Source organism: Phyllobates terribilis, unplaced genomic scaffold (assembly GCF_046119375.1).
Source record: "Phyllobates terribilis strain yellow unplaced genomic scaffold, ASM4611937v1 Scaffold_12__6_contigs__length_324123572, whole genome shotgun sequence".
Taxonomy (NCBI): Eukaryota; Metazoa; Chordata; class Amphibia; order Anura; family Dendrobatidae; genus Phyllobates; species Phyllobates terribilis.
In genome coordinates this window covers 289769963-289842051 of record NW_027362772.1, presented here as the reverse complement: position 1 = coordinate 289842051, position 72089 = coordinate 289769963, and the positions used below count along the sequence as shown (strand labels likewise).

At 44.4% G+C, this 72089-nt stretch overlaps 1 long non-coding RNA gene across 1 annotated transcript; it reads left to right on the top strand.

Annotated features, from left to right (window-relative positions):
• The first annotated feature begins 19154 nt into the window (after positions 1 to 19154).
• LOC141172696 (uncharacterized) lies at positions 19155 to 46935 on the top strand. The gene is made up of 3 exons (XR_012252519.1): positions 19155 to 20283; positions 44304 to 44383; positions 45438 to 46935. It is a non-coding gene; the product is annotated as an uncharacterized lncRNA (long non-coding RNA).
• Positions 46936 to 72089: the final 25154 nt, after the last annotated feature.

Genomic DNA, 72089 nt, shown 5'->3' with positions numbered 1-72089 from the left:
TCACTGTAATGCCACAACCACCATGGCTGTGGCATTACAGTGAGTGGCAGACAATCCCTGCATGATTGGTTCTCTAAATAGCACCAGACATGCAGGACACGCTTTTGGTGCACGAACAGTTTTCGAACATAACCTCGAACAGCCGAATTTTTTGCAAATCGTTCGAGTTCGTCGAACAACTCGAACACCACCCAAAACAGCTCGAATTTGAGATTGGCGAACAGTTCTAGTCGAACACCGCTCATCTCTATCCACGACCACCCAGATGACCGTGAAACCTTCAGAGGGAGGAAGGTCAATAATAAAGTCCATAGCCAGATGTGTCCAAGGTGCACTAGGAACCTCCAGAGGGCAAAGCAACCCCGCAGCAGGAGCATGCGAAGACTTGGATCTAGCACACACAGTACATTGGCGCACCCACTTAATGACTTCCTTCTGCCATCCAGGCCACCAAAAACTGCGACCCACAAGTCTCTTGGTCTCAGAAATTCCTGGATGACCTGCCAACCGAGACTCATGACACTCAACAAACAAATCTCTCCTAAAGGTCCTAGGCACAAACAACCTCCCATGGGGAGTGTTAGATGGGGCATTCTCCTGTGCTTTAAGAATCTCATCCTCCAAAACGGAGTCCAAAGCAGCAATCACAACACCTTCTTGTAAAATGGTCTCCTCTTCTTCCTCAACACCGACCATGGGAGAAAAGCTGCGAGACAAAGCATCCGCTTTAACATTCTTGGTACCCGGGATGTAAGTAACGGAAAAATTAAACCGCGAGAAAAAAAGTGCCCACCTAGCCTGACGGGCATTCAAGCGCTTGGCAGCATCAAGATAGATCAGATTTTTATGATCAGTGAAAACCTGAACGGGAAATTCAGCACCTTCCAAGAGATGACGCCAGTGTTCAAATGCGAGTTTAATCGCCAGCAATTCCCGATTACCAATATCGTAATTAAGTTCAGTCTCGGAAAATTTTTTTGAAAAAAAGGCACAGGGATGTACTCCATCCTTGTTTTCCTGAGACAACACCGCACCGACCCCCACCGAAGAAGCATCAACCTCAACCAAAAACGGCTTAGTCACATCAGGCTGCATAAGGATGGGAGCAGAGGTGAGCCTCTCCTTTAGAAACACAAAAGCTTCAATGGCCTCAGAAGTCCACTGAACCGCATTAGCACCTTTCCTGGTGAGATCGGTCAGCAGTTTGACAATAATAGAAAAATTTTTTATGAATTTTCTGTAATAATTGGCGAAACCCAAAAACCTCTGTATCGATTTCAAACCAATAGGCCTAGGCCATTCCTGCACAGCTTGAACTTTAACCGGGTCCATCTCAAAACCTTCACTGGAGATAATGTAGCCCAAAAAACTAATTCTCTGTACAGCGAACTCACATTTCTCCAGCTTAGCAAAAAGCGAATTGTCCATTAATAACTGTAATACCTCACGTACACTCCGCCAATGAGACTCCAGATCCGGCGAATAAATCAAAATGTCATCCAAATACACCACCACATCTTTGCCGATTAAAGGTCTAAGGATATCATTAATAAGATTCTGAAAAAATGCTGGAGCATTGGTGAGATCAAAAGGCATAACCAGATTCTCAAAATGACCCACAGGAGTGTTAAAAGCAGTCTTCCATTCATCACCCTCCTTCATGCGCAATAAATTGTATGCCCCCCGGAGATCAATTTTAGAGAACCACTTGGCCCCCACTAACTGGTTAAATAAATCGGGAATCAATGGCAGTGGGTAAGGATTGCGTACAGTAATTTTATTAATCTCACGAAAGTCCAGACAAGGATGTAAACCGCCATCTTTTTTTTTCACAAAAAAAAAACCAACAGCCACAGGAGACTTGGAAGGCCTAATGTGACCAGCGGCCAAGCTTGTCTGTATGTATTCCTCCAAAGCCTTTCTCTCAGGAATAGTAAGATTAAATAAACGACTCTTAGGAAGAGTCGCTCCAGGGACAAATTCAATGGTACAATCATAGTCTCTATGGGGAGGCTAAACCTGCGACTCCTCCTCAGAAAAAACTCTCCAAACATCCTGAATAGGTACAGGCAATTCCCCTCTATCCACAGCAGCAATGCGTCCGTTACAACACTTGTCATAACACTTAGGGCTCCAGGACTTAATTTCATTGGTAGACCAATCCAGTACAGGATTGTGCAATTTTAACCAGGGTAACCCCAATATTACTGGAGAAGGCAAATTATCCAATACCACCAAATCCAACTTTTCTTGGTGAATACCATTAATAGTGAGGGGAAATTCACAGACCTTGTGAGTAACACTCTTCAAGGGAGAGCCATCGACAGAAACCACAGCAATAGGGGATGACAAAGTTTTAGGTTCCAATCTAAGTTTTTCCAAGAATCCCCCATCAATCACATTCAGAGGAGATCCACAATCCACAAATACCCGAAATTCAATTAATTCATCCTGAGCAGCAGTAGTGGCAGATAGGAATACCCCCTTAGAATTTAAACAGGCAATACGAGCATGACTGACCATTTTTTTTTCTTTCTTCTTACGAAGCACACAGCTCTTAATAAAATGACCAGAGCTTCCGCAATAGAAACACAAGCCTTCAGAAAGTCGGCGGTCTTTTTCCTGAGAGCGGGGTGCCATCGCCCCAATTTCCATCGGCTCTCCATTGTCAGCACAGAACCTCTCAGGACTCGAAGCTGACATAGCAGAGGATTTGCTCTCATTAACCCTTGCACGCAGTCTCCTGTCCACCCGTATAGCTAATTGCATTGTCTCCTGCAAGTTTCCAGGTGTGGGATAAGCAATCAGTAAATCCTTAACCCTTTCACCTAGCCCTGCCAGAAACAAGCTTTTCAAAGCTGAATCGTTCCACCCTACCTGGGCAGACCACCGACGGAAGTGAGAACAATATTTTTCCACATTACCTGATCCCTGCCTCAAACGTCTTAATTCAGACACAGCAGATGAGACACGATCAGGATCATCGTACAACAAACCCAAAGCAGAAAAAAAACTATCCACTGAACTAAAGCACGGATCACTAGGTTGGAGAGAGAAGGCCCATCCCTGAGGATCCTTGCGCAAAAGTGACATTATGAACCCTATGCGCTGTGATTCATCACCAGAGGATCCGGGTCTCAAACGAAAATATAATAGAGAAGCATTTTTAAAAGAAAAAAAATCTTGTTGTTCGCCAAAAAATAGATCAGGCAGACGTACCTTTGGTTCCACAAAATGCGCTCCAGAACAGCTACTCACGTGTTGTTGGAGCTTGGTCACCTCCAGAGAGAGTCCATGGAAGCGTTGAGCCAAATCTTGCACCGAGATCATGATGGAAAACTGGAGGTCTTTCCCCAGAGAAAATCCTTTCCTTTTTATTTATTTATTTTTTTTTATGGCTGGACTTACTGTTATGATCTGCTACAGAGACTAAGGAAAGGCAGGAGATCTGTCCCTACAATAGAACTAAACTAGATCCCTACGATGTAACGGGGAACCTGATCCTGCGATCAGACCCGCTAAAGTCCTCGGCTAGTCTGAACGCAGACCTATAGATGTGGGGGAGGGATCCCTACAAGATCTAGGGACTGGGACAAGTTGGACACCTCCTAGCAGAAATAGTAGCAGTCAAAGACAAACACACAACAAAAAGCATAGAGGTCCGAAGACCTAGCAAAACTAACAGAGAACGGCAATAGAGCAACAAGCTAGCTCAACAGTAGTAAATACAAATGAAGTCCAGCAAAGCCAGGAGGGCGGGGCCAGATTAAATAGGCAAAATGGTCATGTGACCAGCAAACTAAAAAAAACCTAACAGGAGAGTTGTAACAGCTGCCCTAAAGCAGGAAAGGCTAAGAAAAGTGTGGGGCAAGTTCACAGGAGAAATAGGGGCGGTTGGGGACCATTTATGGACACCCAGCTGCCCCCAGGCGGCTGGGGACAATGTGTGGACACCCGGCGCGGTGCGGCTGGGGACCGAGTATGGACACCCGGCCGCCCCCTGGTGGCTGGGGACCAAACGTGGACACCTGGCCGCCGGTCGGCTGGGGACTGAGTATGGATACCAGGCCGCCGACGCAGCAATGACATGGTGGCCGGCGTCTGCCTCCACATGCCTATGTGGCCCAATTTCAAGTGCAAGCAATCTATCAGTATGGTATTGCAGCCTGGGGGTGGGTGGGTGGCAGGTTGCACACTTACGCTTGCATTCCAAGAAAACAAAGCAGATGCTAACTTCTATAATCATCATCATGCTCCTCACCTTGGCACTCTCAACTCCCCTGATGGAAAAGCCATGGGCCCACCGGAGGAGTCTGGTTCTCTGGTGGGCTCGTACAATGCTGCCCTAAAGCAGGCCAGGCTAAGAAAAGTGTGAAGGAAGTTCACAGGAGAAATAGGGGCGGCTGGGGACCGTTTATGGACACCCGGCCGCCTCCAGGCGGCTGGGGTCCGAGTATGGACACCCGGCCGCCCCCTGGCGGCTGGGGACCGAGCGTGAACGCCCGGCCGCCGGGCGGCTGGGGACTGAGTATAGATACCTCGCTGCCAAAGCAGCCATGAGGTAGTAGCCAGCTTCGGCCTCCTCCAAACTATAAGGCCCCATTTCAAGTGCAAGCTAGCAGTATGGTATTGCAGCCTGGGGGTGGTTGGGTGGCAGGCTACATACTTGCGCTTGCATTGCAAGGAATGGGGGAGGTACAATTGAACACTGCCCTGGGACAAGGACTTGCACGGGGATAGTTGCAAGTCTGCATCTTCTGATGCGGCAAGGATCACTTCTGATGGGCACACTTTTAGGCAGTGACCTGGGTGTCAGAGATGCTTCCAGGGGTCTTCCCTATGCTGTTTCCATGTCTTTTCAGCACTGTATGCATGTGTCACACAGCACATGGCCAAATAAGATTGTAAAATTTTAAAATGACATTTCCCGGGGAATGCATTTGTCACAGTTGAAAGCAGAACAAAAGTGCAAGAACGCATAAAAAATGCTACTTGTGAACATATCCCAAGGTGTGGAGGAATATTTTTGTTTTGGGTTATTTATTTTACCTTACACACAAGTCTTTACCCTGGAAAGGAAGTTCCTTAACATATTTCACAGGAAAACAGTTTCAGTTTCGTTTTTGAACGTTTTATTTTGAGCCTGTAAAAGTGGTTTAATACCTCTGACCACGTTGTTGACAGCAGTGATCTGGGGGTCAGAAATGCTTCCTGGGGCGATCTCCATGCTGTCCCCTTGTCATTTGAAAACTGTCACTATCGTTTTGGGCACTTTTTAGGCTTTCTACAGACTGCCGGGGGTGCTGCCGCAAAAATGCTCGGGTCTCCCATAGACTAACATTGGGCTCGTTGCTCGGGTCAAGCACCCGAGTATCACGGTGAGTTCGGCCCGAGCTTCGAGCACCCATGCATTTTAGTGCTCGCTCAACACTAGTCTTTTTTATGAAAAGTCTTTAGTCGAGTTGAGCAAATTAGAATGCTCGAGTGCTCGGTCCGAGTAACGAGCCCAATGTAAGTCTGTAGGAAACTCGAGCATTTTTCACTCGGCTCCCCCCGGCGGTCTGCAGAGGGCCTAAAAATTGCCCATATTGATGGGAACAGTGCTCAAATGACATAGTAACAGCATGGGGAAGACCCCTGGAAGCATTTCTGACTCCCAGGTCACTGCTGTCAACAAATGCTCGGGTCTCCCATAGACTAACATTGAGCTCGTTACTTGGGTCGAGCACCCGAGTATAACGGTGAGCTTGGCCCGAGCTTCGAGCACCCGAGCATTTTAGTGCTTGCTCAACACTAATACACAATTCAGACATCATGATGATGAACGTGATGATGAAATGCGTCCTTTTCTGACTGGTTGAAGCAGGCATGTGCGCTGGTGGATAGAGCCAGGCATCATACCAGAAATGCCCCAACTCCGGTATGTTTGGGTGCTGATATTGACATCCAATGGTCTTCTGACTATGACGCGCCCCTGGGCCTGTGTCGCGCTGCGTTGCGCATGCGGGAGCCTACCCGGAGCCGGATCAGTGGAGGGTTGTAGTCTCGTGGCGGTGACCCGGTCCGTGCCCAGGGAGTCAAACTAGACGGCAGTCTATTAGTAGTAAATAGTTGATGACTACGCCACCCGTTGAGTGCAGCCAGGGAGCTGCTGCTGCAGGGCAGACCGCTGAGGCCGGTGGTAGGATTGTGCAGAGTGATAGTATAACCCCCAACGGGAGGGGTATGGCCTCAGGGCAGCCGACGTGGATGATGGGGGTAGCAGGAACCACTCAGAGACGGTACGGTGTAGTTCAGGGTCTTTACTGGTAACAACGATAGACCCTCCCGGAGTACTTGCTAGCAAACGGGACCTGGTCAGTCTTTGAGCAGATGGGATCTCCCCTGGCCAGGCGTAGTTGTAGGCCTCACAAACTGACTGTACTCTTCTGGCTACCTTGCTAGAAGCTGATGTAAGTAGCCCACGTCCCTGAGTGTACCGTGTGGTGCTCACCCGTATGGCCGGTGACTCGGGGCCTTCTAATGGCTTCCGCTCCACGATGGCGGTGCTGGTCCCACGCGTGTGACCGTGCCTTCGGGCTTCTGGGCCAGAGGACCTGAAATCCCCTGCCTGACGGATTCTGCTGCTGGGTAGAAGTTAGTCCCCACAGCCTCGGACTCCGGGTCCGGTAAAGAATCTTCTTAGTCAGGGCGAGCGCTGCAGCTGCCAGCCCCTGACTCCTTGGAACTCTCCTGTTTCCTATGCTGCTTCTTGTCTCCACTCTCCTTGTCTGACTCACCCTGCCTCAGCCCCGGGTTTTTACAGGGGAAGTTCTTCCCCTCCCAAGACTGGGCAGGAGGTGTGGCATGCACAGGATCCCTGACCAAAGGACCTCCCACCTGCTCTCAGACATAACATTACATTACTGTGGAAAACCAGACCCCTGGGGTGCCACATTCCCCCCTAGTGAAATTTAGTACTCCGGGACTAAACACATTTAGAAAAACATAACAAAGTATAACAATAACAACACAATAAGAAAAACACATAAGATGGTTGCGGCGTGTCCGCAACCGGGTGCAGTCTTTGAAGAAAAGCAAAGGTGTCCATTTCACCAACACAGGGAGACGTAACCAGGTAGGGGTCTGTCCTACCCCGAGTCCTTAACAGTCTCTAGTCCATCCTGGGTTACGCTCCAACTATATACAAGGATTCCCGGTAAATCCACCAAGGTTTCCTAAAAACAACTGGAAACACAAAATTATTCACAAGCAACAATACACAGAAAAACATAAATAAAACAATTTATACACTTTAAATTCTCCAGCGTGCGGGTAACTGGCCTCTAATGGCCCGAGTGGACCTACGGAGCTGACTGTCTGGCCCTGAACTACAGGGTGTAGGAGCTGTCAAGGGTAAACTGGGCAGCTGTCTACCGGCTCTTTGTCTCACTAGGGGTACGGCAGGCTCACTATAAGCAGAGGGTTGATTCTCCTGTTCTGCTTGTGTGGAGTCTTCTGCCTCCTGGACCGGCTGTTCTTCCAGCTCTACCCGTTGCTCCGTAGGTTCTTGGGATGATGGTTGGAGGAAGGTGAGTACAGGTACCACAACTGCACCATTGACTTGAGTCCAAGACTGAGGGAAGTCCCCGAGCACGGTACTAACCATATCTTCCCTTTCTTCCACGGGTCAATGGTCTTCTTGTTCCTCTTCAGGGTTCCTCAGTTGTTCGGGACACTTCTTCAGGTGGTCCCGGGATACAATGGCTGTGGTTTCCCCTCCGTCTTTACTGATGGTACAGACCTTCGGGTTCTCGTGGCTTGAGGGCAGTACGGTGTACGGGTCCTCCTCCCACTGGTCATCCAACTTGTGGAGCCGTCTTTTCCTCTTCAAGACCTGCTCTCCGGGTACCAGGGGAACAGCGGGAGCATACTGGTTGTAAGTCTTCTCTTGTCTTTCCCTAGCCTGACAGAGACTTCGCTCCACGCTCTCTTGTACTCTCCGGTACTGCTGCTGCCTCTCTGTGTCCCAGTCTGTTTCTGGTGAAGTGTCCTCAGGTGTCAGGACTCCCATTTCCAGGTCAACAGGTAACTTACCAGGTCTCGCCCTCATTAGGTAAGCCGGGGTACAGTTGGTGGAACCTACCGGGATGTGGTTGTATAGGTCCACCAGATCGGGCAACTTCTCAGGCCACAGACTGCGTTCTTCCAGGGGCAATGTTTTTAGCAGATCCATTACCACCTGGTTCATTTTTTCACAAAGTCCATTAGTTTGCGGATGGTAGGGTGTCGTCCTTATCTTCCGGCAGCCATACAGATTGCAGAATTCCTGGAAGACCTCCGCTTCAAAGGCAGGTCCCTGGTCCGTCAGCACTTGGTCCGGGTACCCGTGTGGACGGCAGAAGTGCTGCTGGAAGGCTCTAGCTGCTGTTTGAGCCGTTAAGTCCTTGACGGGGACGACAACCAAGAACCGGGAGTAATGATCCACGATGGTTAACGCGTAGACGTAGCCACTTCTGCTTGGGGTCAGTTTTACATGATCCAAGGCTACCAGTTCCAACGGTTGCCGGGTGACGATGGACTGCAGGGGAGTCTTCTGGCTGGCCCGGTCCTTCCTTCTCAGATTGCACGGGCCACAGTCTCTGCACCACTTCTCGATGGTTCCCCTCATGCCTACCCAGTGGAACCGCTCGCGCAGCAGGAACTCCAGCTTTTTCCACCCGAAGTGTCCAGCTCCGTCGTGGTATGCCTCCATCACCATGGCTGCGTCTCTTCGTGGCACCACTACTTGCCAGAGTAGTTCATGCGTCCGGGAGTTGACCATTCTGCGGCACAACTTCCCCTTGTAAAGGAATAGTCGACTCTTCTCCGACCATAGTTGTTTGGCTTCCTCCGGAGCGTCTGGTTCAAGTCGAGCCTCCGGCCGAGTCAGCGTCTCCTTCACCAGTTGGACGGCAGGGTCGCTGTCTTGCGTTTCCGCCCAGTTGTAGTGGGGTAAGGGGTTCAACGTAGCAGCCTGTTTACCCCTTACCCGGTGGGAATACTGGATAGTCCCATGACGGTGGAACGCAGGGAGTTCAACTTCTTCCAGTCCCTCCGGATCTTCTCCTTCGTCCGGCAGGTTGGGCATCCTGGACAGGGCATCCGCGTTAGTATTGGAGCGTCCTGCCCGGTATTTGATTGTGAACTCGTAGTTGGACAGATGGGCCATCCACCTCTGCTCCAGGGCACCGAGTCTTGCCGTGTCCAGGTGTATCAACGGGTTGTTATCCGTGTATACGGTGAACCGGGAAGAAGCGAGGTAATGCCTAAAGCGCTCGGTGACTGCCCATACCACGGCCAGGAACTCTAGCTTAAATGAGCTGTAATTCTCGGGGTTCCTTTCGGTGGGTCGCAGTTTTCGGCTGGCATAGGAGATCACTCGTTCTCTCCCCTGCTGAATCTGGGATAGTACGGCTCCTAGCCCGATGTTACTGGCGTCGGTGTAGAGGATGAAGGGCTGGCTATAGTCTGGGTACGCCAAGATTTCATCCCCCGTGAGGGCCATCTTCAGCTGGCGGAAGGACTCTTCTTCTAGCTTTTCCCATTTGAAGGGCGGCTTCTGGTTCTTGGCCTTCCGGGACTGGCCTATCAGGAGGTCCTGCATAGGCGCTGCCTTTTTGGTGAAACCGGGAATAAACCTTCGGTAGTAGCCTACCAACCCTAGGAACTGCCGCACTTCTTTTACGCTGGAGGGGCTTGGCCATCCCTTAATTGCGGTGATCTTATCGGGGTCGGGAGCCACTTCGTCAGCGCTCACCACGTGTCCCAGGTATTGCACCTTTGGTTTCAGGAGGTGACACTTGGAGGGTTTCACCTTTAGGCCGTAACTCGCCAGAGCTTCGAACACCTCCGCCAGGTGTTTCAGGTGGTCCTCATAAGTTTTGGAGTATACGATGACATCGTCCAGGTACAACAGGACCGTCTCGAAGTTTCTGTGGCCCAGACAGCACTCCATTAATCGTTGGAAGGTTCCTGGGGCGTTGCAGAGTCCGAACGGCATGCAGGTGAACTCACTAAGTCCCATCGGGGTGGTGAATGCGGTCTTCTCCCGGTCCGCCTCTGCTACAGGAACCTGCCAGTACCCGCTAGTGAGATCCAAGGTAGAGAAGAAGTTAGCAGATCTTAAAGCAGCCAATGACTCCTCTATCCTTGGTAAGGGGTACGCATCCTTGTGTGTGATACGGTTGATTTTCCGGTAATCTACACACATCCTCATGGTGTTGTCTTTCTTTTTGACTAAAACTAGTGGGGCTGCCCAGGGGCTACAGCTATCCCGGATTACCCCAGCCTCCTTCATGTCTCTAAGCATCCCCTTGGCGTGTTGGTAATGTGCAGGGGGTACGGGTCGATACCTCTCTTTTATGGGAGGATGATCTCCCGTGGGGATGCGGTGTTCTACCCCCTTGACTCGCCCGAAGTCTAACGGGTGTTTACTAAACACTCTCTCATACTCTTGAACCACCCGATAGACTCCTTGTTTCTGATGTGAGGGAGTGGAATCAGTACCCAAATGTAGTTGCTGACACCAGTCCTCCATGTCTTTCTTAGAGCCGTTACCTTCCTCCGGGTGAGATGGAGGCAAGGGTTCCACAGATTGTATAGAATTTTGATTAGTGGTATATAATTTGGCTAGCGTGGCATACCGGGGCAGGTACACTTCCCTCTCCCCGATATTTATTATGCGAATGGGCACCCTCCCATGGCGTACATTGACCACCCCCCGTGCTGTCAAAATGGTGGGCCTACTGTCTGAGTAAACTGGTTCTACCATTGCCTGGTAATCTCTTCCTCTCAGACCAATAGCTGCCCGGCACCAAATCATCATTTCACTTTTTGGGGGCATGGCAATAGGAAAAGGGTCACACATTCTTACGCTACCAATCTCACCGCCGGAGAGTTCCACTTGTTGCCGTTGCATCAGTGCCCGGATCTCTTTCTGGAGCACCCGCTGCTCGCCGGAGCTGGCGTTCTTGGCAACCTGCTGTAAAAGGAAAATCACCTCTGCAAGACAATTTTCAATTACGTTAGTTCCTAGAGTTATTTTTGGGTGACTCTCATGTTTATCAATATCTACAATGATCAGTCCCTGTGCGGCCAGTTCGACTCTACCGATTTTGAGGGCCACCTCCTTAAATCCGATCTGTGGCACGGGCTGGCCATTGCTGGCGATGATACTCAAGTCGTCGTCAGGGTAGTGGGTAATATCCGAGTCATTCCAGTACTGCTTGAAGAGCACGTACGGGATGGTGGTGACCTGTGACCCGGTATCCAGTAGGGCACTCATGGGAATGCCATCCAGTACCACAGGCAAGACTGGACGTCCTCCCACATATCTGTCGCGCCAGTTCGATGGGCCTGGTGATCTTTTTCCTGGGGGTTGGCCCTCTACCCCAGGTTGTGCCCGTTTAAAGAACAGTACCTTTCCATATGTCCGTGTTGATTGCAGCGGCGGCAGATGGGTCGTCCGTCCTCGCTGTATCGGTCACTGGGTCTTCCTCTGGCCGGTGGGGTCCTCCTTGGTCGACGCCACGGGATGTCCTCCGGTCCGGATGCCAGCTGGATCTTCCCTGGGGTGGAAACCTGTAAAGACTGCACAGTTCGGGTTAGCGCAGCAACGCTCTTAGCTAGCTCTTGGACCTGATGGTGTAGGTCTGGAGCCGGGTCATTGTCCAAAGCCTGCGCATCAGCTCCCACAGGCCCTGCTGACAAGGGCGCCGCCTCCTGGTAGTAAGTGGTAGTGGGGCGTCTGTGGGTCACAACGCCACCTGGTGCCGGTTCTCGGAGCACCCGGATGGCTCTGTCCTTGAACTGTGCAAAGTCCAGATGGGAATCCTGTAAGGCCATTGCCCGCAACTGGGTTCGGTGGGCATTGCAATATAAACCCTCTATAAATTGTTCAGTCAACAGCCTGTCCTCGTTTCCCACCCCATCAGGGTCGGTCTGCTTTATGGCCCTCAGGGCCTCTTGTAGGTTTAGTGCATAGTCCCTTATACTCTCATGCGCTCGCTGCTTGCACCCGTAGAATCTAAGCTTAATCTCGGCTGAGGTGCGGGTATCAAAGGTGTCCTTCAGCCGGGTTAGTATCCCTGCGACAGTCTTCCTCCCAGGTGGCCAGGATTTTACTTCCCTTTTGGCTGCCCCGGTTAGTTGGGCCACCAGGATGCTCACTTTTTGCTCTTCTGTGAGGGGGTACACCTGGAAGAGGCTATCCAGCTTTTCTCTAAAGTCATGCAGGGTATGTGACTCCCCTGAGTACTGGGGTAGCCAAGCTGCTCCCGGGATATAGGGCATGGTGAAGGGCATAACTGCAGCAGCGGTAGCGCTGGCGGGGGTTGGGGCAGTGAAGCTCTCCTCCGTATCCGACATCTTCCTCCCCCCTAGTGGACCGTGGCCTACCTTGCGATGATCCTCTTCCGTAGGCCGCGGCTCCGCAGTGGATCGTCAGGGTTGAGGACCTTCCGTCGCGCTCCTGTGACGTCGGCGTCTGCTGGGCTCCTTCCAGGACCTTACGCAACGTCCGGACGTGAGGCGGGGCTTCAGTTCTCGCGCGCTTTCGGAGTCCACGCCCCTCTTCTTCCCGCGCGGCGTCCCCAAGATGGCGTCCAACGGCGGGAAAACTCCACGGATGGCGGGAAGAAGGCCGAAGATGGCGCCGGATGGCGGGAAACTTCACCGATGGCGGGAAGAAGGTAGAAGATGGCGCCGGATGGCGGGAAACCTCCACGGATAGCGGGAATCTTCACCACTGGTAAGTTTGAACAGTCTTTGCTTTTCAGGCACGCAGTACCCGGTGGTTGCGGGCACGAAATCCTGCCGACTACGCCAAAGTTGACGCGCCCCTGGGCCTGTGTCGCGCTGCGTTGCGCATGCGGGAGCCTACCCGGAGCCGGATCAGTGGAGGGTTGTAGTCTCGTGGCGGTGACCCGGTCCGTGCCCAGGGAGTCAAACTAGACGGCAGTCTATTAGTAGTAAATAGTTGATGACTACGCCACCCGTTGAGTGCAGCCAGGGAGCTGCTGCTGCAGGGCAGACCGCTGAGGCCGGTGGTAGGATTGTGCAGCGTGATAGTATAACCCCCAACGGGAGGGGTATGGCCTCAGGGCAGCCGACGTGGATGATGGGGGTAGCAGGAACCACTCAGAGACGGTACGGTGTAGTTCAGGGTCTTTACTGGTAACAACGATAGACCCTCCCGGAGTACTTGCTAGCAAACGGGGCCTGGTCAGTCTTTGAGCAGATGGGATCTCCCCTGGCCAGGCGTAGTTGTAGGCCTCACAAACTGACTGTACTCTTCTGGCTACCTTGCTAGAAGCTGATGTAAGTAGCCCACGTCCCTGAGTGTACCGTGTGGTGCTCACCCGTATGGCCGGTGACTCGGGGCCTTCTAATGGCTTCCGCTCCACGATGGCGGTGCTGGTCCCACGCGTGTGACCGTGCCTTCGGGCTTCTGGGCCAGAGGACCTGAAATCCCCTGCCTGACGGATTCTGCTGCTGGGTAGAAGTTAGTCCCCACAGCCTCGGACTCCGGGTCCGGTAAAGAATCTTCTTAGTCAGGGCGAGCGCTGCAGCTGCCAGCCCCTGACTCCTTGGAACTCTCCTGTTTCCTATGCTGCTTCTTGTCTCCACTCTCCTTGTCTGACTCACCCTGCCTCAGCCCCGGGTTTTTACAGGGGAAGTTCTTCCCCTCCCAAGACTGGGCAGGAGGTGTGGCATGCACAGGATCCCTGACCAAAGGACCTCCCACCTGCTCTCAGACATAACATTACATTACTGTGGAAAACCAGACCCCTGGGGTGCCACAACTATATAATGTTTTTTTCTTTACCTCTCACAGACTGTTGTGTGAATACAACACGATGTTCGGCTAATTGTAGGCTCGATCAGTCTTATTAAAAACCTTTTTATCTTTTTTTCAAATATTTTTTTTTGATATATAAAAGCATAATTGCTTAACAGATGAAAAAAAACATGTGCAATCATGATGCTGGAGTGTACCGCAGCTGCAGCCTTATGCGGTGTTGAGCACACAGCAGATCTGTAGGTTGGTAATTCTGCACTGTATGACCTTTTTGGTTTATTTTGTGTCAGTTCTCTCTTGTGATCATTCATGCTCTGATGATGAAGATAATGGTGAATGTATATCCCAAGTAAACAGTTAATTCTCCTACAGTCTGAGTGGTGGATGATTCTGCTGAAAGCAGAAATCTGCAACATTTGACCAGTAAATCGCCCCATGGGAAATGATTAAAGTGATGCAATAGGGGATGACCTCAGGTGGTCCGACTGCAGTCTCTGAGACGTCCTCCATACTTGCCTATTGCTAGCAGCTGTAACAAACTATCTCCTCTGGATAACTAACCAGACAAGTAACAACTCCTCCCTACTGCTGGGCACAAACGTGAACTTTGCTGCCACCTTGGTCTTCTTTTTTCCTTGTACCTGGGCTAGGTTTTCTCTAAATCCTGCTCTGACTTTCACTTTTCCAAGAGAAGAAATTACAGCAATTTATCTTTGGACTTTGGAATATGACACACAGTTTTCATAACTTCATAAATACTAAAATATTCAGCAGTAAAATCTGCAGGAAGCGAGTTAGTTTAGACGCTGCCTCTTGAGTAAAGCACTTAAAGAAGCCGTGTTTGTCTTATCCTACACATTTTTAATTGATCGACCATCTAAGCCACCGGGATCTATAGGCTGCACCAGCTTTTTGGCCAACTCCAACCTTACAAGGCCTCCATATTGCTGTGCACGTGGGACAACAAATCCAGGTAAGCACCAACCAAATATTAGGAACAGAAATGGAAAAATAAGAATGGTGCCGGACCCCCTTCATCATGGACACCATTGGCACCTGTTGTATTTCCATCATGGGGCAATTCAAAGTCGATAAAAACTGAGTCTTATGTCTGTGTTGATTTAAGTCATTTCTAAGCCATGTAAAAAGTATATTTATTTTATTTATGGGTCTGAATTGAGCACCAACATATTCCATGGGACTGTACACAAATTGCCACCATTCATATTATTCATTCCTGTCACTTATGGGGCAAATAAACTATATTTTACTATATGAAAAATAAATATATACATTGGGGTCAAATTAACCTATGGTTTTGACATCTGGAAGGAAAACCACGCAAACACTAGGAGAACATTCAAAATCCATGCAAATCTACAAGACGACAGCTCTAACCCTTCTTTTTGGCAGGTTTTTGGAAGGGTCTCGCTACTGAAACCTCTAGAAATCTCCTGTAATCTGTGGGGAAATCTTGTATGGACAGACAGTGTAGTGGCATGCCCTTGGTTTAGTTAGGTAAATCAGAATGACAAGTTCCCTTTAAAACAGATAAATGATCACATTGGTCACATGCATAGAGACCACTTTGATTGCAGAACAGTGTTCTATAGTGCCATCAGGCATTGGCAAGTAGTAAGGAAAAATTGCAAAAAGATCTAAAAAAATTGTAATATACAGTATCTCATTAGAGAAATAAGTCTCTTTATCTATTTATCAGTCACTTTTTTTTTTACCATGCACTAACTAGTCACTTTTAAAAGCTCAAAATCTGTCTACAAATCTGTCTTCAGTTCCATCTTCAGCATCAAATCAAATTACCGCTGCTGCCTTTAGAAGTCTAAGCCTCTATGTGATCCCCTGCCAGTGCCAGTTATTGTAATGATTTTTTAGCCTGACATACTTATTATTGGAGTGAGCTTTGTAGTGACCCTTGTTTGCTCCACATGTACTTGGGCTTGACCCTTTGACAGTGTCACTACTCTCTCTGCTTTTTATCCATTTTCGATTTCTTGTACTTGCGTTTGGCTATTCTCAGACTACATTGCTTCTTCTCATTTTGTCATTGCACTTGACTCTCTGGTTGTCACCTCGTATGTATCCATTCTTCCCTCAACTTCCTTCACGATGAAGCTTTGACTTTATACTCACAACCCCCAATCCCATGCAAATCAGTCTAAATCCCAGCACAGGCATGAAAACTTGAATACCAGGGATCCTCCGGGGCCGGCTAAGAAGAGCGGCTAAAGCCAAAGATCTCCATGGCACCTATTTGAGTTGCTAGATTCCTAACAAGATCTCTGTAGTCAGATGCTACCTCTGCAATCACCGAATAATAACTCTACATATTTGTATGACACTATGATGTCTATCATCTTCTTCGTAATTAGGACAATGCAAGCTTTGAATCTGATAATTCCATCTTGCTGCACAATTAACACAGTAAAACTTGTTTTCTGGGTTGCAGGTTCTCACTCCCAAATTTCTTTTGAAGAAATGGCAAAAAAATATCCTGGAAGAAGATTCTACACCATGTACCATGGGACAAGTGTAAATGCAGCTCATAATATCATCAACAATGGATTTCAAGCTTCTGCTGGTGGGATGTTGGGGAGAGGAGTCTACGTTAGTAGAGATGTACAGAAGGCTTCGAGATATCCTCTAAACGTATCACAGGCAGATCAGAAAGTTGTTTTGAAGCTTTCCGTAAGAGTGGGAAAGGTTAAGAAGATTGACAACATAGGTCACCCACTGCGGCTCACCTGGCATGATGAGGGATACGACAGTGCATGGCTTCCTCCAGGGTGTGGCATGGTGGCAAGTAACCTAGAAGAGGACTGTGTTTATGACCCTCACAGGATCAGAGTGACCGATGTTGTGAGTGGACTTCCTCAACATGTCAATACTCTAAGACAGTTAATTGCTAATAAACGAAAAGCTTGACCGTGTGATGACATCAGTCCAAAGGCAATAAATTCGCAAAATAGAAACAAAATGAGCATATACCCTGCTGTAAATAAGTAAAAAGTAATAGTAAATATAAATAACATAGGAAACTTAGTAAACTCTGTTATTGATAAAAAAGAATAAGTGTAAAAGTTATCCCACTGCGACAAGGTGTACCCAAATCGGGACAGTCCTATACTATCTCAAGTATTAACCTTACCATATGTCAAAAATGACCTCAATGTCAGGTTGTTTTTAACACATGGTAAGGTTTTAATACTAGAGACAGTATAGGACTGTTCCGATTTGGGTACACCTTCCGCGGTGGGATGGCTTTAAGATTTTTTTTATCAATAACAGTGTTTACTTTTTAATTATTTGCTTTTACTTTTTAATTAGTTACAGCAGGGTACATGATCATTTTGTTTTTATCTTAGGTTGTGTTTGTTTAATGGCCAATGTGAACATGCTCCTACACGTTGTATGTATACCATCTTATATTCCAGTTCATTTTTTCCGGTTATAATTACTAAAATATTTAGTCTCAGACTGGAAATAAACATTAAACTTTGTGATTTTACCATTTTTTACTAAGAGTTGTCCATCCGTAATAACTTGAAGGTCGAAGCCCATTGGCCTAAGACAATAAAGGGTAATAACTACATAGTAATGCCGATAATGTCTATAAAGCGCTGTGGAATTAATGACATTATATAAGTGAGTAAAATAAATAAATAGTAATAATCAAAAAATATTACTAACCTAAGCCCACAAATTGCAAAACTACTTCTAGATATTGTTATTTTATAATTATTGATTATCTTCTTCAAATGAAAATAAATCATCATTTATGTTTAATGTGTTTTTTTTCCTTGAATGTTTGGATGTGCTCAAAATACTGTACTATAAAATTATAATACTGTGATTAAATACTGGAAAATCATAGATTCTCCTCAAACTAAACATTTTGCTATTCACTTTATGTTAATTTAGTCAAATGGCAGCCAGCCAAACTCCATGTGACCGAATTGAAGAGGGTGGGAAAGGGGTAAAACAAAATACTCACCTGGCCATCCATCAGTCCCACTGCCATTGTAGTCCACCGTCCAGTCCTTTGCCTCTTCTTTCCCAATGTCCAAGATCTTCTTTGGGCATCTTCAGTGCTGAGTAGGCCCCTGATGTCATGGCTGATTAGACCTCCGGTCACGCACATTGTGATGTCGCACCGAACCGTGTAGCCCTGATGCATATTGAAGGTCTCTGAAGAGGACGCTGAGGGGGAGAGGAAAGAAGAAGCTAAACAAAGCAGAGGATCACATGGTAGGCTGCAGTGACCATGGGACAGTTGATCCCTGGTCATAATAAGAAACAATAAAATCGCATTGAATAACATCAATGTAAATTGAATTTCCTTGTAGATGTATTATCGTTCCATGACTTGCTACAAACAAATGATTATATATAGAGTTATATGCTATCATCAGACAGATGGTCCTTGGTAGCAATGATAAACAGGCAAACAGAATACTTGCTAGTAGAGAAATCGCACACTGTTGCAGCAGGGTTTGTAGTGTGAACAATATGGGAGAAGAGTTTGTTATGCTTACAGCAAATGAAGAGTTAACAAGCATGTATGAGCCAGGAAGTAAATGTAGACAGTGGAGAAACAAACAGGAATGTGCTGAAGGGATGACTGTCTGCTGAAAGAACTGGATGATGAGACAAACTCCAAAGCACATGGTAGCTGAAAACAAAGCTTACTGAATACTCAGACATACTCAGTTGTCTAAATCAGCCTTAAAAGGCCTAGGAGATTACTGGGTAACTTGATAAAACTGCCGTGGACTACAGCAAAAGACAGCAGCCACAGGGGAGCAGGGCTTGGCCCTGAAGCCAACACAGGCGAGTAACAATATGCCCACCTTGGGAAATTATGTTTATTACTGTGCTTTTGACAGCTTAAAATATATACTTCATTATTGCCAACATTTTTGAACATGCTTAAGCTCTGCCCCTATCATCTCATCACTTCAATACCCTCTGATAATGCACCCAGTCTGCCATGAAATGTCCACTTTTGGGCACAGTCTACATAAACTCTGCCCCATTCTCCTCAGGAGTCCAGGAAAATCGAGGACACTTGACATCTATGATTAGTGAAATGTGCACGGTCAGCCATTCGCATAGCCATTCAGTAATTTGGCCATTCAAATGGTCTCCCTCGACCTTAAAATGGATTTCAGCCAAGAAAGCATATGTATATTTGATAGGCGAGACAGAGACAAGCTGATGATCAACACTTTTGGATCCGGTAAGTAGAATTCTTTAAGCCTGGCTTTCACCTCAACAATCTGGGTGCCCTATTGATATGTTTGGAGTCATTATATCAGTAGATTCTTTGAGGAATACAAATTCACTGCATTCGACATGCATAATAATGGCCTACATGAATGATCTTGGCAATATTCCAGTTGTTACCAAATACATTTTACTAGCAAACTACTACACAAAACTAATTGGTAGAGTGTAAGTGTCTTTTCCATTTCTGGGGTAACTGTAGTGAGGAGCAGTAGTTCAGTTTGTGACAATCCTAGCTTACTGATTAATACCAATATGGTTCATTGCTGAGGGCCATGGTCAAATCGTGGGGTTACCTTGACCTCAATATCTCCAACTAGAAAAAAGGTTGCAAGGAAAATTGCAACCGTGAACACTATCTTTTGTGCACATATAACATCATATTTTTGGAAGCACATCACGAGGTGATGTGCTGCCAAGAACAATGATTTGTAAGCAAGCATAAAAATCATCTCACCCAATGAGCAAGCATTTTGAGGTGATTGCCAACCTGTATTAGACAGGCCAATAATGGAGAAAGAGTTTTCAGTAGAACAGTGGCATAACTTCAAGCTTATGGGCCCCAATGCAAAATTTCCAATGAGGCTCCCAATTATTGCAAGTTTTTAATAGCATTGGAATTTGCTTATAGTCCAAAGGGACTTTTTGGGTCCCTAGAATCCAGGGCCCGGAAGCGAATGCAACCCCTGCACCTCTTGTAGTCACTCCCCTGCCTAGGAACGCTTCTTCCCAATTATCAGTAAGTCTAAGAGGGCCCTAATTTTTTAATGTTTTTTAATGACTCAGAAACAGATAACAGTTAGTTAGTTAATCAATAATCACCAATAAAAGAAATTATCCACAATGTGCACTTGCATACAAATTGTAGGTAAAGGGATTTTCCAACTGTCAATAACCCCTGCGCTTCCTTTAACCTTTGCACCAAAAACACAAGAAGATTCCACTATAAGCTGCACCACATGAAGGAGGCTTAACGCTGTTTGACTGTACTAGGTGTCGTAACCTGAAACTCATAATATATATTGTGAAATATGGTCAGGACCAATGAGATTGCTATTTTTCCTCAAGATTTCTTTCACATGCCCACTAAGCTCCAGGAAGTATAAAGAATCCTAGAAAGCTCAATATCCCTTGCAAAGTATGATTTGCTGAGGGCTTTGGTAAGTCCTACTTTTGGGTCTTAATTTTTATGGAATGATAGGCATCTTTAGTGGCAAACCCGTCCTTCAATCCCTGGCATGTAGTACTAAGGTGAAGGACGGAAGATATATGTTCAGGAGACTCTGTAAAGGAGGACTGCTGGTCACCAATTGTTGGTGTTGATGGTGAACCTTTGTGTTTCTTTGTTAAGTAGTTGTTGGAAGGCCACCTGTAAAGCCAGGTAAGCTCTTGTCTAGTTAGTGCTCATACAAGCAGGTGGTAATTTTTGTTTTGTGCCTAGATATAGAGGCTTTGTACACCATCCATAAATAACAAGAGAACCACTGTCTGAACTGAACTTCTGTAACTGTCTCTGATTTCATTGATTCCATTTTGCCAAACACTGCGCTGTTATTCTTCCTCTGTATAAATAGATGGGTCTTTCCTTGCCAGTGACTTGGCTCAACAAATCCGTAGATTTAAAAAAAAACTCATTTTTTTATTTTTTGATACTCTGCCAGGAGATGTTTATGCTGTATGTGTCTATGTCTGCCCACTTAGTGTTTGTGATGTGGGTTGTAGATTGTAGATGGATTCACTTATGTGTTGGGATATTCTTTTGAATTTATTTAGTAAGAAATTGGAGTCCTTAACCAAAATTGAGCAACTGTAAGAATGGGCACATCTCTTCTCTATGTCGTATTTCAAGATATAAAGCATCTTATCTACATACAGTGCATTGTGAAAGTATTTTGCCCCCTTGAACTTTTCTACCTCTTGCACATTTCTGGCTTCAAACATAAAGACATAAAATTTTTATTTTTTTGGGAAGAATCAACAACAAGTGGGACACAATCGTGAAGTGGAACGAAATTTATTGGATATTTTATACTTATTTAACAAATTAAAAACTGAAAAGTGGGGCGTGAAATATTATTCAGCCCCCTTGAGTTAATACTTTGTAGCGCCATCTTTTGCTGTGATTACAGCTGCAAGTCGCTTGGGGTATGTCTCTATCAGTTTTGCACATCAAGAGGCTTAAATTCTTGCCCTTTCTTCCTTGCAAAACAGCTCTAGCTTATTGAGGTTGGATGGAGAGCGTTTGTGAACAGCAGTTTTCAGCTCTTTCCACAGATTCTTGATTGGATTCAGGTCTGGACTGTGACTTGCCATTCTAACACCTGGATACGTTTATTTTTGAACCATTCCATTGTAGATTTTGCTTTATGTTTGGGATCATTGTCTTGTTGGAAGAACTTGTTGTATTGCAGACTCCAACAGGTTTTCTTCCAGAATGGTCCTGTATTTGGCTCCGTCCATCTTCCCATCAATTTTAACCATCTTCCCTGTCCCTGCTGAAGAAAAGCAGGCTCAAACCATCATGCTGCCACCACCATGTTTGACAGTGGGGATGGTGTTTAAAGGGTGATGAGCTGTGTTGCTTTTACACCAAACATATTGTTTAGCATTGCGGCCAAAAAGTTTGATTTTGGTTTCATCTGACCAGAGCACCTTATTCCACATGTTTGGTGTGTCTCCCAGGTGGCTTGTGGCAAACTTCAAACGAGACTTTTTATGGATATCTTTGAGAAATGGCTTTCTTCTTGCCACTCTTCCATAAAGGCCAGATTTGTGCAGTATATGACTGATTGTTGTCCTATGGACAGACTCTCCCACCTCAGCTGTAGATCTCTGCAGTTCATCCAGAGTGATCATGGGCATTTTGGCTGCATCTCTGATCAGTCTTTTCCTTGTTCGAGATAAAAGTTTAGAGGGACGGCCGGGTCTTGGTAGATTTGCAGTGGTCTGATACTCCTTCCATTTCAATATGATCGCTTGCACAGTGCTCCTTGAGATGTTTAAAACTTGGGAAATCTTTTTGTATCCAAATCCGGCTTTAAACTTCGCCACAACAGTATCTCGGACCTGCCTGGTGTGTTCCTTGGTCTTCATGATGCTCTCTGCACTTGAAACAGAACCCTGAGACTATCACAGAGCAGGTGCATTTATACGGAGACTTGATTACACACAGGTGGATTCTATTTATCATTACCAGTCATTTAGGACAACATTGGATCATTCAGAGATCCTCACTGAACTTCTGCACTGAAAGTAAAGGGGCCGAATAATATTGCACGCCCCACTTTTCAGTTTTTAATTTGTTAAAAAAGTTTAAAATATCCAATAAACTTCGTTCCACTTCACAGTTGTGTCCCAATTGTTGTTCATTCTTCCCAAAGAATTAGAATTTTATATCTTTGTGTTTGAAGCCAGAAATGTGGCAAAAGGTAGAAAAGTTCAAGGGGGCCAAATACTTTCACAATGCACTGTATATTGTTGGAAAAGGTTTTTCAAAGGCAGTATCAGTCAACATTGCATCTTTGCTGGAGGATTTGCGAGGGGCTTTTTGATCAACTGACTTGTCGCTTGAGGCCATCCAAGACAGATCAGGGGGGTAGAAGAGGATGCATTGTAGCATCTTGATTCTTGTGGTCCAGTTTATATCCAGTGCGGTGCATGGGAACATTTTTCAGAATTTATCCCTTGGGTTTAACATTTACCTTTTTCTCATTACCTGTTTCCACCAGTGTTCAGAAAATGTTTTGTTTTGTTTTTTTCTCAAATAAACAGAATATGCAGTTCTATGCTAAATATTTGTTTTTAAACCTGTTTGTATATAAATTGTTATGTTAATGTGACTACTGCTCTGATTAGTTGGAAGTATCAGAGATGGTATTTAAGTCATGAGATTTTGACATTTGTGTAAATACTGTGAAAAAAAAATTGTAGTTCAAAATGTACATAATCTCAATTAAAAATGTTTTCCTTGTTGCAAATCCAGGATCTGAATTAATTTAGGGATCTAGTCTGTTAACTGAATTAATGTTAATGTTTGAAAATGTTTCTATGGAGGACAGCATTTTTCAGCCACATCCCAACTTTCATCTAAAGCCACACTCTGACCCTTTATTATTCTCGCAGTATTATATTTAAAGGCATTGGTAGCACTCTAGGTACAGTAATGGGGACTCCTCAGGCCCGAGCCAACATAGAATTGGTAGTAGTGTTGTTATAAAGGCTGGGGATGGCTTCAGAAATAAAAGGCTAACTGTATTAGAGATGAGCGTTGTTCTACTCGAACTGTTCGCCAATCTCAAATTCGAGCTGTTTTGGGCGGTGTTCGAGCCGTTCGGCGAACACGAACGATTTGAGAAAAATTCGGCTGTTCGAGGTTATGTTCGATAACTGTTCGTGCACCAAAATCATAACTGGATTTTTTCTCAGTAATGATGAAAATTAATGTTAATACGCAGTTTGTGTGTACAGCGGGGTGGGGGGAGGGGCAGGGGATGGATCTCTGCAGGAACAATGAAGATCTCCATTTTTTTTTCTCTTTCCCGCATTTGCAGTGGGGAGGTACAATCTGTCAGCCTATCAGCAGCACACACACGGAGCGAAGTGCTTTTTTTCACACAAGCAAGGGCATGTGTCATTGGCAGTGTATGTCACATGTCCTTGCCCTATAAGACCAAGCCATTTTCCCCGTCGCCACCATTTTCTCACTGCTGCAGCTGCGTGTTAGACGGCACCGCTGTTGCTGTGTGCGCTATACCTTGTTAATTTCAAGCCAATTTTCGCACAAATATACAGATAGCTTGGGAGTAGGGAATAGTTGTGATTGCAGTCCTTTTAAGGACTAGGTTACAGCATTTCCTACGACTTTTATCAGGGAGGTCTGTGCTCTTAAATAGATAGGTTGTGGGAGTAAAGACTAATTGTAATTGGAGTCCTTTTCAGGACTAGGTTACATCAGTTCCTATCAGTTTTTGCCAGGCAGGTCTGTGCCAGTGCTGTGCAAGTTTTTTTCACAGCATTTGGCTGAATCTAGCAAAGCTAATCCTTTTTGGCCTATTGCAGAGTGTGTTAGTCAGTGGAGTAGCCTATCTGTGTTGCAAAATATAACACCTGTGTATAGAATACCAATTTTTTTACTGCACCTAGTGAAGTAAAATCTTTTGGGCATAGCATCATTCTATTAGTCCATCTATACTGACCTCCATCAGGTTGCAAACTGAATATAATTTTTTTCTGCATCTAGCTCTGAAAAAATATTTGGGCTTCTAGCAGTGTGTGGGACTTGGTCTATTAGTCCATCTATACTGACCTCCATCAGGTTGCAAATTAAAAATAATTTTTTTCTTCATTTAGCTCTGAAAAAATATTTGGGCTTCTAGCAGTGTGTGGGACTTGTTCTATTAGTCCTTCTATACTGACCTCCAGCAGGTTGCAAATTGAATATAATTTTTTTCTGCATCTAGCTCTGAAAAAATAGTTGGGCTTCTAGCGGTGTGTGGGACTTGGTCTATTAGTCCATCTATACTGACCTCCATCAGGTTGCAAATTAAAAATAATTTTTTTCTGCATCTAGCTCTGAAAAAATATTTGGGCTTCTAGCAGTGTGTGGGACTTGGTCTATTAGTCCATCTATACTGACCTCCATCAGGTTGCAAATTAAAAATAATTTTTTTCTGCATCTAGCTCTGAAAAAATATTTGGGCTTCTAGCAGTGTGTGGGACTTGGTCTATTAGTCCATCTATACTGACCTCCATCAGGTTGCAAATTAAAAATAATTTTTTTCTGCATCTAGCTCTGAAAAAATATTTGGCCTTCTAGCAGTGTGTGGGACTTGGTCTATTAGTCCATCTATACTGACCTCCATCAGGTTGCAAATTAAAAATAATTTTTTTCTTCATTTAGCTCTGAAAAAATATTTGGGCTTCTAGCAGTGTGTGGGACTTGTTCTATTAGTCCTTCTATACTGACCTCCAGCAGGTTGCAAATTGAATATAATTTTTTTCTGCATCTAGCTCTGAAAAAATAGTTGGGCTTCTAGCGGTGTGTTCGATTGGTCTATTAGTCCATCTATACTGACCTCCATCAGGTTGCAAATTAAAAATAATTTTTTTCTTCATTTAGCTCTGAAAAAATATTTGGGCTTCTAGCAGTGTGTGGGACTTGTTCTATTAGTCCTTCTATACTGACCTCCAGCAGGTTGCAAATTGAATATAATTTTTTTCTGCATCTAGCTCTGAAAAAATAGTTGGGCTTCTAGCAGTGTGTGGGACTTGGTCTATTAGTCCATCTATACTGACCTCCATCAGGTTGCAAATTAAAAATAATTTTTTTCTGCATCTAGCTCTGAAAAAATATTTGGGCTTCTAGCAGTGTGTGGGACTTGGTCTATTAGTCCATCTATACTGACCTCCATCAGGTTGCAAATTAAAAATAATTTTTATCTGCATCTACAGTACCTCTGAAAAAATATTTGGGCTTCTAGCAGTGTGTGGGACTATTTGTATTAGTCCATCTATACTGACCTCCATCAGGTTGCAAATTCAAAATAATTTTTTTCTGCATCTAACCCAGCCAATAGTTTTGGCCTAATACCACAGTTTGGCCACTCAGCTCTGCTCGGTTACCATCCATTGTTTTTTTGTGCAAACAACTCCAGAGTTGTGAATTAGTTAACCACCAAAATGAGTGGAAAAAGGCCTGCTGCTGGTGGAAAGGGGAATAGGCGTGTTGGGAAGGGGAAAAAAGGTTGTGTCCGTGGGGTAGGTGTTAAAGCAACAGTAACATCTGCAGAAGAAAGACCATCTTCCAGCCAAACTAAAATGTCTACTTCTTTTAGCGGACAATGTGATAAGATCCCTTTCTTACGGCCACGCCAATCGCTACAAATTCCAGATGAGGCACAAAAACAGCAGGTGCTTCAACGGATATCAAGTGCTCCTTTAAGTGGGCTCTCCTCCACATCAACTTCAACATCACAAATACTCCAGTCCTCAAAGGTGTCACCCAAATCGCACTTGCTTCCTCACAGCTCCCAAATCTCCAGCTGCCCGTCTGAGTATGAGGTAGAACAGATGGTTGAGTCTGCAGAGCTGTTTACTCATACTATAGCCTGGGAATCAGAGGTCGACTCCAGCGCTTCTGTGAATCCAGACGAGGAAATGATCTGCACTGATGCCCAGAATCTTTATGAGTCGGATCCAGGACCAGACGCAGAAGGTTCTGACCATAATGTAGACCCTCATTCCCAAACTGTAACTCCTGTTGGTGGAGACAATGAGGAAGACGATGATAAGACTCAAATACCTGATTGGAGCGACAACTTTAGTTTTTTGTCAGGGCAGGAACAGGTTGGCTCTGAGGACGACGGGTGTGATAACGCACAGGGTGATGATGATGAGGTCGGAGGTCCCACTTACTGTCAACCCACAGTCAGCCAAGAGATGAGGTCAGCAGAGGAGGTGGAGGAAGATGCTAGTGACGACGAGGTCAGGTTGCGCCTTCCTGGACAGAGACGTAGTACTGGAAGCACGTCAACAACTGCATCCTCAAACACAACTCTGCCTCTCACCACAAGTCGTGGTGGCTCTTCAGGTCGCATGGGTGCTAAGCCTTGCATAGCCTGGGCATTTTTTCAGATCGATAAAGATGACCCAACTCGTGTTATCTGTAACATTTGTCAGCAAAAGCTAAGTAGAGGCCAAAAAATACATAGTTTGAGTACTTCATGCATGAACCGGCACATGGACATGAAGTATAAGTTGCAGTGGGAAGATAAGTGTGCTACAATGCGGCCTAGCCGGCCGGGCCAACCACCGTCTGCCATATCTTGTGCATCCGCGGCCTCTTCATCCTCTGTGACTGGGGGGACAGCAGTCACACCTGTTTTGGGGCGCAGACCTGCCACCTCTTTACCCGCAACAGCCAGCGTGATTGGCAGGTCATCATTTTCTTTGGAGGTGGTAACACCAGCTGGTGTTGAACGCTGTCCGACATCGATAGCACCACCTTTGGATCAAGGCAACCTAACATGTCCGCCTGCATCTTCCTCACAGACCGGCAGTTTGCCAGGGACACCCTTATCAACCCCGTCTAAGCACAATAGCCAGCCCTCGGTCCCTCAGATGTGGACAAGTAAAAGACCATTTCCTCCTAGCCATGAGAAAGCTAAGAGGTTGAATTTCACCATCTGCAAGCTCTTGGCTACAGAAATGCTGCCTTTCCGCCTGGTGGACACAGAGGATTTTCGAGACCTTATGTCCGTCGCAGTGCCCCAGTACCAGATGCCCAGTCGGCACTACTTCTCAAAGAAAGGTGTGCCTGCGCTCCACCAGCATGTCGCACATAACATCACCACTTCTTTGAGAAACTCTGTGTGTGACAGGGTGCATTTCACCACAGACACTTGGACGAGTAGGCATGGACAGGGGCGTTACATGTCGCTGACTGGGCACTGGGTAACTATGGTGACAGCAGGACAAGGGGCTGCTGTCCAAGTCTTGCCGTCCCCACGAGTTGTGCGTCAATCCTCTTTATGTCAAAGTTCCTCCACTGCTTCTGCCTCCTCAACCTCCTCTCGGTCATCCACCTGCACCCAAAGCCTGTCTGGTCATGCCACAAGCTTTCTAACTGCGCAGAAGGGATCCTGCACACCTCCTTACTATGCTGGCAGTAGGGCTCAACGTCATCAGGCGGTTTTTACATTGAAATGTCTGGGAAATGTGAGTCACACAGCTGAGGAGTTGTGGTCAGCTCTGGAGAACCAATTTCATGAATGGTTGTCTCCACTGGACCTGAAACCAGGGAAGGCCGTGTGCGACAATGCTGCAAACCTGGGTGCGGCCCTTCGCCGGGGCAATGTCACACACGTGCCTTGTATGGCTCACGTGTTGAACCTGGTTGTCCAGCAATTTTTAGCCCACTATCCCAGACTAGATGGCTTTCTGCAGAGGGCACGGTCGCTGTGTGCTCACTTCCGCCGTTCGCATCCCGCAGCTCAGCGACTTACATCTCTACAGAAGTCGTTGGGCCTGCCACTTCACCGGCTAAAATGCGATGTGCCTACCCGGTGGAATTCAACTCTGCACATGTTGCAGCGACTGTGGCAGCACCGACAAGCCCTGGTGCAATACGTTCTGACGTATAGCCTGGGCCAGCGAGATTCAGAGGTGGGGCAAATCACGCTGGAGGAGTGGTCTCAGATCAGGGACCTATGCACCCTTCTGCACAGTTTTGAAATGGCGACGAAGATGTTTAGTGCTGACGATGCCATTATCAGCATGACTATTCCGGTGATTTACATTCGGGAGCACATGTTAAACAGAATTCGGAGTCAGGTGGTGGCACAAGAGGAGGTGGAGGAAGTAGAGGAGGAGGAGTTGTATGCGGAAGGGCTAACATCTGCAAGGTCCAGACGGTCGGCAGCACCAAGGCGGCAGGCATGTGAGGGTGGGGGAGATGGTTTTACCAGGGCGCATGGTAGCAGCCAAACTAGTGAGGAAGGTGCAGGAGCCCAGGAAGAAGTGGAGGACGAACTGATGGAAGACTCGTCAGATGAGGGAGACCTTGATCACATTTCTGTTGTGCGAGGTTGTGGGGAGAGGACAGAGGAAGGAAGCATGATTGTTACCTCGCCACCAACACAACAGGGACTTGGTGCTCCTGGATGCGCAACACACATGAGTGCCTTCTTGCTGCACTACCTGCAACATGACCCTCGAATTGTGAGAATTAGAAATAATCCTGACTACTGGGTTGCCACACTGTTAGATCCCCGGTACAAAAGTAAATTTGCAGAAATTATTCCTGCCATAGAAAGGGATGCACGCATACAGAAGTATCAGCAGAGACTGTTGCAGAATCTTACATGTGCTTTTCCACAAAATACCAGTGGTGCACGTATTGAATCTCACAGTTCCAACTTGCCAACCGTGGGACCGTCAAGTGTTCAGCACTCAAACCGTAACAGAACCACAGTATCTGCTGGTAACATCAATTTTGCGGAATCATTTCACCACTTTTTTAGCCCATCCTTTGCAAGGCCACAGGAGACAAGAAGTCTGACACATAGTCAACGCCTAGAGACGATGGTACAGGAGTATCTCCAAGTAAACATTGAAGCCACGACTGTGTCACTGGACCCTTGCTCTTTTTGGGCTTCCAATCTGGATAAATGGCCGGAGCTAGCCACTTACGCCTTGGAGATCTTGTCATGCCCCGCAGCCAGCGTTCTGTCTGAACGTGTGTTCAGCGCTGCTGGTGGTGTGCTGACAGATAAGCGCACGCGGCTCTCCACTGATAATGTAGACAGACTCACGTTCATAAAGATGAACAAATCATGGATCCGAAACGACTTTTCTACCCCTGTGTCATCCTGGGGAGAGTAAAAGCTTGATGATTGGTTAAAATCACCCTACCAACCGTTTTAAGCTTTCAAATTACTAATCATGTTTATCTGTATCTTGACTGGAAAATAATTTGGGCTTTGTAGCAGTGTGCAGCACTGATCCTATTAGGCCATCTATACTAAAGCTTCACCAGATTTATAATTAAAAATAATTTTTAGCTGCATCTAGCCCGGAAAATAATTTTGGGGCTCCGAGATGCGCAAGGCACATAAGTGCCTTCTTGCTGCACTACCTGCAGCATGACCCTCATATTGTCAGAATTCGAAGTAATCATGACTACTGGGTTGCCACACTCTTAGATCCCCCAAACTTTTCGATCAACCTTTTCATTTTAATAAAGACCAAAAAAATGGTCATTTTTGAAATTATAAGCATTAGCAGGTTGTTAGAAACTGAAATCAAACAGTTTTCAACTCAAAACTTTATTCTAGGTGATGTTACATTTTCACATAGGACCCCTTGTTCGAAAGGAGCTTCTGAACTCTCTCGTCCATTGAATTTGTCAGGTTTTGGATGGTTTCTGCTTCAATTGTTTTGCATGAGGACAGAATACCCTCCCAGAGCTGTTGCTTAGATGTGAACTGCCTCCCGCCATCATAGACACTCCTTTTAATGATGCTCCAAAGGTTCTGAATGGGGTAGAGGTCAGGGGAGCATGGGGGTCACACCATAAGTTTGTCCCCTTTTATGCCCATATCAGCCAGAGATGCAGATGTTTTATGTGCAGCATGAGATGGTGCATTATCATGCAGAAAAATGATCTTGCTGTGAAATACACGGTTCTTCTTCTTGAACCATGGCAGGAAGTGCTGTTTGAGAAAATCCACATACATTATGGAGTTCATCTTTAGCGCCTTCAGGGATCCTAAAGGGGCCGACAATCTCTCTCCCCATGATTCCAGCCCAAAACATTACTCCACCTCCTCCTTGTTGGCGCTGTAGCCGTGTTTGCGTGGGGTGTCCATCAACCAGCCATCCTCCACTCCATCCATCTGGACCATCGAGCGCTGCACGGCACTCATCCGTGAACAAAACAGTTTTGAAATCAGTCTTCATGTAATGTTTGGCCCACTGGAGCCGTTTCTGCTTGTGTGAAGTGGATAGAGGAGGTCGACAGGATGGCGCATGCACAGCTGCAAACCTCTGAAGGACCCTGCATCTTGTTGTTCGGGGGACGTTGGAGGCACAAGCAGCTTCAAAAACTTGTCTGCTGCTTGTCAACCTGACGTAATTGCCTGTAGGAAAGAGTCCTCAATTTGCCCTTATCAGCACGCACACGTGTGTACTGTGAATCAGCTACATACTTCTTGATTGCCAAGACACTTCATCCTGATCATCGCACAATGTTGATTGTAGTCATGCCTTGACCTAAACACTCCACAATTTGTTGCTTCTCAGCAGCCGACACATCCTTTTTCTTTCCCATTTTGGCATTTTTGGCAGAAAATGTAGGCTGCTTAATAATGTGAGAGAGCCTTCTTAAGTAGTCTTGCCTTTCATTGGACACACCTGTCAAACTAATTAGCACAGGTGTCTGCAATTGCTTACAGTGATATAAAGAGCCCTGACACACATCACCATCAATGAGTTTAACTGACAAACAAACAAATTCTTCCCTTATCACTCCTAAACACTTTTTGTATAATAATTTGGAACGCAGTGTACATGTGCTTTTCCACAAAACACCAGTGGTTCACGTAGTGAATCTTACAGTTCTAACTTGCCAACCATGGTCTGTATGGAGTTGTTCAATAAAGGGCCCAAAATTAAGATAACATAGATGGGAGAGGTCTCTATGAATAGGAATTCCTAAGTATTTGATACCCTGTGAGGGCCAGGCAAAGGGAAAGTTGGACTGGATGGAATCCTATATGGATTTGGGGAGGGAGACATCGAGGGCCTCAGACTTCGCTGCATTGATTTTAAAATTTTACCATGTAACAAAGTGATCTATTTCAGCCATAACAGCATGGATGGATATATGTGATTGAGTGATATATACTAGGACATCATCAGCAAATAGAGAGCACTTGTACTCGGTGCCTCCCACCTCAATCCACCTAATATTGGGGTTATGGCGAATTGATGAGAGCAGGTGCTCCGTCACTAGGATGTATAAGAGAGGGGACAGAGGACATCACTGCCTTGTCCCATTGATGATTGTGAAAGGTGATGAAAATGTTCTGACGCACCCCCTGGGCCTTGGGACACCCGGAGCCGGACCCTTTTTGGTGGATGCTGGTGGTTGTAGTCTTCGTGGCGGCGACCCAGTTCCGTGGCTCAGGGCGGTCAAACCAGTGGCGGAACTATTTATGTGGTTTTCATGTTTAAATGTCCGACTACGCCACCCGTGGATTGCGGTCAGAGTGAACCGCCGCTACAGGGCAGACCACTGAGGCTGGTGTTGTGGGTGCAGCAGAGCGTAGCATAACTCCCCACGGGAGGAGTATAGCCTCAGGGCAGTGTATGCGGAGGATGGGGGTGATGGTGCAGGGCAGCAGCAGTAACGACACGGAGTCAGTGATGCAGTTCAGGGCCTTTACTCACAGTTCTTATTATCCAGACCACATCTGCAGGTAACGGCTGCCCACGTCGTACTGTGCTCACCAGGTGAGGGGCTCAGACAACTCCCAGATAACTTTGGAGCACTTCACAGGACCCCCTTTGTGTGTCCTTTGTCTGGCCTTTCTTACCAACACTTCTGTCCGGCTGCCTCGGGCCTCCTCTTGGTAAACTTGGCGCCAGTTTCCCTGACCCTATGTGGTGCCTTCCTAGCGGGTGTAGCGAGGGGCTGCGCCACATAAAATGTCAGAGCCTCCGGTTTCTATCTGAGGGTCGTTTCCTGCCTCCACTAGTTCGGGGACCGGTCTCCCCCTTTGGCCTGACCCCTCCACGCAGGTGGATTCGGGCGTGCGGTGGCGACTCGCCCGTCCGCACCCCTGGGATCCCTTCATTCCTCATTCCTGGAGCCTTCTCCGCTCCTCTTCCTTCCTTCTCCCTCTTCCAGGCCTGGGCCTCTGTTACTAGGCCCGCCTCCGGAGCAGAGCTCATGCAGAGCCCCTGCTCCCTGCCTCTTCTGCTCAGACTTCTCTGCACTGAACTAAGATGGTGCCCACCTTTTATACTCCCTTCTCAATGCACCCAGGAACTGCTTCCTCCCTGCTCCTGCACTACAGGGTTCCCCTTCCTCAGTGTTCCCTCCCCCACTCCAGCCAGGGACAGGGACTGTCGTGACCATCTCAGGGGCATATTGGTCGCCCTGCCCCACGGCAATGTGGTGTAATGCATGCAGGTGTCGGGTCCTGATCCACACTCCATCCTTACCTGAGAGTGAGATATCACACCTCTGGGTGAGGTGCAATACGTCTGTAGCAACCGAGCCCTCAGGGTGCTACAGTTCCATTTATCTTCAGCCTAGGTGACATATTGCGATACAGGGCCGTGATTTTGGCTATAAAAGGGTCCCCTAGACCCCTACCCCAAGCTTTTTAAGAGAATCATATATGGCGTGCCAGGAGACTCTATGGAATGCTTTCTCAGCATCCAACGAGAGTATCTAATTACAAATTTTTAACTGCATCTAGCCCAGGAAATACTTTGTGCCTAGTAGCAGTGTCTGCTAGTGAGCGGATTATCCCGGCTGTTAAGCAAGCTGCACCACCTGTAGTTTAGACACTTAATTTTTTCAAAGGAAATGCTTCGGGACCATGGGATACTTAGTGAAGAGCATCAGGAGGCACCCCAAGGCATAGGGGCTGGGACTGGCAGTAGGATGCCTTGCGGTGGACAGCCGAGCTCGATCCTTATAAAAGCTTTTTAACTGCAGCAGCTTTAGTGGACGCTACTGGAGCTGGAATTACCGCGGCTGCTGGCATGAGACTTGCCCTCCAATAGATCCTTGTAAATGGATTTAAAGTGTATTCATTCAAATTAGAGAGACAATTTAAATTAAAAAGCTTAGAGCTGCCTCCACCACAGGGGGGCTCGCTCGACCCACCAGCGGACAGGCACCAGTATTGGGAGAGGGGGGCTGGCCGTCAGGGTTCACCGCGGCTCTGGCACAAACCCGGCGACACGGAGGTGGCACGGGCAGGAGCGGACTGGCCGTGTCGGCTTCTCACTTTTTGGATTTTAGAAGGGCATGACATGCCTATATCTGTGTCTCCCCCTCCTTTTACTCCTCCACCTCTTTTATTTTCGCATTACTATATGTACTTGTCACTTTTCCATGTGTTAGTTATGTCTTCTGAGCAGTTTGTCAGCTTTTGGACACCTTTGAAGGTGTTTTCTATGTGTTTCTATGTGTTTTTGTTTGCCTGCCATTGGTTTTAACGGTGTTCGAAGGTGTTCGACGAACAGTTCGACGAACAGTTCGGCGAACACACGGGTGTTCGACGAACCGAACTCGAACACTACGGGGGTGGCTCAACACTAAACTGTATCTTAACAGCATGCTCTGCAGTCATCAGGAGAAGTAGTTGTGGTGGTTTAGACAAGATGGAGAAGAAAAAAAAGTGAATAATTCCAATCAGAGAAAACATTATCTGTGAGTACCTTGATTTAATATTATTATGTTCTGCTTGTGACTGCATTAGATCAGTACAATATTCTCTTACTGCATAATGACAATCTGCAGCATTCTAGTTTAACACTGGAATCTAGAGATGTGAGGATTGCTTGAAATTCTAATTCAGCATTTTTGCAGAATTTTCCACAAAAAATTGATTTGCAGTAAATAAATTTGCACAAATCTAAATACTGGATAGCTTGTAATTTCTCTGAAAATATACATGGGGGAGATTAGTTAAGGAAGGAGAGAGAGAGACAGACAGAGAGAGAGGACCCTGCTGAGCATAAGAGCTTGCTCTCTACAGAAGTGAGAGAGAGGATGCTGTTGACCATAAGAGCTTACACTCTACAGGAGAAGAGAGAGGACCCTGCTGACCATAAGAGCTTACACTCTACAAAAGGGAAGGAGAGGACCCTGCTGACCGTAAGAGCTTATACTCTACAAGAGAGAGAGAGACAGAGAGATAGAAAGAGGACCCCACTGACCATAAGAGCTTACACTACAGGAGTAAGAGAGAGAAAGAGGACCCTGCTGATCATAAAAGCTTACACTCTAAGAGAGAGAGAGAAAAAGAGAGGACACCTTAGACTATACAGGCTTACTCTCTACAAGAGAGAGTCTTACCTAGTGACTCTAGAGATGGAAAATGTCTCTGTCGTAATGGTCCAAGATAAGAATACCAGGAAGATAGTGGATCAGAGAAAAGGGGCTAGGCAAATGAATGGTCAGAAGAAGGTCCAAGGGCTGGCAGCAATAGATCTACAAGCAAAGGGCAAGGCACAGAGAAACAAACCAAACAGATCTGAAGCTACGACTGACAGCTATCTCAGACTGCTGGTCAAGTTAAGTAACTGAGTAATCATTAGGAACAGGGAACACCTGACGAGAGCTCAGCACCTCCCAGTCTCAGATTGGACGGCTCAGCTGTCAATCCAAACACAAACAGCTCAGCACACCCCTGCACTATACTGGATGTCTGAGCTTTCAATCACTGTGTTCAAGGCACACTGAGGGATGGAATCGTGAGAATGAGCATAGTCTTTCCCAAAGAGTAAACCTAAAGCAGATGTAAAAAAAAACACCTTGCAGTAATGTAGCTCAGCCTGAATCTGACAGTGCAGGTATGGTTAGTTTTATGACTGCACCGCAAAAGTATTTCCATATATCTATCTTGTGAAATTATTTTTCAAATTACAAAATCCTCAGTAAAGCAAGGTGCACTGGTTCTCCTGTCAGGGAGGGAACAGTCCTGGTAGAATTATATGCAGTAAAATAATTGGTTTAAATGCTCTACTCTGTGAATAGGAAAGTACATGAAGAAGCTGTCTACTTTTTCCTGCACCTTGATCAGTCAACGGCATCAGACTCTAATCCAACTCCAATCTTATGAGCCCTCTACATCATTGTGCACTCAGGAGAACAGAACCAGGTGAGCACCGGCCACTGTACCCAACCTGGCACCATTCTATATGAATCTTTATATGAAATCAGATAGAGAATGTTTCCCAACTTCAGTCCTCAAGAGCCACCATAAAAATCATTTTTTATGATTTCCTTAGTAATGCCCAGGTGATAATTTCACCATCTATACAATACTAAGAAAATCCTGAAAACCTGGATTGGTGTACATTATGCCGCTGCAGATTCACCATGTGGACGTATCTTTAGGATACTTTTATATGGCTATACTAAGTAATTTTCGCATTTTCATTACAGCTCCAATTTCAGGACCTTTTCTGAATTTTTTAAATTTTCATCCCCAGCAAATATAGATCTTCCACTGATCCTATTTCGGCTTCCATCTTTTCCATTTAGGTTTTTGAAAAGAATTCCCGTTTCTGAGAAAAAAAGCAAATAAAAAAAACAGTTAAAGGTTTGCGAGATAAATCTAGGTTTGCAACTTGACGTTCATTCCATCTTGCTGAACATTAACACAATGAAACATATTTTCTTGGCTGCAGGTAGGCACATTAACATTTCTTTGGAAGAAATAGCTAGGAAGCTTTTTCGAAAAAATTACTACATCATGTACCACAGGACAACTGTAGCTGCAGCTTATAGTATCATCAACGAGGAATTTCGAGTTTCTGAAGTTGGGATGTTGGGGAGAGGAGTCTATGTTAGTAGAGATTAAGACAAGGCTTCAAGATATCCTATAAATGCGACAAATCCAAAAGTGGTATTGAAGCTTTCTGTAAGAGTGGAAAAGGTTAAGAAGATTAAGCATCGAAATCACCCAAAGCGACTAACTTGGCATGAGTATGGATACGACAGTGCTTGGGTACCTCCTGGGTGTGGAATGGTGCAGAGCAACCTGGAAGAAAATTGTATTTATGACCCTCAAAGGATTACAGTGATTGATGTTGTCTGTAGACCTCTTCAACATGTGGATTCTTTAAAAAAAATTAGTTCTTACCAAACAATATGGTGGTGCACTTGTGAGGAGCTTGAATGTGTACCCAGCACATACCACCACTCGTCCCAGTGCCTTCGTACAGGGTTATATTAGAGAGTTCACTGCAGATTCTTTGAAAATGGTGGGTTTGGCAATGATGATGCAGTCCACGATTATTTAAGTCCAGCAGCATTTTTAAACAGGAAAGAGTCTCTTCTGAGAATTACTAACTCTTTATAGTCTGTAACTATTCTTTAACCTGGTTGTGGTTGACCTGTTATTTGGACTTGGATTCTGCCTCTTGTCTTGCACCTCTGATTTGTAACCAAAAGTTTACATCTCCAGTTTTCCCTCTGGCTTAGACTTCTAACTTTGTCTCCCATTCCGGACACTCAAATGCGACATTACTAACCTTCTGTATTTCATCATTAACAAACTCCACTATCAATCAGTGACATTTCTGAGGAACATTACCTGGGATCTGACTTGACTAAACTTTCCGGGGCTCACTGGTTAAGAACAGAAGGATCCATTAAACCCCCTTATTGTACCTTATTGCTAGCACCAATGTGAAGATCGATTGTTCTCAGATATGCCAACATAAAATAAGAGATTCCTATAAAAAAAGAAATTCGCTCATTTTTGGTGAAATGTTTAACCTCTGATGGATCTATGTGGTACCGTGTGATATTATCAACTTGTATCATCCCACATCACATGTTTGCGCCATCTTTAATATTACGAAATGCTCTTCAATTAACTCTTTTTAGCTCAGGGTTAAACTTTTAGTTTAATTCCCAAATAAAATAGTTTGGCCGAATATCAAACTGATCAATATCTCAGTCCTGGCCAACTCCTTCAAAGGCAGAGAACTCCAATGTGAGGGTCTCCAGTTGCCAGAATATGACGAGAGTTGTATCTTTGCACCAGCTGCAGCATTATAGGGTGACAAACACTGACCAAAGGTAGCAGTACAAGACAAAAATAACAAAAATAATCAAAAGCAATATTACTAAGACCCCAAATTCTAAAACTACTTTTAAATTACTTTGAAATTATATTCATTGCTAGTGGTGAGCGAATATACCAAATTTAAAATTTGGCAATTTGCTAGACATTGGCCAGGAAATTTGATTTGCAGCTAAATGAATCAATGACATTGATTATGTCTTATTATAATATGAGATCTAGAGATCCCAGAGCATAATAAATATGGGATAAAAAAAACCTAACCGCTCACCTGTCCTACTGCAGCCCCAGACCTGCAGTCCTCCTCACCTCCTTTTCGGCTCATACAACATGTTCACTCTGTGCCAGAGCTTCCGGTACCAAGTCGGCTTCGAATATCAAGACTGACGTCACCCAAGGTTTTACCAGCGCCTTGTGCCAAGCATGTTGTGATGTCTAAACATGACAAAAGAGCCCAAGAGAACATGTGGAGCACTGGGCGGTGGACTGTGTCGTCGGGACAGGTTAACGGTGATGTGATTTTTTTTTCTTCACTCTATTTGTATTATGCTCTGAGGTCTACCGAAACCTCAGAGCATAAAAAGGAACATTACATTTTAATTGAATAACTTCACTCAAATTTAGCAAGGAATCCCCCCCCCCGCCCCACGGTGGGTACGCCTATGAGTCCATTTATTACATTTTGGAGTCATGAGACCCCAGAACACTATAAACGGCTTTTTTTTTTTTTTTTTAAAGGAATTGGGGCTCCTTTAATTTACATCAAATAAATTCAATGCAAATCAAATTTCCCAGCCATTTGGAGCAAAGCTAACAAATTTGGGTGGTGGCAGATTCGCTCTTCTCTAGTGGCGATGCTTCTTTTTTTCATTTTTGTTTTAAAAATGTAATTTATTTAAATATAATTGTTACTAATTATGTGAGCCTTTACATTACCGATGAGTCTGTAAAACTTAATGTGTCATCAGAATCAATGTGATAATTGTTTTCTATCCTACTGCATGGGCTGTAATGCTGCTACTATGGGACGGTAGAAAAAAATTGAGATTTTATTACTAATTACTTGGTGAGCTTTTTGGAATCTTTTCTTAGAAAAAAAGTATATTTCTATGTTACAAGTAGTTCATCTGGAAATTTGCTCTGAAGTATTTTGGGTATTTCAAAGTTTATGAAATCAGATTATTAAATCCCAGCCACGTGGTTTCTCAGATTAAAAGTGGATGTGATTTTTAGCAAGGTTTGGAGCTTATCTTTTTAGTTGCGCTTGTGTGTTCACTTTTCAGTTGATTCTTAGGACTATAGTGTTTACAAAAGATTTTTTACATTTACTTTTGTCTTAGAGAAAAATTGTAAAATCCATAAAGACATCCCCAGAGAGGGAACATTGAACATATTGGATTTATTATAACTTTGGAAGTGCATTGAGCTGTAGGGTGCATTGCTGGAAAAGGGGGGGGGGGGAAGAACTCTTTAAATCTCTTAGTTTGCGAGTGTGAATGAGCTGAGTGTGACCGGAGCGTAAGTGCGAACGAAAGTAAGTGTGTGACTTGTTTTTCAGTGACTTTGGATTCAAGGAGTTTGGAAGGGAGGACTTTGGACTGAATTGCTGTCCGTATTTTATTAATTATTTATTTTTCTTTTTACTTAACATTCTGTCTATTGCAATCCCCATTAGGAAATGAGCTCCATTATTGACAATGCTATCCAGTGTACATCTTGCCACATGTATGCATTCCTTGAACAGCCGGTCGGGGTTGCTTACTGCTGCGCGAGATGTGTGCACGTTGTGCGTTTGGAAGCCCAGGTACTGGATCTAAATGAGCAGCTGGCAACACTGAGATCCATTGACAATATGGAAAGGAGTCTGCTGCTCACTGAGCAGCAGCTCACTGGGGTAGATGTGGGGGAGGGTGGTAGTCGGGAGCTGCAGGACAGTGAGGCCGCTAGTTGGGTGACAGTTAGAAGGGGGGGTAGAGGGAAGAGTGCCAGGGAGGCTAGTCCTGATCTGGCACACCCCAATAAGTTTGCAAAGTTGGCAGATGAGGGGAGTGACGGTACAGGGGTAGCACTGCTGCAGCAAGGCATGTCCCCTGAAAGCCAGAGGAGTGTCAGCTCCAGTTTAGAGGGAAATGGGAGAGCAGGGTAGGCCAGGCAGGTACTGGTAGTGGGGGACTCAATTATTAGGGGAACATATAGGGCAATCTGTCACAAAGACAGAGATCGTCGAACAGTGTGCTGCCTACCTGGTGCTCGAGTCCGGCACATTGCTGATCGGGTTGACAGATTACTGGGAGGGGCTGGTGAGGACCCAGCGGTCATGGTGCACATTGGCACAAATTACAAAGTTAGAGGTAGGTGGAAGGTCCTTAAAGAAGATTTCAGGGAATTAGGCTGCAAGCTGAAAGCAAGGACCTCCAAGGTGGTATTCTCTGAAATACTACCGGTACCACATGCCATGCCAGAGAGGCAACAGGAGATTAGGGAGATAAATAAGTGGCTCAAGAACTGGTGTAGGAAGGAGGGATTTGGGTTCCTGGAGAACTGGGCTGACTTCTCAGTTGGCTACAGACTCTACTCTAGGGACCGGCTGCACCTCAATGTGGAGGGTGCAGCTGTGTTGGGGGAGAAAATGGCTAGAAGGTTGGAGGAGTGTTTAAACTAGGGATTGGGGGGAGGGTATTCATTTTATAGGTGGGGAAGATAGTGCAGATAGTGACCTGGGCACAAATAAAGAAATTTGGGTTGGGGTTATAACAATTCAATAAAGTAAGAAGGAATAGAGGTACAGAGAGATACATAAAATGCATGTACACTAATGCCATAAGCCTCACCAACAAAATGGAGGAATTAGAATTAATTTTGTTGGAAAATAATTATGACATGGTAGGGATATCTGAGACGTGGCTGGATGAGAGCCATGACTGGGCAGTTAATTTACAGGGCTATAGTCTGTTCAGAAATGACCGTACAAACAAGCGAGGGGGGGTGTGTGTTTATATGTAAAATCACCCTTAAAACCCGTCTTGAGGGAGGATATATGAGAATCTAATGAAAATGTAGAGTCCCTGTGGGTGGAGATAAGGGGAGGGGGAAAAATAATAAATTACTGATAGGGGTTTGTTATAAGTCGCCAAAAATAATGGAAGTAGCGGAGAATATCCTCATAAAGCAAATAGATGAAGCAGCGACTCAAGGAGAAGTCATTATTATGGGAGACTTCAACTACCCTGAAATACATTGGGGGACAGAAACATGTAGTTCAAGCAAAGGTAATAGGTTTTTGACAACTATGAGAGACAATTACCTTTCACAACTGGATCAGGACCCAACAAGAAGGGGGGCACTGCTAGACCTAATATTAACCAATAGGCCAGACCGCATATCAAATATACGAGTTGGGGGTCACTTGGGTAATAGTGATCACAAAATAATACATTTTCATGTAACCTTTAATAAGATGTGTAGTAGAGGGGTTACAAGGACACTAAACTTCAGGAAGGCAAATTTCCAATGGTTGAGAGATGATCTTAGTGCAATAAACTGGGACGATATCCTGAGACATAAAGCTACACAAAGCAAATAGGAGACATTTATTAACATCCTTCATAGGACCTGTGCACAATATATACCCTCTGGGAATAAACATGCTAGAAATAGGAGGAAACCACTATGGCTAAATAGAGCTGTAAGGGGCGCAATAAGTGACAAAAAGAAAGCATTTAGAGAACTAAAGCAAGTAGGTAGTGATGAGGCATTAAATAAATATAGAAAATTAAATAAATTATGTAAAAAACAAATCAAGGCAGAAAAGATTGAGGCAGAGAGAATCATTGCCAGAGAAAGTAAAAATAACCCCAAAATATTCTTTAACTACATAAATAATAAAAAATTAAAAAATGATAGTCTTGGCCCCCTTAAAAATAGTCTGGGTGAAATGGTGGATGAGGATGAGGAAAAAGCCAATATGCTAAATGATTTTTTTTCAACCATTTTTACACAAGAAAATCGCATGACAGAAAACATGATTAGTGATAACAAAAATTCTCCATTAAATGTCACTTGCTTAACCCAGCAGGAAGTACGGTGGAGTCTAAAATTCACTAAAGTTGACAAATCCCCGGGTCCGGATGGGATACACCCGTGAGTACTGCAGGAATTAAGTAAAGTCATAGATAGACCATTATTTTTAATTCCATAATAACAGGGTCTGTACCACAGGACTGGCGTATAGCAAATGTGGTGCCAATATTCAAAAAGGTGACAAAAACTGAACTTGGAAATTATAGGCCAGTAAGCTTAACCTCTACTGTGTGTAAAATCCTGGAGGGTTTCCTAAGAGATGCTATAATAGAGTATCTGAAGAAGAATAACTTCATGATTCAATATCAACATGGGTTTACGAGGGACCGTTCCTGTCAAACTAATCTGATCAGTTTTTATGAGGAGGCAAGTTCTGGACTGGACCAAGGAAATGCAGTGGATTTTCTGTATATGGACTTTTCAAAAGCTTTTGATATGGTTCCACACAAAAGGTTGATACATAAAATGAGAACAATGGGGATAGGGGAAAATATATGTATGTGGTCTAAGAATTGGCTCAGTGATAGGAAACAAAGGGTGGTTATTAATGGAAAACACTCAGACTGGGTCTCAGTTAACTGTGGGGTACCACAGAGGTCAGTATTGGGCCCCCTTCTTTTTAACATATTTATTAATGACCTTGTAGGGGGCATACAAAGTAATATTTCAATATTTGCAGATGACACTAAACTCTGCAGGGTAATCAATACAGAGGAGGACAATTTTATATTACAGGAGGATCTATGTAAACTAGAAGCTTGGGCTGATAAATGGCAAATGAGCTTTAATGGGGATAAATGTAAGGTAATGCACTTGGGCAGAGGAAATAAAATGTATAATTATATGCTTAATTGTAAAACACTGGGCAAAACTGTAACTGAAAAAGACCTGGGTGTATTGGTGGACGACAAGCTCACGTTTAGTGGCCAGTGTCAGGCAGCTTCTGCAAAGGCAAATAAAATAATGGGATGCATTAAAAGAGGCATAGATGCTCATGAGGAGAACATAATTTTACCTCTATACAAGTCATTAGTGCCACCACACTTAGAATACTGTGTACAGTTTTGGTCTCCGGTGTGTATAAGAAAGACATAGCTGAACTAGAGAGGGTGCAGAGAAGAGGGACCAAGGTTATTAGAGGACTGGGGGGTCTGCAATGCCAAGACAGGTTATTACACTTGGGGTTATTTACTGTGGAAAAAAGAAGGCTTAGGGGTGATCTTATTACTATGTACAAGCATATGAGGGGACAGTACAAAGACCTTTCTACTGATCTTTTTACTCTGAGGCCAGAGACGGGGACAAGGGGGCATCTTCTACGTCTGGAGGAAGGAAGGTTTATTCATAATCACAGACGGGGATTCTTTACTGTAAGAGCAGTGAGACTATGGAACTCTCTGCCGCATGATGTTGTAATGAGTGATTCACTATTAAAATTTAAGAAGGGCATGGATGCCTTTCTTGAAAAGTATAATATTACAGGTTATATATACTAGATTCCTTGATAGGGCGTTGATCCAGGGAACTAGTCTGATTGTCGGATGGAGTCGGGAAGGAATTTTTTTCCCCAATGTGGAGCTTAGTGTTTGCCACATGGGGTTTTTTGCCTTCCTCTGGATCAACATGTTAGGCTATGGGTTGAACTAGATGGACTTAGTCTTCCTTCAACCTTAAAAACTATGTTACTATGTATCTCCAGAGAGGGGACATTGAACATATTGGATTTATTATAACTGGGGAAGTGAGAAAGAGCTGACAATTCAGCCTCCATTGAATTAGGACCCCCTGACACGAACATGTAATTAGACATCTGCTGAGAAACAGCCAACAAGTCTAGGATTCATATACTCACATGCGGAAAAGTACAGGGGCTTCCTCTGTTCAAAGGAATTATCTCAGACTCTCTGGAGCCAGTGGTCAGTGATGAATACTGGGGTTTGTATTGATCTGATATTTATTGGAGATATATTTTCGGCATCATAGCGAAGGGACGATCATAACACATTCACTCACATCATCGTAATGCCGGACGAATACTTCCAACCTAATATGGTTGAGATGGATGATGCTATCCGTGCCATGTTTCATCCCTTTGGAAAGGTAAAGTCATGATTGGAAACATAACAACAATATCTCCCGACTGGGACCTCCAGAGGTGAAGATATCCTAAAAGTTGAGGATCTTATAAACTTCTAAAAGACCTAGCACACCCTACAGCCAGGCCCCCATATGAGCTCAACAAGGGGAGGTATGTGGGCATAACCTTGTTCTAACAAAAACCAGAGATTGCATTTTTTGTCCTTTGTCAGTTCTGTAAAACACAGTACTTTATGGTTCTTTCTGTTGCTCTAAGGAGCTGTTCTAAGGAATGCTTCCCTCCACTGAACTCTGAACAATTTCCATGATGACACAGATTTAGTACTTTTTCTTTTGTTATCCCTTTTATGCAATGTGATTTCATATAAGGTATTATTTTGTTCCCATTTTGTAACATCTTTGTATATTTTTTATAAACACTGTCTACCTTTCTGGATTAAATGTATAAAATTTAATAGCTCCGTTCCTTTGGCTCTGTAGCCATACACTACCTGTAATGGGTGTCCGATCCTCTTGTATAAATGATTGGTGGTGGCAGCTAGTAGTTCCTTTTGTTATGGCGGAGTTGCGGCCCCTGACAAATTGGTGGCAGCAGTGCGATTTGTGTGATCTCTCCAGTATTCTCCCTGACACTTTTGCTTTACTTTTATGTGTTGTCTGTTCTTTAGATATTAAATCTTGGAGAAGAATAGCAGCCATATCCAGTACTACATTATACTGTCCCTAATTCACTATACAACGAAACCAGGTGAGTGAAAATCTTCTCATTCAATAGCACTAAATCATAGTTCTAAGCAAATTTGCACTCAAGTTTGATACACGTATTTTCACGATGGAAAATCCATGGTTTGTTACAGTACTAATAATATCACTGAGATTTAGGATGTTGAAGAAACATCAGCAGCATAAATTGATCGGAGCGGTGGAGAGTGATGAGTTAATATGTGGAAATTCAAATTTGGCCAGGAAATTCAATTTGCACAGAATTAATTTTATATCAATCAAATATACATTATTCTGTTCTGAGGTCTCTCCAGACTTCAGTGAATAATAAAAATGTGTAAAAACAATAATAAGAAAAATTATACTAACTCAGCCTCACTTTGCTGCTGCACAGCTTTCACTTCTATTGCTCCAGTTGTCTTCTTTGGTTTGGTCATCATTGTGGTCTTCACTGGGTCATGTCGGCATTTTCCTGTGCAATTCATCTGTGGTGTCTTCTAGTATGAAGCATATTTGCAGTTTCCTAATGCCCGCCATATTTGAAGGTGTCTTCCGGCGACCGGCATTTTCTGTGTCTCCTTCACTGACTATGTTGGCCAACATCAAAATGTTGCTGCTGCAGGAAACACCAACGCTGCCGGGTGCTTAAAGATGCCAAAAATGAACCAGTTAAGATCAAACTGGTAAACAGACTGAATATAGCAGGTTTATGCCAGGTGAGTATTCTTTTTTGTCTTTTTAACCCATTTTAATCCATTAACCCTTTTGAACCATGCAAAATGTAATTTGGATTCAATTCAAATAACAAAAGTGTAAAATTCTGGCAAATATGTTTTTTTTGTGAAATTATTGCTTCAAATCAATTTGCTCATCTCTGTCACTTTGATTATCACTTTGGATATCACAATATAAACAGTGAAAATACTGTAAAATTAGCCTTTTGCTACAAAATTGATGAAAAAAACTGCATAATTTGCAGTCCTGTTTGACAGCTTCTTTGTGTTAAGGACAACACTAGATTTGGATTTAATGATCCTTCTATCTTGCTGCTCATTAATGCAATAAAACTTTTTTTCTAGCTTGCAGGTTTTCACACTTGAATTCCTTTTAAAGTAATGAATAATAACATTTTTCGAAGAAAGTACTACACCATGTACCATGGGACATCCGTAGATGCAGCTTATAGTATCATCAAATATGGATTTCAAGTTTCTAATCAGGGGATGTTGGGAAGAGGAGTCTATGCTACCAGAGATAAAGAGAAGGCATCAAGATATCCAATAAATACAAAAGAACCAAAAGTGGTTTTGAAGCTTTCTGTAAGGGTGGGAAAGGTTGGGAAGATTGACCGTCAAGAACACCCAATGCGTCTCACTTGGCATCATCATGGATATGACTGTGCCTGGGTTCCTCCAAGATGTCGAATGGTGCTAAGTAAGCTGGAAGAAAACTGTATTTATGACCCATCCAGGATCACAGTGATCGATGTTCTCAGTGGTCCTCCTCGTCACGTGAATAATTTAAGAAGATTAATTTTCTAGTCTCGCAAGACCCCAGTGCATAGTAACCATGATTTGTGAAAAATAAGGAAATCCTCATTCTCAACTCATTGCTCACCTCTCCAGCCCCTCCACTCCTAACTGTCACCTGTCTGGTCTTCATCGCATCTTCAGATTGCTGGCACTCACACTGAATTCCCCAGGCCTCTCATGCTGCACCTGAACTTCTTAGTTTGGTTATGCCCAAGAGAGTTCTGTCCAAGCGTGAAAGATCACACCAACCATTACCTTTACATGCACATGTGGAGAACCCACCTCAGTTTAGTTAATTACAAAAGTTCTGGGCCATTGTGAAAAGCCTGGGGAATTCAACACGAGCAGCAACAATCTGAAGATGTTATGAGGACCGGATGGATGATGGAGAGGAGCAGAGGAGCCGGAGTGGTGAGTGGTGAGGTGACTATAAGGATATATTTTTTTGACACTATGATGACCTTTTACGGTTCAGAAAAATGAAGACCAATGGAATTACAAAAAATACGCATTTTGGCAAATGCAACTTTTGTAAAATTTGAGTAGAATTCAATTTCACTGTAATTTATTTGCTCATCTCTATTCATTAGCCATCACTCAATGCTGCCTCTTGCCTGAACGTGCTTGGCCAGTGCTCATTGCTTTGATTCTACCTCTTGTCTTCCCCCCTTTGATTTGAGGCCATCTCCTCGTCTCTCTCTGGTTTGACCCGCATGGACTTTGGTCTCTGTCTCCTGATTCTGACACCTGACTAGCATTCGATGCCTCATTACTGACCTATCGTGCTGCCACCAGGTACTATTCTGAGCACCATTATTAGCCCTCGGTGCTGGGATCCATTGTCAAGAATGGGAGGACATGTTGCACTTTTTATCTTAAAAGGGCATGAGGATAACAACAATATCATAATATTACATTAGTAATAATGAAAAATAATATTACTAACCAAACAACACGACTGGTAAAAATTATTTCTAGATTATTTCATATTTTCTTTTCGATGACTGTCTAGTTTAATTTTTACTAATAAAATTAAAGGGGTGTATTTTTATTGTGTTTCTCCTTAATGTACAGATGTGCACACAATTCTTTACAGTGGATCTGACTCCAGATTTCACAATGTGAACTCAGTTTATTGAAAAACTTATTTCTTAGACCAGATGAAGCTGGTTTTACTTACTTAAGGCTGGACTTATAAAATGCTGTTTTTAAAGGGGTTGTCCATTATTTCTATATTGATGACTAGTGACAAGTGAATCATTTGAAATTTTAATTGACCAAGAAATTTAATTTTCAGCAGATTAATTCACCACAAATCAAACGTATTCCAAAGCCACCAAATGCCCTGATAGATGTGTATATGTGATTAAAGCAGCGGTATAACCACACTGATCAAACACTCAGGGGCTGCCAGCTATGAGTCACTCTCTGACCCTGACTCATAGACAGTGACTCTTCTGCCTCACAGACAGTGACTCTCCTATCTCTTCATCAGTTAAATCTATATTACTCTCTTTCCCTCACACACTAAGGATTAGAAATAAATAAAGGGAGAGACAGAAATAGCTTAGAAATAGATAAAGGGAGAGACAGCCATAAAACACTGAAGAAACTGTACAGATAGTGTGTGACAGCACAGTAGCTTGCACCTGAAGAACATCTCTAGAATCTGCCCCTTTCTCACCTTGGAAATAAAAAAAACCCTCACTGTTCCTCCGATCCACTCCCGCCTTGACTACTGTAACTCTCTAATAATTGGCCTCCCCCTCACTCAACTTTCCTGTCTCCAGTCCATCCTTAATGCTGTAGCCAGGGTCATTTATCTGGCTAATCGTTACTCAGACTCCTCCGCTCTGTACCAGTCATTGCACTGGCTACCCATGAATTATAGAATCCAATTTAAATTGCTTGTTCTCACCCACAAAGCTCTCCACAGTGTGGCACCCCCTTCATCTCCTCCCTCATTTCTGTTTATTGACTTACCCATTCTCTACTCTCTGCAAGCGACTTTAAACTAATATCCGCACAAATCAGTACCTCCTACTCCCTGCCCCAAGACTTCTCCTGAGCTGCACCTATTCTTTGGAATGCTCTACCCCAAGAAATTAGGATGAACCACAACTTACACAGTTTTAGGCGCTCCGTATAAACACACCTGTTTAGGGCGACCTATCACGTTCCTTAATCGAAGTCCTTTTATATATTTATAGCCCATTCATTATTTCTCCAAACATAAGTCTCCACCAAGCACCACTGCACCCAAAAGCACTATAAATACTGGCTGGTGACGAGCTAATGCAACCTTTATCTATCCCTCATCCCCTTAAGATGGCTGGTGTTGGCATATGCAACAGATTAGGACTTATTATAAGTGAAAGGAGGACTTTATACTAACCAGACAGCTGATGGCGATAGTGTGTAAAGTTATATGCTTGCTGTAATGTGGGGGAGGAAAGCTCTCAATTGTTGGTTGTTCTTACTTCCTGTGTTCTTTCTTTTCCTGAATGTGTTATGTCAGCAGCACACGGACTGTGTGACACTGAATTGTACCTCATGTTTATCCAGTATGAAGTAAATACTGTTTACTCAAGATATCTTGCTGATTGAAGCTCTCGTAAGTAGAGTGGTGACTGTAAGAAGATGCACTCTGCGACAGGTTATGGGCCTAGACACTACAGGCCCGCACTACAAGAGGATCCTGGTTTATAACCCCAGATAACGGAGCACACAGATAAGCTCTGTAAACAGAAGGAAATAAATCCAGATACAGAGTGACAAAGGAATTCATGATCCCAGGAGCTGGATATGATTACAGAGAATTCAACACAGGCAGGACATACAGGAACTATCAGCAAGAAAAAACAGGAGAATATCTTCAGTACAACTCTCTAAACAAGTAAGACTATATAAAGATGATGAGTAACACAGAACTGAAATTCACAGTAGCTAAACTGAATAGTGAAAAATATCAGTTATGGAAATTCAAAGTAGAGATGTTGTTATCTAAGGATGATTTATGGGAAGTAATTGTTACAGAAAGACCAGATCAAGATAATCAGACATGGGATAAGAAGAATAGACAAGCGAGAGCCACCATTAGCTTATTAGTGGATGATGCTCAATTAATACATATAAGAAATGAAGAAACAGCGAAAGGAATGTGGGAAGAATTAAGAAAACTGTATGAAAGACCTAGCTTGAATCACAAGTTATTTTTATTAAGAAAGCTTTACAGTATGAGATTGAGTGCAAATGACGACATGCAGAAGCACATATTCTCAATGATGGAAGTGATATCACAGCTATGATCTATTGGTGAAGACATTAAAGAAAGTCATGTAGCAGCTATATTATTGTGCAGTTTACCAGATTCGTATACAGCCTTGATAAATGCCCTTGAGACGAGACCAGAAACTGACATTACATTAGATTTTGTGAAAACAAGACTAATAGATGAATATCAGAGAAGAAAAGAACAAAGAAATGATTCCTCTACTGAAAAGGACAGTGAAAACGCTCTTAAAGCTACAGAATTTAAAAAACCCTATAATAAAGAGACAAGAGAATGCTTCAGATGTAAGAAAAAAGGTAATTTAAAGAAAGACTGTACCATATGGAAAGCAGAACAACAAAAATTACAACATAAAAAGCATACACAGAAAGTAAAAAACACAATTTCCGATACATGTGAGAATAATTGGAATGGCACATTTAAAGTAACAGAAAATAAATAATCACTTTGTTGGTTTATTGATTCAGGAGCAACGAGTCATATGACAAGTGACAAGAATTTCTTTACTGATCTTGATTTAGATAAGAAAGAAGCCATTTATCTTGCAGATGGAAGCAAAATAACCGCAGAAGGTATCAGACAAGGTATGCTAAATTGTTCAAACAAGTTCGGACAAGATTCAAAGATACCTTTACAGGATGTGTTGTATGTTCCAAAATTGGAAGGCGGATTATTATCTGTGAAACGTTTAACAGCAAAAGGACTTACAGTAAAATTCAAAGACAATGAGTGTGCAATTATTGCAGGAAATAAGGTGATAACCAAAGTCAAGGCATATGAACAATTACATCATTTTGACACACCAAAGGAATTGATGAAGGTATGTACACATGATCACAAAAACTGTATTCACATGTGGAATAGACGTCTAGGACATAGACGCCCTGACAGTATAAGCGAACTACAGAGAAAAGAATTGACAAAAGATTTAAAGATATCAGATTGCTCAATTACCGTAAGATGTGAATGTTGTATAAAATCCAAAGCCACAAGGATATCTATTCCAAAAGAAAGTGAGATGAAAAGCGAAAGACCACTTGATTTGGTGCATACTGGCATATGTGGACCCATGAAAGTGACTACATCAGGAGGCAATAGATACATGTTGACTTTTATAGACGACTACTCAAGATACACAGTCACATACTTAATTAAAAACAAAAGTGAAGTTTTTGATAAACTTGTAGACTATGTAACAAGATCAAGTAACAAATTTCAAAGGAAGCCAATTGTTATCAGAAGTGATAATGGAGGTGAATTTACAGGTCACAGAATAGAAGACTACTTAAGACAAAATGGAATAGAACACCAGAAAACTGTTCCATACACACCTGAACAAAATGGAGTAGCAGAAAGGAAAAACAGAACTCTAACAGAAATGATAAGATGTATGCTGACGGATTCCAAACTACCAGAGAAATATTGGGGTGAGGCAGAAATGACAGCTACATATCTACAGAACCGACTTTTTTCCAGAAAACTGACGAAAACTCCATATGAACTGTGGCAAGGTATGAAACCAAGTGTCAATCATTTAAAGGTTTTGGATGTAAAGTTTTAATATTCATTCCAACAGAAAAACGTTTCAAACTTCAAAACAAATCCATGGAAGGAATATTCGTTGGATATAGTGAAAATTGCAAAGAATATAGAATCCTAGATCCCAAAACAGACAGAGTTACGGTGAGTAACAGTGTGACATTCATTGAAGATTTAAATGAAGACATTATGATTTCAGTTGAAACAAAAAATGAGAAAAACAATAGTGACATAACTGAAGAAATATCTGATGAGAAAGAAGTAGAAATTAATGAAGAACAAAATACTGAAAGTGAAGACTCACAACTACAAACAGACACAGAACCAAGATGTTCAATGAGAGAGAACAAAGGAAAACCACCAAAACGTCTCTCATACAACACAAGCATAAGAAAAATCTATGAGCCTACCTCTTGGGAAGACATATCTAAACTTCCTGAAGAAGAAGCTAATAAATGGATAGAAGCAACAGAAACAGAAATTAAATCTATGCATGATTCAAATACATGGACACTAACAGATTTGCCAGAAAGAAGAAAAGCCATAGGATGTAAATGAATTTTTAAAGTAAAATACCAAACAGATGGCACAGCTGAAAGATACCGAGCAAGACTCGTAGCTAAAGGGTATTCTCAAAAATATGGAGAAGACTATGATGAGACATTTGCTCCAGTTGTCAAACACACTACAATAAGAACTTTACTTACAGTTGCAGCAATGAAACAGATGGAACTGAGACATCTGGATGTAAAGACAGCTTTTTTGAATGGAGATTTAACAGAAGACATTTACATGGAACAACCTCCTGGATTCAAAGATGAAAGAAATCCAAACAAAGTTTGCAAACTACAGAAAAACATATATGGTTTAAAGCAAGCAGCTAAAGCGTGGAATGACAAAATCACGGAAGTACTTACAAATGAAAAATTTCAAAGAAGCAAAGCTGATCCATGCTTGTACACAAAAAGGCTGATTAACAGATGGATTTATGTACTCATATACAGTGCTGGCCAAAAGTATTGGCACCCCTGCAATTCTGTCAGATAATACTCAGTTTCATCCTGAAAATGATTGCAATCACAAATTCTTTGGTATTATTCTCTTCATTTAATTTGTCTTCAATGAAAAAAACACAAAAAGAATTGTCCTAAAGCCAAATTGGATATAATTCCACACCAAACCTAAAAAAGGGGGTGGACAAAAGTATTGGCACCCTTTGAAAAATCATGTGATGCTTCTCTAATTTGTGTAATTAACAGCACCTGTAACTTACCTGTGGCACCTAACAGGTGTTGGCAATAACTAAATCACACTTGCAGACAGTTAACATGGATTAAAGTTGACTCAACCTCTGTCCTGTGTCCTTGTGTGTACCACATTGAGCATGGAGAAAAGAAAGAAGACCAAAGAACTGTCTGAGGACTTGAGAAACCAAATTGTGAGGAAGCATGAGCAATCTCAAGGCTACAAGTCCTTCTCCAAAGACCTTAATGTTCCTGTGTCTTCCGTGCGCAGTGTCATCAAGAAGTTTAAAGCCCATGGCACTGTGGCTAACCTCACGAGATGTGGACGGAAAAGAAAAATTGACGAGAGATTTCAACGCAAGATTGTGCGGTTGGTGGATAAAGAACCTCGACTAACATCCAAACAAGTTCAAGCTGCCCTGCAGTCCGAGGGTACAACAGTGTCAACCCGTACTATCCATCGGCGTCTGAATGAAAAGGGACTGTATGGTAGGATACCCAGGAAGGCCCCACTTCTTACCCCGAGACATAAAAACGCCAGGCTGGAGTTTGCCAAAACTTACCTGAGAAAGCCTAAAACGTTTTGGAAGAATGTTCTCTGGTCAGATGAGACAAAAGTAGAGCTTTTGGGGAAAAAACATCAACATAAAGTGTACAGGAAAAAAAAAGAGGCATTCAAAGAAAAGAACACAGTCCCTACAGTCAAACATGGCGGAGGTTCCCTAATGTTTTGGGGTTGCTTTGCTGCCTTTAGCACTGGACTGCTTGACCGTGTGCATGGCTTTATGAAGTCTGAAGACTACCAACAAATTTTGCAGCATAATGTAGGGCCCAGTGTGAGAAAGCTGGGTCTCCCTCAGAGGTCATTGGGTCTTCCAGCAGGACAATGACCCAAAACACACTTCCAAAAGCACTATAAAATGGTTTGAGAGAAAGCACTGGAGACTTCTAAGGTGGCCAGCAATGAGTCCAGACCTGAATCCCATAGAACACCTGTGGAGAGATCTCAAAATGACAGTTTGGAGAAGGCACCCTTCAAATATCAGGGACCTGGAGCAGTTTGCCAAAGAAGAATGGTCTACAATTCCAGCAGAGCATTGTAAGAAACTCATTGATGGTTACCAGAAGCGGTTGTTCACAGTTATTTTGGCTAAAGGTTGTTCAACCAAGTATTAGGCTGAGGGTGCCAATACTTTTGTCCGGCCCTTTTTTGGAGTTTTGTGTGAAATGATCAATGATTTGATTTTTGCTTCATTCTCTTTTGTGTTTTTTCCTTGCAAGCAAATTAAATGGAGAGAATAATACCAAAGAATTTGTGATTGCAATCATTTTCAGGAAGAAACTGAGTATTATCTGACAGAATTGCAGGGGTGCCAATACTTTTGGCCAGCACTGTATGTAGACGACATTTTGATTTGTTTTAAACAAGAAAGGGATAAAGAAAACATTCTAAAATCCTGAAGCAACATTTCGAAATCAAAGACTTGGGAAATGTAAAACAGTACCTAGGAATACAGGTAGAAAGAGAAGAAGACAGAAGTTTCCTACTGAATCAAAATCACATGATTCAAGACATAACAGAAAAATTTGGATTAAAGGATGCAAAAACAGTAAAGTCTCCAATGGAAACTAATTATCTCAAAGAGATGAACAGTGATAAAAATATGCTACCAAATAATGAAGAATACAGAACAGCAATAGGAAAACTACTGTATCTAGCGACTGTTACAAGACCAGACATCGCAGCAGCAGTAGGAATCCTGAGTAGAAAGGTATCAAAACCAAATAAAGCTGATTGGAAAGCCGTGAAGAGAGTAATGCGTTATTTGAAAGGAACTAGCAATGTTAAGATGAAATTAGCCACAAGTGATAAATGCATTTTAACAGGATATGTTGATGCAGATTGGGCTGGAGATCCAACTGACAGAAGATCTACCAGTGGACATATTTTTTTCCTCTCAGGTGGACCAATAAGTTGGACAAGTAAGAAACAGTCAATTGTGACACTGTCTTCACCAGAAGCAGAATATGTTGCAGCAGCACATGCGAGTCAAGAAGTACTGTGGTTAAGACAATTGCTGACAGAATTAGGACAACCACAGTTGGAACCAACAAAACTGAAAGAGGACAATCAAGGATGTCTTGTTCTTGCTCAGATGGAAAGAGTCAATCCAAGAACCAAGCATATTGATGTGAAATATCATTTCTTGAGAGATCATCAGTAGAGATGAGCGTTGTTCTACTCGAACTGTTCGCCAATCTCAAATTCGAGCTGTTTTGGGCGGTGTTCGAGCCGTTCGGCGAACACGAACAATTTGAGAAAAATTCGGCTGTTCGAGGTTATGTTCGATAACTGTTCGTGCACCAAAATCATAACTGGATTTTTTCTCAGTAATGATGAAAATTAATGTTAATACGCAGTTTGAGTGTACAGCGGGGTGGGGGGAGGGGCAGGGGATGGATCTCTGCAGGAACAATGAAGATCTCCATTTTTTTTTCTCTTTCCCGCATTTGCAGTGGGGAGGTGCAATCTGTCAGCCTATCAGCAGCGCACACACGGAGCGAAGTGCTTTTTTTCACACAAGCAAGTGCATGTGTCATTGGCAGTGTATGTCACATGTCCTTGCCCTATAAGACCAAGCCATTTTCCCCGTCGCCACCATTTTCTCACTGCTGCAGCTGCGTGTTAGACGGCACCGCTGTTGCTGTGTGCGCTATACCTTGTTAATTTCAAGCCAATTTTCGCACAAATCTACAGATAGCTTGGGAGTAGGGAATAGTTGTGATTGCAGTCCTTTTAAGGACTAGGTTACAGCATTTCCTACGACTTTTATCAGGCAGGTCTGTGCTCTTAAATAGATAGATTGAGGGAGTAAAGACTAATTGTAATTGGAGTCCTTTTCAGGACTAGGTTACATCAGTTCCTATCAGTTTTTGCCAGGCAGATCTGTGCCAGTGCTGTGCAAGTTTTTTTCACAGCATTTGGCTGAATCTAGCAAAGCTAATCCTTTTTGGCCTATTGCAGAGCGTGTTAGTCAGTGGAGTAGCCTATCTGTGTTGCAAGATATACCACCTGTGTATAGAATACCAATTTTTTTACTGCACCTAGTGAAGTAAAATCTTTTGGGCATAGCATCATTCTATTAGTCCATCTATACTGACCTCCATCAGGTTGCAAATTGAATATAATTTTTTTCTGCATCTAGCTCTGAAAAAATATTAGGCTTCTAGCTGTGTGTGGGACTTGTTCTATTAATCCATCTATACAGACCTCCATCAGGTTGCAAACTGAATATATTTTTTTCTGCATCTACCTCTGAAAAAATATTGGGCTTCTAGCTGTGTGTGGGACTTGTTCTATTAATCCATCTATACAGACCTCCATCAGGTTGCAAACTGAATATATTTTTTTCTGCATCTACCTCTGAAAAAATATTGGGCTTCTAGCTGTGTGTGGGACTTGTTCTATTAATCCATCTATATAGACCTCCATCAGGTTGCAAACTGAATATATTTTTTTCTGCATCTACCTCTGAAAAAATATTGGGCTTCTAGCTGTGTGTGGGACTTGTTCTATTAATCCATCTATACAGACCTCCATCAGGTTGCAAACTGAATATATTTTTTTCTGCATCTACCTTTGAAAAAATATTGGGCTTCTAGCTGTGTGTGGGACTTGTTCTATTAATCCATCTATACAGACCTCCATCAGGTTGCAAACTGAATATATTTTTTTCTGCATCTACCTCTGAAAAAATATTGGGCTTCTAGCTGTGTGTGGGACTTGTTCTATTAATCCATCTATACAGACCTCCATCAGGTTGCAAACTGAATATATTTTTTTCTGCATCTACCTCTGAAAAAATATTGGGCTTCTAGCTGTGTGTGGGACTTGTTCTATTAATCCATCTATCCAGACCTCCATCAGGTTGCAAACTGAATATATTTTTTTCTGCATCTACCTCTGAAAAAATATTGGGCTTCTAGCTGTGTGTGGGACTTGTTATATTAATCCATCTATACAGACCTCCATCAGGTTGCAAACTGAATATATTTTTTTCTGCATCTACCTCTGAAAAAATATTGGGCTTCTAGCTGTGTGTGGGATTTGTTGTATTAGTCCATCTATACTGACCTCCATCAGGTTGCAAACTGAATATATTTTTTTCTGCATCTACCTCTGAAGAAATATTGGGCTTCTAGCTGTGTGTGGGACTTGTTGTATTAGTCCATCTATACTGACCTCCATCAGGTTGCAAACTGAATATATTTTTTTCTGCATCTACCTCTGAAAAAATATTGGGCTTCTAGCTGTGTGTGGGACTTGTTCTATTAATCCATCTATACAGACCTCCATCAGGTTGCAAACTGAATATATTTTTTTCTGCATCTAGCTCTGAAAAAATATTGGGCTTCTAGCTGTGTGTGGGACTTGTTCTATTAATCCATCTATACAGACCTCCATCAGGTTGCAAACTGAATATATTTTTTTCTGCATCTACCTCTGAAAAAATATTGGGCTTCTAGCTGTGTGTGGGACTTGTTCTATTAACCCATCTATACAGACCTCCATCAGGTTGCAAACTGAATATATTTTTTTCTGCATCTACCTCTGAAAAAATATTGGGCTTCTAGCTGTGTGTGGGACTTGTTGTATTAGTCCATCTATACTGACCTCCATCAGGTTGCAAACTGAATATATTTTTTTCTGCATCTACCTCTGAAAAAATATTGGGCTTCTAGCTGTGTGTGGGACTTGTTGTATTAGTCCATCTATACTGACCTCCATCAGGTTGCAAACTGAATATATTTTTTTCTGCATCTACCTCTGAAAAAATATTGGGCTTCTAGCTGTGTGTGGGACTTGTTCTATTAATCCATCTATACAGACCTCCATCAGGTTGCAAACTGAATATATTTTTTTCTGCATCTAGCTCTGAAAAAATATTGGGCTTCTAGCTGTGTGTGGGACTTGTTCTATTAATCCATCTATACAGACCTCCATCAGGTTGCAAACTGAATATATTTTTTTCTGCATCTACCTCTGAAAAAATATTGGGCTGCTAGCTGTGTGTGGGACTTGTTCTATTAATCCATCTATACAGACCTCCATCAGGTTGCAAACTGAATATATTTTTTTCTGCATCTGCCTCTGAAAAAATATTGGGCTTCTAGCTGTGTGTGGGACTTGTTCTATTAATCCATCTATACAGACCTCCATCAGGTTGCAAACTGAATATATTTTTTTCTGCATCTACCTCTGAAAAAATATTGGGCTTCTAGCTGTGTGTGGGACTTGTTCTATTAATCCATCTATACAGACCTCCATCAGGTTGCAAACTGAATATATTTTTTTCTGCATCTACCTCTGAAAAAATATTGGGCTTCTAGCTGTGTGTGGGACTTGTTATATTAATCCATCTATACAGACCTCCATCAGGTTGCAAACTGAATATATTTTTTTCTGCATCTACCTCTGAAAAAATATTGGGCTTCTAGCTGTGTGTGGGACTTGTTGTATTAGTCCATCTATACTGACCTCCATCAGGTTGCAAACTGAATATATTTTTTTCTGCATCTATCTCTGAAAAAATATTGGGCTTCTAGCTGTGTGTTGGACTTGTTCTATTAATCCATCTATACAGACCTCCATCAGGTTGCAAACTGAATATATTTTTTTCTGCATCTACCTCTGAAAAAATATTGGGCTTCTAGCTGTGTGTGTGACTTGTTCTATTAATCCATCTATACAGACCTCCATCAGGTTGCAAACTGAATATATTTTTTTCTGCATCTACCTCTGAAAAAATATTGGGCTTCTATCTGTGTGTGGGACTTGTTGTATTAGTCCATCTATACTGACCTCCATCAGGTTGCAAACTGAATATATTTTTTTCTGCATCTACCTCTGAAAAAATATTGGGCTTCTAGCTGTGTGTGGGACTTGTTCTATTAATCCATCTATACAGACCTCCATCAGGTTGCAAATTGAATATAATTTTTTTCTGCATCTAACCCAGCCAATAGTTTTGGCCTAATACTACAGTTTGGCCACTCAGCTCTGCTCGGTTCCCATCCATTGTTTTTTTGTGCAAACAACTCCAGAGTTGTGAATTAGTTAACCACCAAAATGAGTGGAAAAAGGCCTGCTGCTGGTGGAAAGGGGAATAGGCGTGTTGGGAAGGGGAAAAAAGGTTGTGTCCGTGGTGTAGGTGTTAAAGCAACAGTAACATCTGCAGAAGAAAGACCATCTTCCAGCCAAACTAAAATGTCTACTTCTTTTAGTGGACAATGTGATAAGATCCCTTTCTTACGGCCACGCCAATCGCTACAAATTCCAGATGAGGCACAAAAACAGCAGGTGCTTCAACGGATATCAAGTGCTCCTTTAAGTGGGCTCTCCTCCACATCAACTTCAACATCACAAATACTCCAGTCCTCAAAGGTGTCACCCCAATCGCACTTGCTTCCTCACAGCTCCCAAATCTCCAGCTGCCCGTCTGAGTATGAGGTAGAACAGATGGTTGAGTCTGCAGAGCTGTTTACTCATACTATAGCCTGGGAATCAGAGGTCGACTCCAGCGCTTCTGTGAATCCAGACGAGGAAATGATCTGCACTGATGCCCAGAATCTTTATGAGTCGGATCCAGGACCAGACGCAGAAGGTTCTGACCATAATGTAGACCCTCATTCCCAAACTGTAACTCCTGTTGGTGGAGACAATGAGGAAGACGATGATAAGACTTAAATACCTGATTGGAGCGGCAACTTTAGTTTTTTGTCAGGGCAGGAACAGGTTGGCTCTGAGGACGACGGGTGTGATAACGCACAGGGTGATGATGATGAGGTTGGAGATCCCACTTACTGTCAACCCACAGTCAGCCAAGAGATGAGGTCAGCAGAGGAGGTGGAGGAAGATGCTAGTGACGACGAGGTCAGGTTGCGCCTTCCTGGACAGAGACGTAGTACTGGAAGCACGTCAACAACTGCATCCTCAAACACAACTCTGCCTCTCACCACAAGTCGTGGTGGCTCTTCAGGTCGCATGGGTGCTAAGCCTTGCATAGCCTGGACATTTTTTCAGATCGATAAAGATGACCCAACTCGTGTTATCTGTAACATTTGTCAGCAAAAGCTAAGTAGAGGCCAAAAAATACATAGTTTGAGTACTTCATGCATGAACCGGCACATGGACATGAAGCATAAGTTGCAGTGGGAAGCTCAGTGTGCTACAATGCGGCCTAGCCGGCCGGGCCAACCACCGTCTGCCATATCTTGTGCATCCGCGGCCTTTTCATCCTCTGTGACTGGGGGTACAGCAGTCACACCTGTTTTGGGGCGCAGACCTGCCACCTCTTTACCCGCAACAGCCAGCGTGATTGGCAGGTCATCATTTTCTTTGGAGGTGGTAACACCAGCTGGTGTTGAGCGCTGTCCGACATCGATAGCACCACCTTTGGATCAAGGCAACCTAACATGTCCGCCTGCATCTTCCTCACAGACCGGCAGTTTGCCGGGGACACCCTTATCAACCTCGTCTAAGCACAATAGCCAGCCCTCGGTCCCTCAGATGTGGACAAGTAAAAGACCATTTCCTCCTAGCCATGAGAAAGGTAAGAGGTTGAATTACCATCTGCAAGCTCTTGGCTACAGAAATGCTGCCTTTCCGCCTGGTGGACACAGAGGATTTTCGAAACCTTATGTCCGTCGCAGTGCACCAGTACCAGATGCCCAGTCGGCACTACTTCTCAAAGAAAGGTGTGCCTGCGCTCCACCAGCATGTCGCACACAACATCACCGCTTCTTTGAGAAACTCTGTGTGTGACAGGGTGCATTTCACCACAGACACTTGGACGAGTAGGCATGGACAGGGGCGTTACATGTCGCTGACTGGGCACTGGGTAACTATGGTGACAGCAGGACAAGGGGCTGCTGTCCAAGTCTTGCCGTCCCCACGAGTTGTGCGTCAATCCTCTTTATGTCAAAGTTCCTCCACTGCTTCTGCCTCCTCAACCTCCTCTCGGTCTTCCACCTGCACCCAAAGCCTGTCTGGTCATGCCACAAGCTTTCTAACTGCGCAGAAGGGATCCTGCACACCTCCTTACTATGCTGGCAGTAGGGCTCAACGTCATCAGGCGGTTTTTACATTGAAATGTCTGGGAAATGTGAGTCACACAGCTGAGGAGTTGTGGTCAGCTCTGGAGAACCAATTTCTTGAATGGTTGTCTCCACTGGACCTGAAACCAGGGAAAGCCGTGTGCGACAATGCTGCAAACCTGGGTGCGGCCCTTCGCCGGGGCAATGTCACACACGTGCCTTGTATGGCTCACGTGTTGAACCTGGTTGTCCAGCAATTTTTAGCCCACTATCCCAGACTAGATGGCCTTCTGCAGAGGGCACGGTCGCTGTGTGCTCACTTCCGCCGTTTGCATCCCGCAGCTCAGCGACTTACATCTCTACAGAAGTCGTTGGGCCTGCCACTTCACCGGCTAAAATGCGATGTGCCTACCCGGTGGAATTCAACTCTGCACATGTTGCAGCGACTGTGGCAGCACCGACAAGCCCTGGTGCAATACGTTCTGACGTATAGCCTGGGCCAATGAGATTCAGAGGTGGGGCAAATCACGCTGGAGGAGTGGTCTCAGATTAGAGACCTATGCACCCTTCTGCACAGTTTTGAAATGGCGACGAAGATGTTTAGTGCTGACGATGCCATTATCAGCATGACTATTCCGGTGATTTACATGCTGGAGCACATGTTAAACAGAATTCGGAGTCAGGTGGTGGCACAAGAGGAGGTGGAGGAAGTAGAGGAGGAGGAGTTGTATGCGGAAGGGCTAACATCTGCAAGGTCCAGACGGTCGGCAGCACCAAGGCGGCAGGCATGTGAGGGTGGGGGAGATGGTTTTACCAGGGCGCATGGTAGCAGCCAAACTAGTGAGGAAGGTGCAGGAGCCCAGGAAGAAGTGGAGGACGAACTGATGGAAGACTCATCAGATGAGGGAGACCTTGATCACATTTCTGTTGTGTGAGGTTGGGGGGAGAGGACAGAGGAAGGAAGCATGATTGTTACCTCGCCACCAACACAACAGGGACTTGGTGCTCCTGGATGCGCAACACACATGAGTGCCTTCTTGCTGCACTAGCCTTCTTGCTGCACTACCTGCAACATGACCCTCGAATTGTGAGAATTAGAAATAATCCTGACTACTGGGTTGCCACACTGTTAGATCCCCGGTACAAAAGTAAATTTGCAGAAATTATTCCTGCCATAGAAAGGGATGCACGCATGCAGGAGTATCAGCAGAGACTGTTGCAGAATCTTACATGTGCTTTTCCACAAAATACCAGTGGTGCACGTAGTGAATCTCACAGTTCCAACTTGCCAACCGTGGGACCGTCAAGTGTTCAGCACTCAAACCGTAACAGAACCACAGTATCTGCTGGTAACATCAATTTTGCGGAATCATTTCACCACTTTTTTAGCCCATCCTTTGCAAGGCCACAGGAGACAAGAAGTCTGACACATAGTCAACGCCTAGAGACGATGGTACAGGAGTATCTCCAAGTAAACATTGAAGCCACGACTGTGTCACTGGACCCTTGCTCTTTTTGGGCTTCCAATCTGGATAAATGGCCGGAGCTAGCCACTTACGCCTTGGAGATCTTGTCATGCCCCGCAGCCAGCGTTCTGTCTGAACGTGTGTTCAGCGCTGCTGGTGGTGTGCTGACAGATAAGCGCACGCGGCTCTCCACTGATAATGTAGACAGACTCACGTTCATAAAGATGAACAAATCATGGATCCGAAACGACTTTTCTACCCCTGTGTCATCCTGGGGAGAGTAAAAGCTTGATGATTGGTTAAAATCACCCTACCAACCGTTTTAAGCTTTCAAATTACTAATCATGTTTATCTGTATCTTGGCTGGAAAATAATTTGGGCTTTGTAGCAGTGTGCAGCACTGATCCTATTAGGCCATCTATACTAAAGCTTCACCAGATTTAAAATTAATAATAATTTTTAGCTGCATCTAGCCCGGAAAATAATTTTGGGGCTCCGAGATGCGCAAGACACATAAGTGCCTTCTTGCTGCACTACCTGCAGCATGACCCTCATATTGTCAGAATTCGAAGTAATCATGACTACTGGGTTGCCACACTCTTAGATCCCCCAAACTTTTCGATCAACCTTTTCATTTTAATAAAGACCAAAAAAATGGTCATTTTTGAAATTATAAGCATTAGCAGGTTGTTAGAAACTGAAATCAAACAGTTTTCAACTCAAAACTTTATTCTAGGTTATGTTACATTTTCACATAGGACCCCTTGTTCGAAAGGAGCTTCTGAACTCTCTCGTCCATTGAATTTGTCAGGTTTTGGATGGTTTCTGCTTCAATTGTTTTGCATGAGGACAGAATACCCTCCCAGAGCTGTTGCTTAGATGTGAACTGCCTCCCGCCATCATAGACACTCCTTTTAATGATGATCCAAAGGTTCTGAATGGGGTACAGGTCAGGGGAGCAAGGGGGTCACACCATAAGTTTGTCCCCTTTTATGCCCATATCAGCCAGAGATGCAGATGTTTTATGTGCAGCATGAGATGGTGCATTATCATGCAGAAAAATGATCTTGCTGTGAAATACACGGTTCTTCTTCTTGAACCATGGCAGGAAGTGCTGTTTGAGAAAATCCACATACATTATGGAGTTCATCTTTAGCGCCTTCAGGGATCCTAAAGGGGCCGACAATCTCTCTCCCCATGATTCCAGCCCAAAACATTACTCCACCTCCTCCTTGTTGGCGCTGTAGCCGTGTTTGCGTGGGGTGTCCATCAACCAGCCATCCTCCACTCCATCCATCTGGACCATCGAGCGCTGCACGGCACTCATCCGTGAACAAAACAGTTTTGAAATCAGTCTTCATGTAATGTTTGGCCCACTGGAGCCGTTTCTGCTTGTGTGAAGTGGATAGAGGAGGTCGACAGGATGGCGTATGCACAGCTGCAAACCTCTGAAGGACCCTGCATCTTGTTGTTCGGGGGACGTTGGAGGCACAAGCAGCTTCAAAAACTTGTCTGCTGCTATGACAAGGCTTTTTTGCCGCTTCTCTTTCAACCTGACGTAATTGCCTGTAGGAAAGAGTCCTCAATTTGCCCTTATCAGCACGCACACGTGTGTACTGTGAATCAGCTACATACTTCTTGATTGCCAAGACACTTCATCCTGATCATCGCACAATGTTGATTGTAGTCATGCCTTGACCTAAACACTCCACAATTTGTTGCTTCTCAGCAGCCGACACATCCTTTTTCTTTCCCATTTTGGCAGAAAATGTAGGCTGCTTAATAATGTGAGACAGCCTTCTTAAGTAGTCTTGCCTTTCATTGGACACACCTGCCAAACTAATTAGCACAGGTGTCTGCAATTGCTTACAGTGATATAAAGAGCCCTGACACACATCACCATCAATGAGTTTAACTGACAAACAAACAAATTCTTCCCTTATCACTCCTAAACACTTTTTGCATAATAATTTGGAACGCAGTGTACATGTGCTTTTCCACAAAACACCAGTGGTTCACGTAGTGAATCTTACAGTTCTAACTTGCCAACCGTGGTCTGTATGGAGTTGTTCAATAAAGGGCCCAAAATTAAGATAACATAGATGGGAGAGGTCTCTATGAATAGGAATTCCTAAGTATTTGATACCCTGTGAGGGCCAGGCAAAGGGAAAGTTGGACTGGATGGAATCCTATATGGATTTGGGGAGGGAGACATCGAGGGCCTCAGACTTCGCTGCATTGATTTTAAAATTTGACCATGTAACAAAGTGATCTATTTCAGCCATAACAGCATGGATGGATATATGTGATTGAGTGATATATACTAGGACATCATCAGCAAATAGAGAGCACTTGTACTCGGTGCCTCCCACCTCAATCCACCTAATATTGGGGTTATGGCGAATTGATGAGAGCAGGTGCTCCGTCACTAGGATGTATAAGAGAGGGGACAGAGGACATCCCTGCCTTGTCCCATTGGTGATTGTGAAAGGTGATGAAAATGTTCTGATGCACCCCCTGGGCCTTGGGACACCCAGAGCCGGACCCTTTTTGGTGGATGCTGGTGGTTGTAGTCTTCGTGGCGGCGACCCGGTTCCGTGGCTCAGGGTGGTCAAACCAGTGGCGGAACTATTTATGTGGTTTTGATGTTTAAATGTCCGACTACGCCACCCGTGGATTGCGGTCAGAGTGAACCGCCGCTGCAGGGCAGACCGCTGAGGCTGGTGTTGTGGGTGCAGCAGAGCGTAGCATAACTCTCCACGGGAGGAGTATAGCCTCAGGGCAGTGTATGCGGAGGATGGGGGTGATGGTGCAGGGCAGCAGCAGTAGCGACACGGAGTCAGTGATGCATTCCAGGGCCTTTACTCACAGTTCTTATTATCCAGACCACGTCTGCAGGTAACGGCTGCCCACGTCGTACTGTGCTCACCAGGTGAGGGGCTCAGACAACTCCCAGATAACTTTGGAGCGCTTCACAGGACCCCCTTTGTGTGTCCTTTGTCTGGCCTTTCTTACCAACCCTTCTGTCCGGCTGCCTCGGGCCTCCTCTTGGTAAACTTGGCGCCAGTTTCCCTGACCCTATGTGGTGCCTTCCTAGCGGGTGTAGCGAGGGGCTGCGCCACATAAAATGTCACAGCCTCCGGTTTCTAGCTGAGGGTCGTTTCCTGCCTCCACTAGTTTCGGGGACCGGTCTCCCCCTTTGGCCTGACCCCTCCACGCAGGTGGATTCGGGCGTGCGGTGGCGACTCGCCCGTCCGCACCCCTGGGACCCCTTCATTCCTCGTTCCTGGAGCCTTCTCCGCTCCTCTTCCTTCCTTCTCCCTCTTCCAGGCCTGGGCCTCTGTTACTAGGCCCGCCTCCGGAGCAGAGCTCATGCAGAGCCCCTGCTCCCTGCCACTTCTGCTCAGACTTCTCTGCACTGAACTAAGATGGTGCCCACCTTTTATACTCCCTTCTCAATGCACCCAGGAACTGCTTCCTCCCTGCTCCTGCACTACAGGGTTCCCCTTCCTCAGTGTTCCCTCCCCCCACTCCAGCCAGGGACAGGGACTGTCGTGCCCATCTCAGAGGCATATTGGTCGCCCTGCCCCACGGCAATGTGGTGTAATGCATGCAGGTGTCGGGTCCTGATCCACACTCCATCCTTACCTGAGAGTGAGATATCACACCTCTGGGTGAGGTGCAATACCTCTGTAGCAACCGAGCCCTCAGGGTGCTACAGTTCCATTTATCTTCAGCCTAGGTGACGTATTGTGATACAGGGCCGTGATTTTAGCTATAAAAGGGTCCCCTAGACCCCTACCCCAAGCTTTTTAAGAGAATCATATATGGCGTGCCAGGAGACTCTATGGAATGCTTTCTCAGCATCCAACGAGAGTATCTAATTACAAATTTTTAACTGCATCTAGCCCAGGAAATACTTTGTGCCTAGTAGCAGTGTCTGCTAGTCAGCGGATTATCCCGGCTGTTAAGCAAGCTACACCACCTGTAGTTTGGACACTTAATTTTTTCAAAGGGAATGCTTCGGGACCACGGGATACTCAGTGAAGAGCATCAGGAGGCACCCCAAGGCATAGAGGCTGGGACTGGCAGTAGGATGCCTTGCGGTGGACAGCCGAGCTCGATCCTTATAAAAGCTTTTTAACTGCAGCAGCTTTAGTGGACGCTACTGGAGCTGGAATTACGCGGCTGCTGGCATGAGACTTGCCCTCCAATAGATCCTTGTAAATGGATTTAAAGTGTATTCATTTAAATTAGAGAGACAATTTAAATTAAAAAGCTTAGAGCTGCCTCCACCACAGGGGGGCTCGCTCGACCCACCAGCGGACAGGCACCAGTATTGGGAGAGGGGGGCTGGCCATCAGGGTTCACCGCGGCTCTGGCACAAACCCGGCGACACGGAGGTGGCACGGGCAGGAGCGGACTGGCCGTGTCGGCTTCTCACTTTTTGGATTTTAGAAGGGCATGACATGCCTATATCTGTGTCTCCCCCTCCTTTTACTCCTCCACCTCTTTTATTTTCGCATGACTATATGTACTTGTCACTTTTCCATGTGTTAGTTATGTCTTCTGAGCAGTTTGTCAGCTTTTGGACACCTTTGAAGGTGTTTTCTATGTGTTTCTATGTGTTTTTGTTTGCCTGCCATTGGTTTTAACGGTGTTCGAAGGTGTTCGACGAACAGTTCGACGAACAGTTCGGCGAACACATGGGTGTTCGACGAACCGAACCGAACTCGAACACTACGGGGGTGGCTCAACACTAATCATCAGGAACAAGATGTATTGAAGTTAGAGTATTGTCCTACTGAAGAAATGACAGCAGACATCTTCACGAAGGCGTTGAATGCTGATAAACACCAGAGACTAATAAAAAAGTTGGGTTTGATTGAATAAGTCCTTACTGTTGAGAAAGGGTGTTGGCATATGCAACAGATTAGGACTTATTATAAGTGAACGGAGGACTTTATACTAACCAGACAGCAGATGGCGATAGTGTGTAAAGTTATATGATTGCTGTAATGTGGGGGAGGAAAGCTCTCAATTGTTGGTTGTTCTTACTTCCTGTGTTCTTTCTTTTCCTGAATGTGTTATGTCAGCAGCACACGGACTGTGTGACACTGAATTGTATTTCATGTTTATCCAGTATGAAGTAAATACTGTTTACTCAAGATATCTTGCTGATTGAAGCTCTCGTAAGTACAGTGGTGACTGTAAGAAGATGCACTCTGCGACAGCTGGATCATCATTGTAAATAAACCCCGGTACTTTGCGTCACCCCCACCTCATTGTAGATTGTAAGCTCTTACAAGCAGGGTTGTCATTATGTTTGCTTTAATTATTGTATTATCTTTAGCTATGTTACTTATGACTGTTGTATATGAACCTCTGAATTGTAAAGCGCTGCGGAATATGTTGGCGCTATATAAATATAGATTGTTATTATTATTATAATGCTGTGCTGTCACACACTATCTGTACAGTTTCTTCAGTATTCTATGTTTTTCTCTCCCTCTATCTATTTATAAGTTGTAACGTCTCACATACATCCACCTTTTAGGGAACTCAGTACTCCAACTTATCAGACTTTCATCCACCTTTGAAATCTTTAAAGCACCCCAAAAACCAATCTCTTCAAAAAAGCCAACAGCCTACAATAAACTGCCGCCACCACACTGCCATATGCGCATCTTCCACAATCACCTTCAGTATCCTTTACCCTTTACTCATAGATTGTAAGCCCTTGTGGGCAAGGTCCTCTCTCCCTATTGTCTTGTATTGTACTTGTTTTTCTAATTTTTATTATATACTTACATTATGTATTATACATATGTTATGTACTGTAAACCCCGTATGCACCTTTTTTATTCTCTCTGGAATTTAGGGCACGTAAAAAAAAGAAACAATAGTTGAGGACATTTTTGATAAATGCATCGTTTTATTGCACAGATCAGAATCACAGGAAAATATTCCATATACGTTTTGTTCAGTGAAACTTCTAAAAGAGGCAGTATGGAGACTGTGAGTGTAACAAACAAGTTAGACTTAGCCGTTAATGTTGTGGGGCTTTAGCAATGCCCACCACCTTTATTCTTTTAGGGTCCCAAATACAATCCTCTTCCAGCCCACTGCCAATCATCCCACAATTTGCTGGTACGCAAGCGGTATCGTAGCCACGGTCATGCCATGTCTTTTGTATAGGGTGACCTTGATAATGAATCACCTTGACCCAACCCACATTCACTCTAAGTTTCCGGACAACCTGATCTGATTGGTCATTTAAGGGGTATCAGAGATTTGTCCATGTCTCTACTGACGTAGACCCCTCGTCCTAGCATTCCATCCTTAGATTGCCTAAATCCAGATTTGATTATTTCTTCGGCTGCAGAGAATGTGGTGCCATGGTACATTGTATAGATCTTTTCATCCAACGGCACATCAGAACTGCAGAGAATCATGTCCTGAAATCCATGCAAAAGCTCCTGTATCCAGATATCTTCACTATTTCTTGGAGGAAATGGAAAGCGAAACGCCATAATCACTATGCCGAATAAAGGAATATGTAAATTACTGGAATATATAAAATATATGAAGATATTATACATGTATTCTAAATATTATATTATGTCAGACCTACATTGTGACCGGCCATGAGATCTACCTTGGATTCCGTAAGATTGATGATCGTCACGTCCGCAATAACCTCTGTTATCCGGGAGCTAAAATACAGAATTAATAATAAAGATAATAACACGGATTGTAATAAAAAAAGAAGAGAAAAAAGAAAATATCAAACAAGTGGCTCCACAATAGAGTTGGACAGCCATAAAAGTCTTTCAGTGATAAAATTCTTTAAGTTTTTTTCCTAATCTTGGGTTCCAAAATTTCACATAGAAAAAGTTAATAACTTTCCACCATCTCCCTCAATTCCCCCCCAGATCTTCTTGAAATCTATTACTAGCTCCATACTTTCCCCAGTGATAAAATTCTTTAAGTTTTTATCTTCAAATTGTTGGTAGCTACTTTATTATTGATTGGTGGAGGCGTCACATCCAGCAATGGCTCCGGTCAGAAGTTCTCGGATGCTGCCTGGACACAACAGCGCCATTGCCATTATTTCTATAGTGGTCATGGCCGGGTGCTGCAGATCTATCCCCTATTCAAATGAATGTGTGTGGGGGGGGGGTTCTGTAGTAACCGGCCATGGCCACGATAGTTTTGACGAAGCTGCTGTGCTCCAGCAGCATCAGAGAACTTTCGGCTGGCACCGTAACAGCTTATCGGCAAGGGTGCCAGGTGTCGCAACCCCACCGATCAGATATTGGTGGCCTATCCAATATGAAAGTAGTATCTAACCTCTTTAATGACTTATTAGATATAATATTTTTCTCTTCTCACAAATGTAAAAAAAAGGAAACATTTCCCACCCAAAGGCCCATTCTCCAGTGACCTCCAATTTCTTCTTCAACATATTTCTTAAAGAATAGCTATCCTTTTTTAATATAATTATTGATCAGCATTTGTAAAGTTATGACTCTTTGTAATATATTTTACTACCTTATTTTGCTTCCTTCTACCTTTAATACCATACTGAAAGTGCTGGCTTGTCTGCCGAGCTCATTCTGTTTAAGAGCTCATTCAGACATCCAGTTGATCCGAGCACGGACCACTAAAGAACGGACTGGCCGCGGCTCTCCAGAATCGAGCGTGACAGTATCATAGAAATATATCAAAATGCCACGCCTCGGTCGGGAGAGCCGCGACAAGTCTGTGCTTTAGCGGTCCATGCTTGGACTGATTGGCGCAGACGTCTGATGAGCTCAAAGTGGCTGAAATAAACTTCAAGCCTAGCAAATATCTGTAGTCAGAGAGAGACTTTCTCTGCTCCCATCCTCCATGCTCACACAGAGAATTGTGTCTGAGCAAAGTGGAAGGGAGCAAGGAGAACCACTCACTGATATTACCTAGACTTGCAGTTCATCTTATCTACTAAGACAGAATGAACTAGGCAGACAAGCCAGGACTTTCAGTATGGTATTAACGATAGAAGGAAGAAAAATAAGGTAATGAAGTAAATTACCAAGATTCATAACTTTACAAATGTTGATCAATAATTAAAGAAAAATATACATAAAAATAGGAATGAAGGGAGAGGGGGGAGGGATGGTTTGGAGCTGACCACCCTAGAGAAGCATGAAATTCCGTTGTAGTTGGAATGAACCAGTGGTTGGCGTACTTCACCCGACATAAGGCTCATTGTGTCATTCAGTGGCAATCAGACAATCACCCCCCTACATCTCCTCCCTCATTTCTGTTTATCGGCCTACCTATAGGCGGATTATAATGAGGGCAATCTGGGCTACCGCCCGGGGCCCCGAGCCTCCAGGGGGCCCGGGGCTCCGGGGTGTCTATGGCCAGATTGCCCCCATTATATGTGCGGCGCCGTGGCACATACCGGCAGACAGTGGTGGGGGGGGCCCTGGACCGCTCCCCCAGCAGCGGCCGCTACTTCTTCTTCGGCCGGGCCAGCACTGCAGCAGTTAACTTCCCGGTGCTGGCCCGGCCGCGTCACAGCTAGGAGACACAGCCCTGTGCGCGGCCGTGTCTCCTAGCTGTGACGTCACGCAGTGCGCGCCCGGCCTGCACTGCTGCACCGGAAAAAAGCAGGAGGACTGGAGCCGAGCGGGGTGATGGTGAGTCTGTGTGTCTATCTGTCTGTCCGTGTGTCTGTGTGTCTGTCTGTCTGTCTGTCTGTGTGTGTGTGTGTGTGTGTGTAGGCAGATATCATTGTGTGATGTCTGTTTATATGTATTTTTGTATTTTAAATGTGTTTATGCGTGTATGTATATGTCTGTATATGTTTGTGTGTGTGCCTGACTGCGTGCAGCCTCCTGCTGAGTATAGGTGGTGCCGTGCGGCCTCCTGCTGTCTCTGGGGGGGGCGCCTGTATAGATGGCACCGTGCGGCCTCCCGCTGTGTATAGATGGCACCGTGTGGCCTCCTGCTGTTTATAGATGGCGCCGTGCGGCCCCCTGCTGTGTATAGATGGTGCCATGCGGCCCCCTGCTGTGTATATATGGCGCCGTGTGGCCTCCCGCTGTGATTAGATGGCGACTTGTGGCCTCCTGTTGTGTATAGATGGCGCCGTGCAGCCTCCTGATGTGTATAGATGGCGCCGTGCGACCTCCTGCTGTGTATAGATGGCGCCGTGCGCCCCCCTGCTGTGTATAGATGGCACTATGCACCCCCCTGCTGTGTATAGATGGCACCATGCGCCCTCCTGCTGTGTATAGATGGCACCATGCGCCCTCCTGCTGTGTATAGATGGCACCGTGCTGCCTCCCGCTGTGTATAGATGGCTCCGTGCAGCCTCCCGCTGTGTATAGATGGCTCCGTGTGGCCTCCCGCTGTGCATAGAAGGCTACGTGCGGCCTCCCGCTGTGTATAGATGGCGCAGTGCGGCCTCCCGCTGTGTATAGATGGCGCAGTTCGGCCTCCTGCTGTGTATAGATGGCGCAGTGCGGCCTCCTGCTGTGTATAGATGGCGCAGTGTGGCCTCCTGCTGTGTATAGAGGGCGCAGTGCGGCCTCCTGCTGTGTATAGATGGCGCAGTGCGGCCTCCTATCACATGATCTATCACAGGGGATAATGTGACATGTCAAGTGATACATCAGGTGTGTGTGAGGGGGGGGCCCGAGTCCTCTAAACTGCCCAGGGCCCTTGCTACTCTTAATCCACCCCTGGGCCTACCCGTTCTCTACACCCACATTATGGGTGTCAGGTCCGATCATTCCTACATGAACAGTTTCCTGGAAGGTGGATTGGTCATCATGGGAGAGTTGAATGGCCACCAAAGTCTCCCAATCTGACCCCCTTAAACTTTTATCTTTGGGGTCATCTGAAGGCAAGTGTCTATGCTGTGAAGATGCGAGATGTGCAGCATCTGAAACAACGGATACTGGAAGTCTGTGCTAGCATTTCTTCTGTGGTAGAAATATGAAGAAATCCGGCACCAAAGTAATATGTTCCAAAGCTTTATTCCAAAAGGTTCTTAAGTATAAAAACACAGGCCAACATATTTTTTTTGGAGGTGGAGGGCTTAATCCAGCAAGGTCCCAGGACTCTGGTTTACGCATTTCAGGGCTATGTATGCCCCTTAATCATAACCATAATTCTTCTGTGGTGTTGCTATCAGTGTGTCAAGAGTGGGATAAGAGGGTTGCATTGACAATCCAACACAATGAGCAGCACTTTGAACACATTTTATAAGTGGTCATAAACTTGTAAAAAACTCTTGAAAGAATAAGGTTACGTTAAAATCAAACACACCATTGTTTTTCTTATTAAATTCTCAATAAGTTTGATGCGTCACATGATCCTCTTCCCATTGAAAAAAATAATGTTGGATCCAAAATGGCCGACTTCAAAATGGCCACCATGGTCACCACCCAGCTGGAAAAGTTTTCCTCCTCCCATATACTAATGTGCCACAAACAGGAAGTTGATATCACCAACCATTCCCATTTAATTTAGGTGTATCCATATTAATGGCCCACCCTGTGCA